This window comes from Cryptomeria japonica, chromosome 1 (assembly GCF_030272615.1).
Source record: "Cryptomeria japonica chromosome 1, Sugi_1.0, whole genome shotgun sequence".
In the NCBI taxonomy this organism is placed as follows: Eukaryota; Viridiplantae; Streptophyta; class Pinopsida; order Cupressales; family Cupressaceae; genus Cryptomeria; species Cryptomeria japonica.
The window spans coordinates 557266473-557338561 of NC_081405.1; the positions used below are offsets into that span (position 1 = coordinate 557266473).

Here is a 72089-nt window from a genome sequence, read left to right on the forward strand (position 1 = left end):
CATTTATCTTCCTCCTCTCCTTATATACTAATTGCTTCCAAACAAGTTTTTTTTTCTCATGTAGATGTGTTTGCCTCATTACCACCATGACTATAACTCAAGAGCGAGATAATTATAATTTTTAAATGTATGTTGGGATGAGTTTAAACCTTTTTGAGCTTGATGGATTAGTTCTCCTACTTATAGCAACATAATAGAATGAATTCTAACTTCTAATTTTAGACTTCAATTTTTATTCTCCATGTTTAATGTCATGTGATTTTGATAAACCAATTCCCATAGTTATAATAGAAGAATGAAAGAATTTATTTTTATTTTTAAATATACGCTTACTCATCTTTTTATGTGCATAAAATTGGTAAGTATATGTGTATGTGTGCAAGCATGTATTTATGTATTATTTCTATATATAAACCATTTTGATTAGATTAGCATAGGGAAGGGCCCTTACCCATGACATAATGAAACTAATCTCACTAGACATGAGATTGGTCAAAAAACTACAAACAAAAAGTCTTTAAAGTGTATTAGACAAAAATAGAGAACTAGTGAAGAACCAATAAACATAGTATTTATCTTAAGGGACTTCAGTTACTTTGGTGCTTACCATTAATTTTGCACTTATTCTAGCTACTCTTCAAAGGGGAAACCTTTAGACCTTGAATTTTCAGTGCCCTCTTTAACTTAAGTTGAGGAATTAGGAAACTTGATCAAATACGTTTGTCTTTTTTTTCTTGATGTGCAAGGCTACTCTAAGACACGGACACTAGTTCTCTTCTTTGTTTCCTCTCCTTATGGTGCTCTAGATCTTGTTAAAGAAAATGAATGATTAGGGTAATGTTGTCTACAAAATCCTTATAGTATTTCATAAGCTCCTGAATATTTTTTATTAGGTAAAATGGGTATTGAATGGGCCATGGAACCCTTTACAATGACCAATAGCTGGCATCAAAAATAAAATAAAAACTAAAACCAATAATAGAACAACAACATTAGCAAAAAACCGAACACACAACAAAGCTATAAAATAGTGCAAAAGCCCGAACTAGCCTACTATAATTCTTTCACAATCTTGGCAACTTACATGTTCTTATGAATGATCTAGCCATGCATATCCATGATCTCTTTTATAACCTGGACATGATTATTAATAGCCTTTGACTAGCTTCTTGTCCTAGTCGAGGGCCCCTACATCTTAGATGAGACCTATTTACCTGAATCAAAAACAAGGATAACAACCTCCAACTCCTCACCAAGAGCATCAACACCCATCTTCAAGCTATTATCTATCTTCTTCTTACCACAAATCCCTATATTCTAGGATTTTTCATTTAGAGTACGAAGTCCCCTAGCATTCCTTTATACAACCTCATTGCAAACATTAACTATAGTGTTGAGTTTACTATTAACCTTGGTGATCAAAATTTCCAATATGCATATTATATCTTCCTTGCTGGATTTCATATGCTTAATATCATTAGCCACCACATCAATCAGTGCCACCATTTCCTTAGAATTTTTTAATCTATCCCCTCATTTCCCACCATCTGAAGACTATCCACCTTATTATTTTGGGATAAAACATTGTTCTTGATGTCACTAATATCAAAAATTAATCAATAAGCCAAATTGGTCTACCCTTCAGTGGCTTCCATGAGAAACACCTCCACATCCTCATTATCATTCCTAGGGTTATCCTCAAGAGTCTCCTCCTTAGCGCCACCTTGGAAATCATTACTAGTCTACAAACCATCATCCTAAACATCCTCATCTCTTTCTACAACAATCTCCTTACAACTAGCCATAACATAAAAAAGGCATCTCGCCTTCCATACTACAACTTTCATCTGACTCCACACTAACCCTTTTAGCCTTGTTGCCCTAAGAGCCCTTATTCACATTACAAGGTTTAGAAGTTTCCTAATATCAGCACTATGTCTTCTCCTAGGTCTTTTCTCTTTACCAAATTTTCTTGGCAAGTCTCAAGACAGGTTATGTCTCATAGGAGAAATAAATTCCACCTCACTGTCCTTAGTTTTAAAACCCTTAGACCATGATTATGAGGGGATTTTCTTGGGTTGCTTCTAGTAAGTTAGCTTCTTTTTGTTACCAATGCGATGGTAGGCCTCTTCATCCAAAACCTCATCCCTAAAGTCAATAGAAATATTAGAATATTGCACCATCACATTTTGGGCATACTCAATTTTATGATTCCCCATAGGGGGCTTAAGGAGAACAGACGTAAACTTAGCATATTACATAATGAGAATGATAAGGAACTCATGGAGGACTAGGGAAGTGGGGTAATTTCTATGGTCATTTATGCTAGCAGTAAGAGAAGACACCAGATAAAATGGGAAGGAAACCAAACACTTATGCTGAAAATGATTTCGTAGAATAAAGTTCTAACAAAAAAGACTAGTGAAATGACCATCCAAGGTAAAGTACCTCATGATAACTTCTTCCATCTCTACCTAGAGAGGTTTCATTGTGTTGAAGTTGTATCCCCAAGACTTGATCCTTTCACTTTATCAAATTCACCATTCTTTAAAAATAGGGCAATGTCCTCCTTCGACACCTTAGTCTCTATAAATCTTCTTGCCCAAACAATTTAAGCTAGTGAATTATACAATTAGGTCTTCAGAAACAACCAAATCCACCTTGTATGTAGAGAGGATTCCATTCTCACACCCATTGAGGAAAGCGTTGGTCACCAACGGATCATAGCCATGGAGCCTCTTCGAGAACAAAGTGACCCCACCATATAAATTATACCCCAAATGGTAGTCATATTTTGCCACTTCTCACAAGAACTAGGCTCTATGTAGAATTTGTCCCCACCCATAGAGATAAAGGGACCGACACAACAGAAGCAGGGCACTATAATAAAATAATAATGGTAGGTGAAAACAGAGGAGCTACCCAAGATAGTGATAGAAAGAAAGAAAAAACTAGGGATAAGCAAGAAACAATCACAATCTATGTGGTATACAGATAAACTGACAAATAGTAATCATAAGCTATAAAGGAAAAGCCCTTTAAATAAACTTATCATTATTGCTATTTGGATTGAAAAAGATCCCCAATCTCCAATTCCATAAGATTAAATTTAAGGGAATAAAATTAATCATTATGAGCCATATGGCCACCACCATATCATTCATGAGCTTCACTAGAAATCAACAAATTGATCACAAGAGGGCAATAGTCATTTGTCCCCCACCTATGAATAGAATCACTAACAACACCCAAATTAGCAAAGTGGTCCACAACATTATTTCCTTCCCTATATATGTGGAGATAAAACACTCATACAAGGTATTAATGATCTGCAAACAATCCACAATCAAACCTTGTATGGCCCAACTAGGCTTTTGAATCCCCTTTCGACAATTGACAGTGTTCAAAGAATCACTTTCAATCTACCTTAGATTCTACCTTATCTCTTCTGTAAATAATTGTACAATTTACCTTTTTCCTATTTTCCACATTCTTCTTTTCACTTTGTGCTGAACAACCATGCATAGTTCTTGTGCGAGAATGAAAACTTTCATAATGATGTAAAATTTGAGGTTAAAATCATCAATTTTTTCCCAACTTGGATGTGACATTAGAACTTATCGGCCTCATATAGATAGTAGTTCAATATATCTTTCTACAGTCAGTCTCTTCTCTCTTTTTTTGGTCAGCCAGTCATGCTTTTCTCTTCGGTTCATATTCTACTCGGTGCAACGTCTACACTCTGTGTTGAACATCTTTTTTTGTGCGTGTTTTGACACTGTATTCTTATATGGTGCTCCTGTTGTGCCATTCATCTATCCATATTCACGTCATCCTCAGAACCGTGTTACCACCGAATGCATGAATTATTCGAAACATTTTAACATTGGTGCCCATGCTCCTTGTAAGACGAAGTTGTATTGAAAGAAGGTGGCATTTCATTTGGGACTGATAGGATTAGCACAAAGCACGGAATACATGGAGCTAATAGTACTGTACATGCACTCATTTTATAAAGGTTTTGCTATATTAGCTGTTGGGGTGGTGCTGTGTTAAGTTTGATTATGGGTGTCAACGTATAATTATAATAATAATATATAAAAGTTTGTTGATTATAATTTTAAAATATAAATTTAATTTTTTTGTGAATAGTGTAGTTTTAAATATTTTAATAAGAATGTTTGTTCATTAAAAATATAAGAGTTATTTTATAAATATTTATGTTGTCAACTTATAATGGAAAAATAGATGAGTTATTAATTATAAATTAGAGTAAAAGAAGTATCATTTACTTAATTTATAGAATATACTACTTATTAGTAATTAGCAATCACACATTGGTGTGCAATGGATATGGTGAAGAGGTTGGGAAGGTCAATTAGGGAAAATTTGTATCTATGATAGGTGATGCTTTTCTTACAATCATTTACTTTATTAGTTGATTTTGAACTTAAAATATGTAAATATTTTTAACCTTAACTAAGTAGAAGATGTTTAGTAAAAGTGAGAGTAATTTTAGATAATTGTGCATTTAAAAGCTCATGTAATAGATATATGCATTTATTTATGATATCAAAAAAAAAATAATAAAATGATTGTATAAAAGCGTAACTCAAACTCATTTAACTTACATAGTACTATTTACTAGAATTTATGTAATTTGATTTCAAATACTCTCATAATTAGGCACCTTAAATAATTATAACTATGAACAAAAAAAATTGGGCCGTTACATTTTTTCAATAATCTAACGATCATGCAAAAATATAGAGAACTGGGATTAGAGGTTGAGGATGTAAGATATAAAACCACCTATACCGCATAACTTGCAGGACGCTTCATTAATGGATTCCTTAATTTTCAGGGCGTGTAGACGTAGATCTTCCCCTATTTCTGTTGTCATGGCTGCCTTCACTATGTTTTCCACAATGTCAGTACTAGGAACGACATCTAATCCCTCGCAGATCTGCAGTCCAATACCCAACTGCTCAGTTACCAATTTGGCATTTATAAATTGATCGAATGCCATGGGCCAGACCACCATTGGAACTCCAGCGCTCATACTCTCTAATGCAGAATTCCACCCACAGTGCATCATAAAAAACGCAGTCGAAGGATGTAACAGAATTTGCAACTGAGGCATCCACCCATGGATTACCAATCCTCTGTCTTCCGTTTCTTCGATGAAACCCTCGGGAAGAAAATCACAGGAATTAACGTTGCTTCCAACTGGGTCTTTAATCATCCAAATGAAACTCTGTTTACTGGCTGCAATGCCCTTGGCGAGGGCTTTCGTTTTCTCTTCCGAAAGAAAGGCTTGAGATCCAAACGAGACGTATAGAACGGAGTTTTGCTTCCACGTGTCCAGCCAACGGATGCACTCCAACTCATTATCGATCCCATGATGGGATCTGCGTAGAGGATTCGCTACGCCCCAAATGGGCTTACTCATGGATTCCTCCAAATAGCGAACATACTCTGCTTCGAGCCCATCAAAAGTATTGACAAGTGTTGCAGCGCAACTTTCTTTTCCCGAGGCATAGGCCTATTGTAATACGGTCAGACTAGGCCGAGGTGAAATGAACAATTCACTTATCAAAAGTTGAGGCAGCTCCGGTGCGCCTCAGATTCACATTGATACAGTGATCATGAATCTCTATGATTTCACGATCATCAGGGACCGGATTCGTGTAGAGATATTGTTGAAGTGCAGCCCCCATGGCTCCAGTGGTGTGAAAGACAACACACGGAATCCCCAATTTGGAAGCTAATTATGTTTTCCAATGCAAGAATACATCACATATGATGAAGGTGGGCTTCTTTAATGTCTCTACCATGACCTGCTCCAGCCACTCTTCAAATGGCTTGGAGATCTTGTGCGAAGAGAGAAACAGCAACTCGCCCTCAATGAAAGAAAGAGTATCAGTTCTTTCGCAGGCGGGTGGGAGGCCATGGATGGGCGGGAGAGAAAGAGGAACGAAAAGAATTAATGATCCAAATGCCTATGATTGCAATTTGGAGACATTGGCAGTGGTGATGAGGAAACTGACGGTGTGGCCTCGGGAAGCAAGAACGTTAGCCAAGCTGAGAAATGGAATAAAATGGCCTTGAGCCATGAAAGGGAACATCACTACGTGTTTACTCTCTTTAGCTTCTTCCATGGCAATGTGTGCTGGGTCACCTAACAACTATAGTTTTAAGGCCATATTTTTTTGATACTGGTGTAACCTTTTATGACAATTGGGTGGTGTATATTACATTACCATTTATGGTGTATTCTAGTATTTTGTTTTATATCAAAATATCTTGCCTCATTTTAGAGGTTATGTTCTTTACAGATGTTTCTGTCGAGTTTGCTTTTAATTGGTCATTCTTGCTTCATTACAATAGATTCAAGATGTCTTCTCGTCTTAATTCAATCTGTAGCGCAAAATACTAACGGCAACATGTCTCTTCAATCTTTACATTTTCATTACGATAGGTTTTTCTCATTATAATTGACAACTCTATCAAGTATTGATGCAATGTGTCATTGTTATTTGTTTTTTATCATTAAATTGTAGGACTCTTGTTTCTTATTTTGTTTTTCTTTTTGTTTCGTCCAATCAATCATGTTTGTATCTTAATGTTAATTCTACTTTATTTACTCTACACAAAAGTTGTACAACATATCTTCTTTGTGTATTCTCCACCACACATAAAAATCAGGTCATATAAATAATTTAGTACTGTCCATTTTCTATTGTCTAGATTCTAGTTGGATTCTACCTTCTCTTTGTTTGTCATTTTTTCTAGCTTCCAAATTCTAATTAAATTGTATCTTATCCTTCTATGTAAGTAATTGTACAATTTATTTTTTTCTTATTTAGATTCTATTAAATTAACCTCACATTAAAAAGTGTACAACATATCTTTTCTTTTTATTTTTAGTTCATATCTATTGCATTCATTGAATTTTATTTTTCAATTAGTTTAACCAATGAATGTAGAGTATTAAAAAAATTTAACAAAAAACTTATAATTTCAATTTAATTTTTATTTTATACAAATATCAGTTATCTTTATTTTTATTGGTTTGTGTAAGTTAAAAATTCAATTTTCTAACAAAAAAGTACACATTATTAAAAAAATGAAATGACATATAAACAAACATATTAAATGTCATACTTGAGTCTCATTTATTACTGCTGGAAAGTACATTCCACCAGCCCAAACTTTCATCACATGTTAGCCCACTCAAACTATTAATTAGCAATCGCACCTTGGTGTGAAATAGGTACACCAAAAAGGTGTGGAAGGGGATTTTTAAAAAAATGCATTTGTGTATTACAAGAGACCAATTGATAGGTCATTTATAAAATGATGTTATTTATGCAACAAATGTCTCAATGAAGAAGTGATAGATTCAAATTAATTATGCATCCACTTATAGGGATCCAAATATGATTGAATCAAAACCTCTAAATCAAAAAGACAATCAAGCTCCATTAACAATAAGCTTATATAGGGATCCAAATATGATTGAATCAAAACCTCTAAATCAAAAAGACAATCAAGCTCCATTAACAATAAGCTTATATAGGGATCCAAATATGATTGAATCAAAACCTCTAAATCAAAAAGACAATCAAGCTCCATTAACAATAAGCTTATGCTATGTTTGCAATATGGATGTGTGTGTGTGTGTGTGTGTGTGTGTGTGTGTGTGTGTGAGAGAGAGAGAGAGAGAGAGAGAGAGAGAGAGAGAGAGAGAGAGAGAGAGAGAGAGAGAGAGAGAGAGAGAGAGAGAGAGAGAGAGAGAGAGAGAGAGAGAGAGAGAGAGAGAGAGAGAGAGAGAGAGAGAGAGAGAGAGAGAGAGAGAGAGATGTTTTTATTTGTTTCTCCTTTAATTCTTTAGAATAAGAGAGCACTTGTAAATTCCTAATGATGTAAAATGGATGCTAGTGATTGCTAATACAAGAATGTGTGTTGAACTATATATGTATGATAATACAAGAATAAAATTATTACATATATGTACATATGTATGTATATATAAAATCACTTTGTTTGGTAGAAAGTTCATGCAATTTCTTTTATATCATATTGACTAGTTGAAAGGCAAATGATCTCATGTTTTACTATAGATTGTTGTTCCTTATCATTATGACTAGTGAAAGACTAATCATAGACCATATTGATTAATAGCATGGTAAATATCCAAAATATTTATTTGATGGTGTACATAATTTCAAATTAAAAAGCATAAATTTTTTTTAGAGTTTACTAATAATGTCATACACAAATAACATGAAAGAAATGTGTAATTAATATTTAATAATCATTTTATTAATTAATCGATTAGGTCAAAGTGAAACACAATACTCTAGCAAACCACGGGAATTTAATATACTAGAAGCAAATTTCTCTCCTTAATTTACTCATAAATTATAATTATTTCATTGAGAATTAACCATTAGAAGGGTTGTTCAATTGAGGCAAGTTTTCTACATGATTTTTCTATACACGCTTAAATATATCATTGATAATATTTATTAATTAATTACTAATTAAAAGAAAAGTTAAAATACAACCATTTTTTATTTTCTTTTATTTTTTTATTAAATAATACATGTGATCAATGGTGCATTCTGTGTGCTACATAGATGTTTCCCTTTCTCAAGTTTGTATAAAAGACTTTAATGACTTCAAATTATTTTGAGAGAACCTAAAACTATTTCCTATAATTCAAACTTGTTTTTTTGGAACACCAACATTTCTTTGACCATCTCTATGATATAGGAAAATATACACAACAAATTAAGTGAGCTTCAATTTCATCTAACCTAATAGTAAATATTGAGTTGTTCATCAATGGTTTCTTAAATTCAACAAAGCCAATTAAGAGATAAAAATTGAAAGTTTGAGACCAACCAATGGAGGCTTGATAGTTGAAATTGAAGGAACAAATTGCTCAAGGTCAACATTCGCTACAAAATAAAACTTTAAAACATATATTCATTCTTCTATAAGTGTGAGACACCATATAATCCACCAAAAGTTTGAAGGAGATTCTGTACAAAGTTAATAATATATATCAAAATTTACAAATTGCACTATTCAAGGGTTCTAATCTTATCTGGATCTATTGACCTGGCTCTAATATCATGATAGGATTTTACAGAGCTCAGCTAAGAGTCAAATTTAAGATTTCCTATTTGTTGTTGAGTGTCTACCCATAAACCTATCCATCTTGTTCTAAAATTATCTTAATATTTTAGATTAAAAAAGAATTGGGGTTGATTCCTAAAACATCACACAATGTGATACACTGTGAACAAGATAACTTGAGAGCAAAAAATTTCAAGACAATTGGATATTGGTTGGATTTGTAGGTTAAAATCCACTTCAGCACACATTCAAGAAATAAGCAGATATAATTTTCCTTTTGCTTGGAGACCTTTCCTATGTAGATACATACGAGCCCCTGTGGAACTCATTTGGCAAGCTAGTAGAGACTCTAGCAAGTAGCAGGTTGTGGATGCTTACCCAGGGGAATCACGAGATAGAGATCATTCCACTTTAATAAAAGATGCATTTAGAGAATTCAAGATATATGTATAATGTCATTTGAACAAAGTGGCTTGAATTCAAATCTCTTCTACTAATGTGAAGTTGCAGGTGTGCATATAATAATATTGGGCTCTTATACAAACTTCAACCCAGGTTTAGATCAATACAAATGGTTGCAGGTCTATAACTCAATTCTCATTCTTTACTACATACTTAAAAGGGCTATTAAAGTAAACTACAATACAATCCATTGAAATAACAAGACTTATGGCTTTTATAATAAATAAGGCGAATCATGGAAGGGTGGATAGAAAAAGAACACTATGGCTTATATCTTTATTACATGCACCCTTGTACAACACCAACAAATATGCACCCTTTGTGAGATAACTAATATTTATAGAGAAATAGTGTTGATTATTCCTTCATTTTCCTACTGATTTTTCACCTATTGGATTCCATGAAACAATCACTAGTGTCTTCCCCACTAATTTTTTTGAATGTGCAATCTTTCAAAATTGGTCCTATTGCACTTGGTGTGCAGAGGCCGTGAAGGCAGCGCAGTGCCACTTTCATTGCTTTTGCATCCACCTTAAAGATCCTAAATAATGACATCAACAACCCATCATGTGATGTGATTGCAAAAAAATAAATGGCCAAAAGAAAACCCACAAAAATGATCCAATAGTTACAACCACGATAATTATGAAAATCATCAAATGGTTAGGACCGCTGCAATCTTCTTCGAGAGCTATCTGTAAGTGTAGACCATCAATCTTTGGAGTCAACTAATTCATCTCATATAAGATACACCTTCAACGCAAATATCACTAGCAATTGCACTTTGGTGTGCAATGGTTATGTTGAAAAGACATCCAAAAGGTCAATAATTAGAGCCCATTATCAACATGCTCATGTTATGTTTACAATATAGAGAGACAGAAAGATTGATGGGTAAGGATAGAAAGGAGAGATAGAGGGGGAAGAGACAAACAATGAGAGAGGGGTCAGTAGATAGGAAATCGGGGATAGAGATAGATATGGAGATGGAGATGGAGAAGGAGATGGATATTGAGAGAAGAGTGAGAGATAAGGAGAGGTGGATGGAAAGATAGAGATGGAAGAGATAAATATATAGAGGGAGAGATACAAAGATAAATTTAGATAGTGGGAGTGATATATAGAGGGAGATAGATAGAGAGATATAGGAGTAGATAGAGGTGGGGAGATAACAAGATATATATAGAGGGAGAAATAGAAGAAATATGGAGAGATATAATTGAATATGCAAAGAGTTATAGATAAAGAGGTATAGAAAGGATAGGGAAAGGGAGGGGGGAGAGATAAATAGATAGAGAGGGGTACATGTGTAAAGATAGAAGATGTGAGAGAAAGATTGAGGGAGAGATGATGAGGAAAATAAATTTATGGAGAGATATAGATAGGTAAAGAGAGATAAAGATAGAGAGACATAGAAAGATAGAGATATGTGGAGGAAGAGGGAGAGGGATAGATAGTGAGAGATATAGATGATTATAGAGTGATAGAGATATAAGGATATATAGAGAGAGGGTGAGAGGGAAAGAAACAAAGAGACAATTTGAGAGTAAAACAAATAGGGAGAAGTAGAGATAGGCAAATAGAGATGGAGAGAGGGAGATAAAAATAGGAGAAGATCGAGAGAGGGACAAATAAAAGAGGGAGAACAAAGATATATGAGAAAGGAAAGAGAGATATAGCTTAGATATATGGGAAGATAAAGGGAGAGAGGTAGAGATAGGGAGTGGGCTAGGGAGGAAGAGAGACAAAGAGAAAGAGAGAGGGGAGACATAGAAAGAGAGGGAGGAAAGAGGGGGAGAGAGGGAGAGAGATAGGTAGAGAGGGAGATAAGGGAAAAAAGGGGTGAGAGAGAGATAGCTTGAAATGTATAAAGAAGGGGAGGGGGAGAAGGAGAGATATAGGTAGAGGGTGATAAAGACACACACACACAGAGGGATAAATAGAAATATAGAGATATAGAGTAGGAGAGATGGAGTGAGAGAGAGAGGGAAATAGATAAAAAAAAATGTAGATAGATAGATGTGGAGAAAGAGTTGAGTTAAAGGAATCTAATGAAACAAAGAGGGATGAAGAAAAAGAGAGATATACATAAAATTATATAAAGATTTTGAGATAAAGATGAAGGTATAAAGAGAAAGAGGGCAAGAGGGAGAGAGAGGAAGATGTTTGAAAGAGGAAAAACAAAGAATGGAGAAAGGTAAATATATATAACTATTGTTGTTGTTAAGGACATATCAAAGGATGTTCATTCCCTCTTAGATGACAGATTCAGAACATCTGTTATCCCACCATCAATAGAGCTTCCTTTTTAGGATCATCATGTGTTCTCCTTTGATCAGCATCTAGGCCTTCCAATCTTGCCTTACATATACGTTTTTCCTCTACTTTGTTTGTTGACTTTGTTTCCTCCACATTGGAGCCACATCAGTTTGATCATCAACATAGGGATTCTATCATTCTGGGGGGGCTTTGGAGCCTCGATCCTCTCTCATGGGGGGTTAGTAGTACATATGTTCTTGAGAGAGTCTCTTGATACATTGGTTTTGTAATTTCTTGTTTGTTTCTCTTTTGGAGAGGAGTTTTGTTCCCACTAGGTTTTCTCCTTTGCTCCGTTTCTGAGAAACTTCCATGTTTGGTCATGGGTATCTCAACAGGCTTTAGGTCAGGATTCATCTTGCATACATCTTTGCATGCTTTTTCCTATATCTTTGTCTCTCTCCCAATTGTGCATTCAGAGGGGGTGTTGGAATAAATAATTTATGTATTAATTATTCACTTAATTGCATTAATTCACTAAATAATCGATGCCTTAGTTAGTAATTAATTATTGGTATTTATTAGTTAGTTAATTAATTAATTATGAATAATTAATTAATACTTATCTCCATGCATAATGCAAACTAGGAAAAGCAAACTATGTTTAGATTTTTGAGAGTTTCATGTGTTAATTAGTCTATTATGCTTTATGTGCATACATGACTAATTCATGCATTCTATTTTAATTCTCAGTCTATCTTGTAGACTCGCCCATTTAGGGTTTCTATCTTTAGAATTAGATTTCTTTATAAGGATGTCATATCTTTCATTTTAATCAAGCAATTTCAAAGTAATACATTCAATTATTGTTAATTGTCTTCAATCATTCTTTGTTGTTCAATTCTCTTTTTATGTGTGATAGGTATTCTTGCAGAATACAACTGGGCTTGTGGGATTCTCATTTCACTAATTCTAACATAATTGAGTAGGCAGTTAAATAAATAGTGCCCATGTCTTTTCTTATCTATATACTTAACTATTTATTTGTGTTCATGAATCTATTCAATAATTTAGATAGATATAAAATAGGATATTTATCTAGATAATAAAATAGCTTTTACAATAATAATTTTTTGCTATATATGTATATTTATTAATTTAATATTAATATATAATTATAGTCTATATAATTTTACAATAAATAGATAAATTTAATAATATAAAACCTTTCAAAATAAAAATAAAAATCTTAGGACATATTTGACTAAAGAGGTGATTGTTTTATTTTTAAAATAATTTAATTTCATACAACTTGTTAAACTAAAATTTATAAAAAAAAATTTAAAAAAATAGGGAAAGATTAATAATAAGAAAATATTTTTTTAATGAAAATAATATTTACCATGTAAACATTTTAACCTAAAAAATTGCATTTAGGTAATGAATCCATGAAATCCAACAATAAGATATATAATTTTTTAGCCAACTACATTCGAGAAAAATAATTTCCTTGTATTTAGAAACTTAAAAATCATGCATCTTAACTTTTAAAGAATGAAATAAAAAGATCAAAAGAAAAAAAGAAAAAAAAAAGCCCACTATTTTTATTAGTGGAGAAACAATTGAATAGTAACAAATTAAGAAAAAATTATTGCAATAGTGCTAGCCCAACGACAAGTACTAATAAAATAGATCCATTGATATATTTCGTTATTTTTTTTTTGATAGATGTATTTAAGATATCTATACTAATTGATAATATATTTTAAATAAAATATTATGATGTATAACATTATAAAAATAAAAATAAATTAAATATTAAAATATTAATAATTTTTAACATAAAGTATATAATATATTGAAAATAAATAAATAAAAATTACTTATGATATTGATAAGTGATAGTATTATAAATAAAATTGTTATTTAAGTGTATATATGTCATGGACTTTTTTTAAGCTATTTTCTTTGCGACACATGATATCATAACAACTTTTTTTATTATTTACAATAAACATATTAAACTTTAATAATATATTACGCTTCAGCTTGGATGTTTAACAACTACCAAATATTGGAAATCCAGAAGACCATAAGGAACTTCCTTTGGTCTGACGGTAAAGGAAACAAAAAGCATCACGCAGTTAAATGGGAATGGTGTTGCACTGATAAAAAATATGGAGGTCTTGGACTGAAAGACCTCAGGCTCCAGGGTATTGCACTTGCCACCAAATGGGTCTCTCACTGTGTGGAAGGTGATGTTCCCTGGAAAGTGCTTGTCAGAAACAACATTTTGAGGGGATACCCAAAAAAAGCTAAATCTTGGAAAAAATTACCATTTGCTGATATTTTATTTGGAAAATTACCAACATTTGTTCATGGTTCTGCTGTCTTTAAAACCATATGGAAAGCTTGGGAGTCCTTGAGACACTGTATCTCTGATAACTCCTTCCACATGGACAGCCTTCTTCATGGTGAGAGATCCATATGGTGGAATCTGTACCATCAAGGAAAGCCTCTTGCCCTGACTCAAGGCTGCTCGGCTAAATTCTGGAATGAAGCAAGAATTTCCACATTCATTGATTTATTTGAAAATGACTGCTTGGTCAGTTGGGAAGAGTTAAAAAATAAGTACAATCTTCCGGCAGCTCATAAAAAAACTTACTGCATGATAACTAGAGCTTGCTCGAATATCCCTTCCAGATGTTTCATTGACTCAAACAGATACAGCAATAGCAAGTGCACTGATGGTACCTTACTTTATAAAGTCAAAGCTAAAAATATATATAACTACTTGAATTATAACCCTGATATTATAAAACATGTGAATAACTTGTGGTATACTGATCTGGAGATGATGGATTGGAGTAAAATCTTTAATAGAATCTGGAAATCTCCTATTGATCCCAAGATCAAATGTTTTAAATGGCTTCTGATGAATAACAGACTCCCCATAAATAGGTACTTGATGTCTAATGATCTCTGTTATATTTGTAATAAACCTGAATCTATTAGACACATATTCCTTGAATGTAAATTTGCAAAAAAGATTTGGGCCTTATGTGGAATTACTTACCCTAAATACATTGATGTATTTGAAATTGCTACTGGATACATACATGGTCTTAAAAATGATGCTAATATGTTATGGTTCATTATCTCCTCTAACATTCTTTGGCAGCTTTGGAAATGTAGAAACGAAGAAAGATTTCAAGGTGTGCATAGATCTCTTACTGAGTTGTACTTAAAACTCATAATTCTTAAAATTTCTTCGCAGGTTTATATCACAATGATGTTTGAAAGAGAAAAACTTAGCAGATTCCTCAAAATGGGACACTCAACAATGTTCGTGTTTGAAATGAAGGACGGGTACGACTACCGTAGACACATGAACAACATGGCACTCTTCAACAAAACAGTGAAAAAACTGCACAAGGAGATTACCAAAAATAAAAATGCGACTGATGATCAGATAAAAATGATTGCTCAGATACAAGCCAACAAAAGCATCGCTTGGATGGAAGGGCCTCTTAGATGGACTGCTTGGGTTGAGCAGTTTGAGGATTTACCTCATTAATTCCTTACAGTTTACCGATCCTATGTAAATTGTGTCTCCGTATGTAATATTTTTTTTATACTCGGTCCTTTTTGGTTGTGACTCTCTCTCCGTGTGAGGCTTGCCTCCGGAGTTGGTGTCTTCTTGTGAACTCTTCGTACTGTTTCTTACCTTTTTTGACTAATCTATAATTAATATAAAAAAAAAAAAAAAATTCTTTTTAGCATAATCTAAATTAAAATAATAATAACTACAATAGTATTACCTTATGCCGTGTAAGCTAGGTAAACGACTTGGACAGAAAATCATATAATGTTTTATTTAGATAGATAAATACTGCTCACGATTCAGATAAACGTCATTCTATGGCGACATCAATTTAGAGGTGCACCTTCGCCTATATTGACTTCTATGGACGGTCTAGAGAGACCATGGTATTATGACGTTGGCTTAGTAATAGCATAACTTTCTCCAATTGGAATTTTTAACTGGCTTTTATGGTGTAATTTTTCAAGAATAAGGCTATCATGTTACCAAAGTGTGAGTGTATGGGAGAATACGAGGTATTATTTTTAATTCTTAAAACCATTAGTATTATCTAAATTGGGATTTCAGTAATAGCTTAACACATTAGAGGCATGTTGTGCATGGCCTAATCTATATGTCAGAGAGAACACATCCATGCTTTGTAGCATGATCACATTATGAGTTCTTAAGTAACACATTTCCCATCACTTCAACCTTGATTGAATATTAGCTAGGGTGCATTATAATATCATTCATTTTACCATAAGATATTGTGCCTTTGAAAATTCCAAGCAATTAGTTCTTCAAGAAATTTTCACTGATTACTCATTAGGGATGGTCTATTTCATCACATGATTTTATAGCCAATAGACACATCCTTTAGTGGATATTAACTAAAATGAGTAGAGGAAATAATTTTAGTTAATATTGTACATCCTTTAGTGGATATTAACTAAAATGAGTAGAGGAAATTCTAATTTTAGTTATAATTTTTTTCCGCTAAACATCATTTGATTTCTATTGTATATCCTAGACAAAGTAGATTAAGTATAGCTCATCATAGTATATTCTATTAGGAAGGCATAGAATGGGCTAGAGCATCTACATATTCTATTCCTTTTCTTAAGATGGAATTTGAGAAATCCTTAAATCAAATTTAATGGCCCTTTATTGAGTAAAATTACGAAGTTGTGTCAAACTATTGTCAAACTTATCAACATAAGTGAATTTTAAGCATTTATAATGAAAACTCAATTTTGGTCAAACATATGATATAGTTAGATTCATTCTTATATCCACAACTTTTCCAACTAAAATTGTTCACCAAATGAATATACGTAGCACCACTTCGAGGCCAATTTACCTCAAAATTAAAATTATTCAAAAAACTTTGTGATTTAACAACTCCTATTCATATAAATAGCTTTTTTAAAAATACATAACAATACCTTTTTGGAGATCTATAAATGTCATTATAAAATAAAATTAATAGTATTTGTTATTATTTATATTTAATTTTGTATTTTTACTAAAACTATGTTATCAACACTAAAATATGAGGTTTGCTATAATGTTGAAAAAAAGAAAAACTCTATTTAAAAAAATATGATGAACTATAATAAATATTCTTTGTCAAGGTGGTATAATTTTTTCATTTTAGATAATTTTTTAAAATAAAACCTGATGTACCATGGGAATAGTTATATTTGTATACATGTGCATTTTAGTATTTGTTTAAAAAGTGAGAAAAAATAAATCAATGCACTAAAAGTTGAAGTTTTAAATGCTCACAAAAATGTTGAATGAAAAAAAATAAAATTTAATATATAAAGAGTGACATTGCATGTAACTTCATTTTGCAATATTTTAATAGCAATTAAATTATAGTGTTTTTTTAATAAAAAGCTATATATTCTAAGAATTTTTTAAAATTTTCAAAACACATATAGACATAAAATACACAAATAAAACATATTTCATTAGTTTATATAATTTTAAAATATAAAATATATATGTCACTTTTCAATGATTCAAATTAAAAGGTTAAATCAGTGTTGATCATTTTTTTAATAAAATTGTGACATAGCTTTGTACTTGGTTAAAGCATTTAGATCTAATTACCTCTTTTTACAACTCCTTCAAACTTTCTTATCTTGTATTTGCATTTAAGATATATCCTTTAGAATTTTATTCTTTTCCTCCCCATCAAATAGGATTTTCATCTTCCTTGATTGTTTTATGCATTCTTCTTGCTAAATCCTTTAGGTAAATTTCAACTCATGGACTCTTACACAACATAGTTAAAGGTATTTCCGTCCCCCTTCTTCATTATAGCTTATTAATGAGCATTTTTTATTTATTTTGATACTTTGGCAAAGCATCATGAGTCTTTCAAAGAGGTCATGTCCTACTTGGACACCTTTTTCTGTCCTCAAGTTCAAATCTTCAATAAGATTAGATAGTGTTATAGACAAATCCCTTGCCACATTACATCTTAGTTAAAGGAGATATCTAATTCACTCTCTCATAAGAAGGTTTTAAATTTATATAAAAAAATCTTTATACCTAAGCATTTTTATTATTTTTCTTATTGCACTTCTTTTAAAGCTACTTATGTTACGTTACCAAAACTCATGGACGGTATTCTTTGGGCTAAAGAGAAGTAACCTTATAGTTTCTGTAAGATTGGTTTGGGTATTTTCTAGATCCTACATGATAATGGAACCATGGGGATTATTGATTTTTATCGGTAGAGCATTGCTCCATAGACTAAGTGGTTTTTTTAGGCTACTATTGTTTCAAGAAACTAAAAAGTTCTCCTTAGGCTTTGCATTGAAAATTTGTTGCTCTTTATGCTAAATGGTGTTGGAAGGATAGCTTTATTAAATTCTCACCACTCGTGCTCCTGTCAATATCAAAGGTTCATTTATATAGCTCAAAAAATTTAGAAAGTTCAAAATCATGAAATTTATCAGTCCTCAAGTGGGTTGTAATGGATTAGAGATGACTCATCCTTATAATTCAAAGATAATTTTGTGATGGTCTTCTATTATCAATACTTGTAGGTTACCTTTGTTAGAGATTCTTCAGATTAAATATTTTACAAAATTGTTCACGCCACCTAAGATATTTTCTCTTGTATAGGTGGGACCCCATGGTCCTTCGTGCAACAAAAAGTTGCTCTTTCTATTTAAGATTTACCTTTTATCCTCTGAATACAAAATCTTATGCATGATGTTATGTTACAATCTATGACATCAAATTGTACACTCTTAGTAGAAGAATGAGAGGTGGAACTATGATATTGTCTTACTTATAGAGTGCTTAATCATTATTCATTGGCTCTTATTAAGCTCTACAAGAGTCAAAGTCTTCATTTTTAGCCTTGCACTTGACTTTGTAGAATTCTAAGAATTGAGCAAGCTAGAATTGGGTGGACAAGATTCTTCACTTCCTTTGTTGCCTACGCAACTATGTTCTTCCCTTAAGTGAAAGGTTTATGTTCAAAGGGAATTTGCTTCACAACTATCATTCTCTTTGTTGGATTTGAACCTTTAATCATATTTTCTAGATTTGCTCCTATACTCAAGCAACTTGGATGTAAATTCATAGACTTTTCTCTTCATCCTTTTAGGTTTATATTTGCAAGAGAATTACTCTATTTTAAGTTACAAAATTTAGATTTCTTATATTACTAGACATTATATTTTATTTAGAGATGTTATTTTAAAAATCTTTGAATATAGAAACAATGTTTTTTCTAAAAAAATCTAATTGATTCAACTTATGTCTAATTTACAACATGAATGTCATTTCACTTGTATACTTACAAATCTCGATCCATGTTAAGAATGTTTCTTTTGAGTTTTAACATCTACAACATTTGTTCAAGCATACAGGAGTGCCCCTTACACCATGAGTTAGGTTCCTCCAAATGGCACTATGCAAACCACTCCCCCCCCCCCCCCACTCCCTATTGCAAATGAAACCTATCCCATTATTAGAGTTTTTTTCATCCACCTATTATGTATCCACGAAATTAGTTTGATGTTTCCTTGTCACAAATCCTTTCGGCAACAATAGAGTGACACTAAGACCTTGTTTATGAATATACTACCGAGAAGAATTACTCTTGTCCCTTGACCACACAAGATCTATAGATAAGACTGTATGAGTATGAACCTGTCAATTTACATGATTAGTGCCCACAATTGATTGTACTACAACATGTTATAAGTTTCCTCCACTACTTCTCAATACCAACACTACTACTTCAGCTATTTATTTTTATTTTTTTTAATATATACATACCAATCAGTCATCTTCTATGATAGCCTTGCCAATATGCTAAAAGTCATTCCAATTGGGGAAAACAAAAACAAAAATAGGAAACTTAAAAAATTAGTGAAGAGTTAAGTTGTACGTTATAACTTATGTAGGGCGGCATCAAACAAGATAACTCTTGCAAAGTCCCGTAGACTTTTTCATTAAAAAATTGTAGATGGACAATTGATCTATGAAACTTTCCATGCAAACGCTACTACCTATCCGCTCAGCGTGTCTGATCTCTTTCTATAAATAGAACTCAATTGTCACATAGCTATATTAGCCGCTTCTTAATCTTGGTTTTGCCTATCATTGCCTGTCATTGCCAATTAGCCGCTTCTTAATCTTGTTTTTTCCCATACATCTCTCCATTCAATACAGTGTGTAAATCTCATAGTGATTTTGCCGCTTCCCTGAATCTGCTAATTCGATTCATAATGAATAATAGTTCTGGAAAACCCCACGTTGTAGCAGTGCCATTCCCAGCCCTAGGTCACGCTATCCCATTACTCGACTTTGCTAAGTTACTCGCATCACATGGTCTCACCGTCAGCTGTGTCACCACGGCTACTAACTTACCTCATCTGGAATACCAATTGGCACAAGCTATTTCCTCAAGTCTGGACATTCGCCTTCTAGTCCTTCCTACGCCTACCATGGAAGGCTTAGCGGTGGGAATAGAGAGCTTCGAACAAGTACCCACTGAGCAGTGCGGTCTTATTTTTGAATTGGCCGTTAAACTTGAACACCCTTTTAATTGTTGGATTGAGGACCAGCAAGGGATGGAAGCTCCAGTTTGTGTGATGTGTGATATGCTTTTGGGATGGAATATGGAGGTAATCCAAAAGCACAATATACCCAGAGTGGTATTCAATACTTACGGTGCGTTTGGACTGAGTGTCATGCGTTCTGCATGGTTGTCTGCATTGCACAACGCAATTGAAGAAGGGGGAGAGAGTATTGTTCTGAGCTTGGATCTGCCCGCTCCTCTTAGATTTCATAGCCATGAGATAGACCCTAATTTTTTCGACCCCTTCATGCTCCAGTTCTTAGGATGTTTACAGTCGCTCAATGAAAGTTGTGGAATGCTGATCAATGCATTTGAGTAGCTGGAGCCTGAGTATCTCCGACACTTGAGAAACCAAACAGGGAAGAAGGTGTGGTCCGTAGGGCCCGCGCTCCCACCAAATTCTCTTGGTAGGACCCCCCGAGGAAAAATGGCGGATATTGACGAAGAGGAGCTGCTTCAATGGCTGGAATCTCAGAATCCATGCTCAATTGTGTATATATCCTTTGGAAGCCGGACCTTTCTATCAGAAGAACAAAGTAAGGCCTTGGCGTGCGGTCTGGAAGCCAGCGGGCAGCCCTTCATTTGGGCTATCAAAGTGTCCCCAAAGATAGAACCGCTGTCATCTGACACATCAGTAGATCTGCCTCGCACTTATCTTACCGAGGGCTTCCATGAACGAACAAAGAATAGAGGTCTAGTTATATGGGGTTGGGTACCACAGCTTCTTATTCTCTCGCATCCATCTGTGGGCGCTTTCATGAGCCACTGTGGGTGGAATTCTATGATTGAAAGCGTAAGTCTTGGAGTCTCGTTGATCACATGGCCCATGAGTGCAGATCAACACTTCAATTCTAAACTGGCAATCAGACTCGGGATCGGAATACAAGTTTGCGAACATAGAAATGGAATTCCAGAGAAGCGACGAGTGGAGGAGGGTGTAAGACTTGTGGTGAGTAAAGGCAAGGGGAAAGAGATGAAAAGAGATGCAGAGAAGTTGAAGGACATGGCAGGAAAAGTAGTTGCAGAGGGAGGATCTTCCAACACGAATTTAAAAGATTTTGTGAACGAGATGTATAGGTTCCACGTGGAAAGAAAGGGTGCAAAATGAAAGAAGATTTCGGGAAGGCAATACATAAGCCTCTCCAAAACTATGTATAGATAGATAGATAGGAATTTCACAAAGGCAATGTCGTAAGTTCATATAAACTTTTTTAAAACTTAGTATATATTAATATATTCGTTATGTATACATGTCTACATAATTTCTTTTGTATAAGACTTTTAGGAGATTCAATCTTTATGGATCTTCATTATTTATATATGATCTTTGTTTTAAAACAAGTCTAAAGAATTACTTTTATTTCTTCCATCCGTTTTTATAATCATGAAACCTCACATATTGGTTATAAGATTTTATTCAAATCTATAGATAGCATATTAATTGATGATAAATGTGAATTTAATGTGGATGATCCCACTATAATAATTTTCATTTTTAAAAATAAGTGAGACATTGAAAGCAACATTTAAAATTAAAATTTCATTTTCAATAACTTACAACAATCAAACCATTCAGAATTTGAAGATGATGTGAATTAGTAACTTCTTAGATTTTATATGCAGTTCAAATTTTTTTTAATTTAAAAATTATTTGTGTCATTTTCAAAACTATTTATTTTTTATATACTTCATACTATTTTTAATGAATGGCATTTATTTTATAGCATAGATTTGGTTAAAAGTAAGATAAAATTGTATTCTTTTTAAGTGTAGATCACTAACACTAATATCTAGTGTATGCATATTTTTTATATATTATAAATCGAGAGACCAAAAAAGATGTTTATACAGATGAGTTCAGGGGAGGCAAGGCCTCAACAGTGAAACCAAAAGAACTAGACGAGTCTCATATACAATGTACTAAAAGAAAGCTCCAAAATAAAGTTGTACTTGCTGCCATAAGGAACATGTGGTCTTCCAGCCATGTGGTCCACCCCTGTGGTCCTTCCATCCAGACCACCTTCCTCCTTTCCATGATTTGTATGCACATGTCAACCCAGTTGAAGGGCAGAGCTCTGGTATCTTGGAGTTCTTTAATCAGTTTCTTAACTGCACTCTCGAAAGCAGTTTGATTTTCTGCGATCCTTGCCCATTCATAACCATCTTGCATCTCATATATAAACATGGTGGCTCGGCCTTCTTTTAGGAACCGTAAGAGTTTGTTTCATTCAACATTCATCAGGAAGCAAACCTATACAACAATTTTATAATGTGTTAGTTTTTTAAAAAAACCAATAAGTTCCCTAGGATTACCTTGGAACTTCTCCTCATTTCTGAATTTCCAAATAAACCAAAGGATAAAAGAGGACAGAATTTGCCAAATTAAGTTAGCATCCTTTTTAAGATTATGGACGAAACCAATAACTATATCATAAGTAAAGACATGCTCAGTAATGGATATTCCAAACATTAACCAGATCTCCCTAGCAAAAGGGCAGTCAAGGAAGATGTGCCGAGTGGATTCAGGTTTATTGCATACAGAATAGAGATCATATGCAGCTAGATTATTCCTAATAGGCAATCTATCCAGTAAGAGCTGCCATCTGAAACACTTGATCTTAGGTGGGATGGGAGATTTCCAAAGGTTCTCAAAGGTTTTATACCAGGCGGTAGGGCTGAGGTGGACATTCCATAGGGTGTTGACATGGTCAATCACAGAGGTGTCCTGGTTAAGCAGGTTGTAAATAGCTTTGGATTTAATTTTAGGGAGGGGGAAACCATCCTTCCAAAGGAATGAGAGGTACCTGTGGGTGTCGACATGAGTGTTCTTAGGGAGATTGAGGGTGTTACAGGCATTCCTAATCATATTGTAGGTCCGCTTATGCGAAGCAGGGAGATTAAATTTACTACTAAGTTCCTCCCAGGTGATGAGGTTGTCATTTTCTAGGATATCCATAAGATACTTGATCCCCTTATTATGCCAAAATCTAGCAGAACAGCCTTGGGTTAAGGCCAGTGTCTTAGAGTTGTGGTGGAGGTTCCACCAAAGTGACCTTTCACCATGTATAGTATTGTCACAGTCAATGCTAGAGTTGCAGATAAGTCTACGCACATGCTCCCAGGCTTTCCAGATGGACTTAAAGACCCAGGTGCCTTGGACAAACACCGAGAAACTTCCAGCAAGTAGATCACTGAGTGGGAGGGCTTTCCATGATTTGGTAGCCTTTGGGAATCCATTTTGAATGTTGTTTCTGATAAGAATCTTCCAAGGTTCTTGCCCATCTAGTGCATGAAATATCCATTTGGCCAAACCCTAGGGGTCTAAGATGAGAAAAGTTCACCAATTTATGTAATACAAATGATCACACTATATAATAATCTAGAATAATTTAATAAATGGAAGCAATTAATACCCTTAATTTGAGGAATGTGTCAAAGGAAACATATTTTTTTGAGTTTACTTTGATTCAATTTGAAGTACCACATGATCGATCTTCACTAGCACAAACTCAATTTGAGATGTAGAATTAAGTTTCGCTGCATAGAAATGATCTAACATAATATGCTTCAATAAAGCTACTCATACTCACATTTCCTAAATTTGAATGTGTCAAGGTGGTGTCTACTTGGACACCTTGAAGAGTTTGCTAACTCAATAGAGGAATTTATTCTCCGAGGTTAGACCCCTTTGGAAAGCTAGATTAGTGGTTATAAAAACTATTAAAGACAACATTCACTAGCATAGAGATGGCTTGTATCCAAAATATTATGGATCTAATCTTTTGCCTATTTAGAAATTAGAGTGTGCTCTAATTATTTTCTCCTTAATGTTGCATGTGAATTAATTGTACATTGAATGTCTTTAAATACTATGACATAGATACATGTCACTCTAACCTGTATGAAGTTGGATCATAAAAAGTAATAGAAAGGGGTAAGAAAGTTTGAATTTGAATTTGATGGTTTAAATTTTATGGTCATGGTCAATCTAGAGTGGAACGAAAAAATAAACCTTAAAATTAAAATGGTAATTTCAAGGCAAAGATTAAATTTATGAAAGTAAATGTGATAGTACAATAATGAGGAAATGATTGTGGAATGTATAAGAATAGGGGTAAAAATAGAGGTAGATAGGATTAGGACATAAGCCAATCCAAACACAAGAATATACCATTTGGTGATATGTTATTGCATTTAAGATATTTTACCAAGATATAAGTACAAATTTATGTATTAAAATCATAATACAAGCATTACCAATTTCACTATTATTGTTCTCATCTCTTGAATTACCTTGATTTGTAAAGTGAATAGCAAGATAGAAATTGATATCAGATTCCAAAAGTCATCTCAAGTAGAGGTTTTATGGGTTGTTTGCCACTTAATCTTACCTTATATAATATTAGACAAAAGAAAATCTTTCTAGTTAAAAATATACTTAAAAATTACTATTTCATTAAAATTAATACATTGATTTTTAACAAAACCTCATTTTTTTCTACAACCTTAATTCCTCACAACTTTGGTTATTACTTATTTTATTATAACTATAGTTATAATTCAACACTGTTAGAAAAAGAATATAAAAAAACCATCATTAACTATTTTATATGGTTGTCACTCTAAATCTAATTAGTTTTCCATTGAACTAATAAAGACATAATGATTAATCTTTGTTTGACTCTCATACCCAAATCCTAAGACTTTTTATAATCAATAGAGTTGTCAAAACATTCCCCTAAGAAAAAATCAATTTCACATGTTACTTTCAATATATTTTGTTGGAAAGTACATATAATATTAATTTAATTAAATATTCATACAAATATATTATTTCTATGTAAAGAAGAAATCGATATCCTATTATTTAAACTTATATGAAGGAGAACCCCAAACAAATAAGATACAATATTAAATATGAGTTTTTTGTTCATTTAGAATGACTTTATCCAAGAAACCTTATCAATTTTATGATGGCTCATACACATCACTTATTTTTATTATTTAATAATGTGATGAAAAGAGCCCTAAATAAAATAAAATTATATATTAATATACTACCTACTTTTAATTATAAAAGTAATATAAAATCTAGTAGATAATTTATCTTAACTTGGTTCAGATATTCTTTTTTTATATATTAGAAATAGATAGAAAACTTTGTACATCAATAGACTATAATCATTGTATCAATTAAACAACTATCATTCTATTAACTAAAAATACCAAGAAATAGTAAGCAATTTTCTATCAAACTTATATAGCCCTGCATTGACTCCGACTACCCTTGACCATATACATATGACTCATACATTAATTGATCATATATTTCTTAACCATACAAAAAAGATTAGTGCATGACACAATTGACACTGTCCAATGATTATTTGTCAACCCAAGTAGTCCACCCCAAGGGGCCTTCCATCTAGATGATATTCTTGTTCCAATTAACTACACTTGCTACAACTAGTTGTTGGCCAGGCTATTATTCTCTTTCCACCTGCTTGCCTTCATTAATTTCGTGCATAAATGCTTCGAAAGCATTGACAAATTTGAGATCTTTCCACCTTGAACTTGGATGAGGTGTAGCCATGGGAGAGCTCTAAAAAGGAAGACCCTGGTTGTGCCATCTTTAATGAACCACTCAAACTTCTTCACTAAAAGCCTCATCACAATTGTGACTTGCAATGCAACATTGTAAACATTGAACTGTAAATTAGTTCAAGTAAACTTTTATCCTTATCTTTATTATTTTGGATATCTAGCTTAACTGTGATCAATTCTATCTTTGAAGCAACAATAGAGTGACACTAAGACAATGTTTATGAACACAATACCAGAATGAATTACTCTTATCCCCTTAAGCACACAAGATATATAGATGAGACTAAATGAGTATGAACCTACCAATTTATTTTATGAGCGCTCACGGTAGATTGTATTATAACATGTTATCATTTTTTATTATGTTGAGAGGCCTAATTCTACAATGGTAGCATTATAGGACTCAAAAAAAAATAGAAAGTGATTGATTTAAATAGTTGCAAATTTTAAAATAAAAGTGAATGATTTAAATAGTTGCAACTTTGTATATCTTTCTCATTTTTAAAAATTAAAATAAATGGATAATTATAATAGTTGCTACTTTCTATTTTTTAATAGTTGCAATTTTATACATCTTTCTATTTTTTTAAAATTAAAATTAATAGATGAATGAAAATTTGCGACTTTCTATATTTAAAAAAATAAATAAATGAATTTAAATAGTTGCAACTTTCTATTTTCAATTTAAGAAAGTTTCTATCTTGAAAACAATAGTCACAACTTTATATATCAATTTCCAATTTTGACAACATGTCTATTTACCCTACTCAAAAAATCTAACCCTACTCAAAACTTTCATGAATTGGATTAGACTATATAGCTATCTATCTGGCCTTCGGTCATATCTACATATCCGGCGCTAGCAGCCCTATCCTATAGAGATATACAGTACAGTAGAGGGGGACTGAATGGTTGATCTGTTCCCCCGAATGGTCGATCTGTGCAGAATTTCGATCCAGCAGATCAAAGTACAGAGAGGTCAGAACCAACCATGGAATCCAATCCCTATTGCACACAACTTCTTAGAGCTATTATTGCTTGCTTGTTGCTATGCCTTACAATTAAATGAAAAATACAAATAATAGGCCTTTGCAAAATAGCATTAAAAAAACTTGATATATTAAAATAGATATGCTAGTGATAAACTTCCCACCCATTGTTGTATGTCAAAAGTGATTCCACTTGGGGGAAAAAAAACTGGAAAGTTAAAAAATTAGAAGATTTATATGTTGTATGTCATAACTTACGTTAGGGTAGCATCAAACAAGATAACTCGTGTAAACTCTGGTAGGCTTTTTCATTAATAAATTGCAGATGGGTGGATGTCTAATCTCTAACACTTTGCATGCAAACACTATTATCTACACGCTTACCGTGTCTGACCTCTCTCTTTATATAGAAATGAATTGTCAGTTAGCTATATTCGTATTAGTGGTCCTTTGTTAGCCCATCATTGCCTTTTCTTTGCTACATTCAATATAATAATATGTCATCTTGTCGCTTCCCTGAATCTGCTAATTTGATTCATAATGAATAATAGTTGTGGAAAACCCCACATTGTGACGGTGTCATTCCCAACTCTCGGTCACGCTATCCCTTTACTTGACTTTACTAAGCTACTTGCATCGCATGGTCTCACCGTAAGCTATGTCACCACAGCTACTAACTTACCTCACCTGCAATACCAATTGGCACAAGCTATTTCCTCAGTTCTGGACATTCACCTCCCAGCCCTTCCTACGCCTACTGTGGAAGGCTTAGCGGTTGGAATAGAGAGCTTAGAACAATTACCCACTGAGTAGTGCGGTCTTATTGTTGAACTGGCTGTTAAATTTAAACACTCTTTTAACATTTGGCTTGAGGACCAGCAAGCTAGGATGGAAGTTCCAGTTTGTGTAATACATGATGTGCTTTTGGGATAGAATATGGAGGTAATCAAAAAGCACAATATACCCAGAGTGGTATTCAATACTTATGGTGCATTTGGACTAAGTGTCATGCGTTTTGCATGGCTGTCTGCATCGCACAACGCATTTGAAGAAGGGGGAGAGGGTATAGTTCTGAGCTTGGATCTGCCCGCTCCTCTCATATTTCACAAACATGAGATAGACCCCAATTTGTTCGACCCCATCATGCTCTAGTTTTTAGGACGTTTACAGTCGCTCAATGAAAGTTGTGGAATGTTGATCAATACATTTGAGCAGCTAGAGCCTGAATATCTCCAACACTTGAGGAAACAAATAGGGAACGTGTGGTCCGTAGGGCCCGTGCTCCCACCAAGTTCTTCTGGTAGGGCCTCCCGGGGAAAAATGGCAGGAATTGGTGAAGAGAAGTTGCTACAATGGTTGGAATCTCAGAACCCAAGCTCGGTTGTGTATATATCCTTTGGAAGTCAAACCTTTTTATCCGAAGAGCAAAGCAAGGCGTTAGCATGTGGTCTGGAAACCAACGAGCAACCCTTCATTTGGGCTATCAAAGTGTCCCCAAAGATAGAACCACTCTTATCTGACACACCACTAGATCTGTCTTGCACTTGTCTTCCCAAGGGCTTCCATGAGCGCATGAAGAATAGAGGGCTGGTCATATGGGGTTGGGCACCACAACTTCTTATTCTCTCACATCCATCTGTGGGTGCTTTCATGAGCCACTACGGGTGGAATTCTATGCTTGAAAGCGTAAGTCTTGGAGTCCCGTTGGTTACATGGCCCATGTATGCAAACCAACACTTCAATTCGAAACTGGCAATCAAATTGGGGATCAGAATTCAAGTGTGCGAGAATAGAGATGGAATTCCAGAGAAGCAACGAGTGGAGGAGGGTGTAATACTTGTGATGGGTAAAGGTGAGGGTAAAGAGATGAAAAAAGATGTAGAGAAGTTGAAGGACATGGCCGGAAAAGCTATTACAGAGGGAGGATCTTCCACCGGGAAATTAAAAGATTTTGTGAATGAGATGTATAAGTTTCACCTAGCAAGAAAGGGTGTAAAATGAAAGAAGATTTCGAGAGGGAAATGCATAAGCCTAGTATATCTAAGCTATCTAAGAATTTCAACGTCTATTAGTAGTTATTTACAGTTTTTTCAGATCTGCTTGTTTGAGTACCTAAGTTGGTTGTGTGTCTGGTTACTAGCACTTGTATCAGAAGGAGGTGTAAGGGCTACATCAATAGAAAATTATATATAAGTTAATATGTTAGAGTACAATTTGATATATATTTTTAAAAAATTATAATTTAATTTACAATCTTATATATAATTTTTTTTTTTTGTGTATAAATTTTTTAAATACAGTCTTGATTTTAGGTTGATTTATGTTAAAGCTATCAATTTTTTTATGAATTTTGCTTCATGCTTTTAGTCATCTATTTGTTTTGGTTTACAACTTAACAATTTTACACTAATATTGTAATGGAGGTGTAGTTGTTTACAAATTATAAAAAAATGTTTGTTGACTTGTTAATATAGAGTAAAGTCTCAAAATTAAAAAACCATTATTGAATAATTATTAGATAGGGGTGCTCAATGATAGCAAATAAAAGGTAGTAACTCACCTATTTTTAAAGAGGTAATTTGAAAGATATTTTGAGATAAGGATTTGGATTAAATTTCATATAAGTTTGAATTTAATTTGAAAGGAGATATTCTAAACTCGACTAGTATATTTATAAATGGATCTCTTCACTAATACTTGTTTATTTAGTTGCACAAAATATTTTGTTAAATACCTTGGAGGATTGATGAAAACATCTCCATACTAAAAAATTTATCTATGTATTATGTGTATGTAGATCATTGGGTGTGATTGTTGGCACTTGCAACATCATAATTGGTTTATTAGTCTGCACTGCTTCTTAATTGTGATCCAGTTTTCCCATGTGGAAAAACAAATTTGTTTACCTTGCTCATATTGTTTTTAGTAAAATATGCTAATTACAACTTTCATGTGCCTAATGAATGAGGTATTAAGGCCTCTTATTGATTCATATGTGATTGTTTACTTAACAATATCTTAGTATTTAGTAAAACCTGTGAACAATTTGTCCATCTATGACTAGTGTTCAAAATTTTGAGCAAGCACAAGTTGCTACTTAATGAAAGAACTATTATTTTGCAAAGAATTCTCTTGTGTACATTAGGAATGATTTGAAATTTTGAAAAGGAAATATTGACCATTCAAGAATAGAGGCAATCATGAATTGGCCATAGCCTACATGCATATCCAAAACTAGGTGCTTCTTTGGAGCAGCCCACTACCTCAATAAGTTTGAGAGTTCTTTATCACATTTTTATGAGTCATTACATGTTATCTTCAGTTGTAAGAATTACTTTAATTAAAGTACAACAAGATAGCATTATTTTGACTGCCTCAAGCATAAAATTAGTAACATACTATTTATAACACTTTCAAAATCTACAAACTTTTGAGATTTAGATTGATGCAAGTAGCTATGCTATTGTAGTTTTATTATTGCAAGGAGATAAGCTCATTTCCTATCCTTCAAATACATTTAAAGGAGTTTCCATAAGTTATAGCACACATGATAGGGAGATCTATGCACTATCTTCATCAATGGGAAAGTGTAAACACTATCTTGTGGTCAAGGAGATAGTGGTTCACACAAATGACATCCTTGAGTCATTGGCCTTATATTGAAATGGATGTTGCTAAGTTTGTAAGTAGCTACAAATAATGTAGTGTGAGAAAGGTAAGAATAAGAATTTTGGGTTGTATCAAACATTGTTTTTGCATATGAGGCCATGTGATAGCATCTATATGGACTTTGTAGGTTTCCTTCCAAGGATAAAATCGAGGCATGACTTTATCTTTACCTACTCAAATGGGGGTACTTGTATATTCTTGCATGGTCAAACACGATGAAGAAAGAGGTAGAGAATGTTTGTCTTTTTAACCTATGTTGAGAGATAGCCATGTATTAATTATTAACATGTGTCTTGCACATTGTTTATTTTTATTCAAAGAAGAAGCATGACGAAAATCATGGAGACTCTCATCGTTTAATATAAATGATTTTACTCCACCCTTTGTCAAATTGAACAAGTTTATGGAACTTGTATCTCCTTTGTTGTTTCATCTCCATAAACACAAGCATGGAGTTATTTGTTCAATTGTAATGTTTCTATTTCATCCAACCTCAATTTGGGCTAGATAATGATAAAGGGGAGTTAGCCTTCACGTGCTTATTTAATTTAATTTAGCATAAGAGGACTTCTAGAAGAAAACATGTACTACCACCTATAATAGATTCCTCCTTAAGGAAAAGGGTAAAATAAGATTTCTAGACATAGATAAACATCAAAAATTACCTCTAGCCCCCTTTGTTTGTTTTCTAAGCAAATTAACCATCTTATTTAATGAATTAAGTACATACTACAACAATTGCAACTACTATACTGGGATCTAATAGGATAAATTAAAATTCATTAACACAGACCTATAATGTATCTTTCTAGTTAGTTGTCTTTAGCTCTTTGGGTTGTTTGAGAAAAGGATTCAATGTTAAAGAAGGCCAAGAATTGATCATTTTTCTCTACAGAAACCTTGTTGGAGAAGTTGGAAAAGTGTGAATTAATAGAAAGAAAGAATGGGATCAACAAAAATGGGTATTTGGAAAAAAAACCTACGAGTTTTTCTATGACTACATGATCAAAAGAACATTGTAGGTAGGGATTTTAAGCATCTTTTCATAGTCATTTTTAATCATTCTCTCCCGCTTCCCTATTTCAACTCAAACGATTTATGTCGGATAGTTGTTCTAATTTCTAGTTCTCAGCGGGAATTCATTTGGTAGGTTAGTATTACTGAAATATTTTCTTTGCAAATTAGATGGCTTTATAAATATGTACAAACATGAAAATGTTGTCTCTTATAATGACAGTATAGATTCAAATATCCATTCAGTCCCAAAATCCATATTTCAAGAAATTAGCTTAAATGTTAAATTTAGGAGATTAATGCTATGGTAGGAGGGGAGCCTTAGAAATCCCTTTTCATGTGACATCTTGGGTGGTTTTCTTATGATCAATTAACGAAGATAAAGGAAGTTAGTTTTGGGGCCAAGGTTGAATTTATAGACAAATATGGAAAATAATTTAACAATTAGATCTTAGTCTTACTTCCTAAAGTTGCATTATCTTTCCAACCTACTATTTTAGGCATTTCATGATTTTTCTAAAGATTCATTTTTGAGTGTGTTTTTACCTTCAATTTATATAAAATGTATATTTATTCTTGAACCTCAACCAATTGGACTTTTTTGCCATCTATAGAAATTAGATTTCTCTCACTATTTGTATGTTTATCTTCCTTCACCTTCCTCCCTCTCTCCTTACCTTATAGAAATAAAATGGTCAAGTATGAAATACCTACACATACACAATTTTTAATTACTCACAATGAAGTGCTTAGGAAATGAAATGCCATAATTGAGATGCATTACAAGTGGAAAAAAGAAAAAAAAATGCAGTCAGTTAAATACAAACTCATGATTTAGAACATGTCAAAGAGAATTTCCAAGAGTATAGTCCTCCACAATTAGGAATTAATATTTAATTGGTAAACTTAATTTCCTTTTACATTTTACTTGTAGGAATTTCTCATTGAAAAACAACTTAATTTTCCAACATAAGCTGACACATGACCTAGTTCCCTATCAAAATGATGTTACCATTAAGGGGCCCCAAAATGGGCCCTGATTGGGAGGACCAGAGTGGTGGGAAATTTGTTCCATAAGGACCAGGGTGCCAGCACCCTAGTCTTGACCAATTGTAAACCAAGAAATAGAGAAGAGATGAAGTGCATGATGAAAAAAATGAGATATTTGCAAGGTGTGAGTAGAATCAGGGCTCTGATTAGGTTGTGGGACACAAACACCAAGGTGAGGTCCTAAATGAGGATAAAATTGTAAGGAATTACAATTTAGGATACTACATTTAGCCCCCACTTGAGTGGGAGTATGATACTAAGCATACTCTCGGTAAAGTACAAAAGTTTGCATTGAAAACTATCATCAAGATATGAAAGAGGTAAGACATACTAAGGACCCAATGATCTTTAGGATCTTACTACTTAAACATCAAGATAGAAGGGACATCATAAGGGAAAAAGAGAGAGAATCGTGACCACTAACCTAGTAAGGTTTGTTTACTATGAGTCATGAAAAAGAAAAATTACAAAATTACAAAGCAAAATGCTAAGTTTGCAAAGTAACTTGAGTATCAAAATATGCAAAGAGTGAAATATTGAGAGGACTATATGCCCCACATTAAAAAAATGTCATATGCCACAACTATAGAAATTCCTTTAAGGTAGCATCCATCCAAAAGACAAGAATGTTACCACAATGATATACTCCGAAGAAAGGATAAATCAAAGGATAACGATCACAAAACACATAAGGGTTCTACTTAAATTTGGGGTTAGTATGCTCTTATGATAAATAATATATATCATGAAGTATATTTTCATTTAATTGACCTCATCCCCAAAAGAAAGTAGAACCACAATGGAAGAAAGGCACATCTATCTTTTGAGTCAACATGGAAGAGGCCAAAAGAGATCTCAACGATTTGCATCATCCTCAAGTAGAGAACACTAGGGACAACAAATATAAGAATTGAGAAACAAATAGAGGAAGGTTACAAATAAGCGAGAGAGAGAGAGAGAGAGAGAGAGAGAGAGAGAGAGAGAGAGAGAGAGAGAGAGAGAGAATGATGCAATTTTACATTTCAATCTAGTAGAATGTACCATCCTCCATCAAGATGATGCAATTTTACATTTCAATCTAGTAGAGAGTTCTCTTCATCCTTGTCACACATTATATATTTTTTTGGCCCAACCATCCCTAAGTGCTTCCTCCTTTCCCCCATCAAAATTATGCCTCTCACCACAAGCCAATCAAAAACACCCGCTTTAGGGAGACAATCTTTTTCCCAACACAATCTTGTCGGCCATTCCTCCCTCTCTTACCTATTGTCCAATAATTGATAACCAATATTAACTGAGTAGTTGCCAATGTTTCGCACCACACCACATAACAACATCCTTGCCACTAAGATCAAAGACTCTTCTACTTTTAAAGATACCCTCCTTTACTTTGATGTTATCTAGATTATGTAGAACACCTCTAATAGATTTCCACCCCCATTCAATCCTTCCATAAATTATTTGGGGTTCCAGATAATCCCTAACTTTAACTCCCCAAGCCTCCTCCAACAATCTTTTGACCTTCATCACATCCTTATTGCTGCCAATGACCTCCATACCATCTCGTGCGTCTACCCAAAAATTAGCACTCCTTCTATCACCAATCTGCCATGATAAATGATTTGTTATTACTTTCCTACAGGAAACAATGAAATTCCAAATTGTTGATTCACGTGGAGGGTTTGCAATGGTAAAGATCCTCCAATCATCCTAATGATCCAAGTACTTTGCATGCAAGATTTGTACCCAGAGTTGATGAGGTTTTTTATAGATTGCCCAAACTAACTTTGCCCCCATTGCTTCATTCATTCACTGTCAATTCCTTAATCTTATCCCTCCCTGCTACTTGGGCATGCAAATTTTGTCCCAAGCAAGTAGTGGAATCCTATCCTCCTCTTGAACACCATTCCAAAAGAACTTTCTCATTTTTTGTTCAATCACCTTCAACACCTTTTAGGGAATTTGTAGGCACATCATTGAGAAGAGTGGTATAGCAGAAATAACCGTTTTTAACATCAAAATACATCCCACCAAAGTCAACCATTTACTTTTCCATCCATCCATCCTTTGAATGCAATAATCTACAAGATTCTTCCATGGAGCAGATCGACTAGCCCCACCAAATAGAGGAATACCCAAGTATTTTCCTGGGAGACTACCAACTTGGATTGCCAAAATATGCAAAATCTCCCTTTGTTTTCCCAAGGGGGCGTTAAAGAAGAAAATTTTAGATTTCCTCCAATTAATCATATGACCAGACTAGTTAGTATAATTATCCAATGCACTTCTCAGAACCCATGCTTCTCTCAAGGTTGCCTCCCGAAACAAAAGAGTATCATCAACAAATTGTAAATGAGAAACAACCCTTACATCCTATGTGATTTTAACACCCTTCCAAACACCAGCATCCCTTTTCCTAGCAATCAATCGACCTAGCACCTCCACCATAATAATGAATAGGAAGGGTGAAAGAGGGTCACCATGCCTTAAGCCTCTAGATGCTTCAAAGAAACCTTGAGGACTGTCATTTACCAAAACAAAAAAGCACGGAGTGCACACACAACTTTTAACCCAAGCAATCCATTCACCACAAAAATCATTTTTTTGCAAAGTAGCAAATAGAAAATTCCACCTTACCTTATCATAAGCCTTTTGTATGTCTAGCTTGACTAACATTTTAACCATTCATGTGATCTGAATCAAATGAATTGCCTCATGCGCCACAATAATGCTTCTACTATAGACCTGTTTAGAGCAAACCCACTCTGCTCCTCTGAAATGATTAACTTTAACACCTTTTTCAGCTTGTTTGCAATCACCTTGGTAATAATTTTATAAATGGTGTTACATAAGGAAATGGGTCACATATCATCAAAAGATACAACTGTATGCTTCTTTGGGATAAGGGTGATGAAGGTGCTATTAAAGTCTTTCAAAATGAAACCCCCAACTCTAGATTCCTCCACTACTTGCCATATATCCATGGAAAACAAATCCCAATTTGTTTGAAAAAAGGTTGTAGGGAAGCCATCCGACCCTGGAGCCTTGTCACCCCCTAACTCAAAAAGAGTTGTCTTCACTTCCTTAATGGAAACTTTTTCTATCAAATATTTGTTCTGTAAATTCGTAATGCACTTAGGAATAACATCTAGAAAGTTCACATTAACCATTCTTTGAGGATCCTCCTCCATTACTAGTTGCTAGAAGTAGCTCATTGTCGCCTCCTAAATCTCCTTTTGATTGGATAACACAACACCTTCATTATTATTTATGGAGAAAAATTTATTACTTGACCTTCTAACCTTTACCGAACTATGAAAAACCTGGTATTTCTATCCCCTTCTTTGAGCCAAGTTTCTTGAGACTTCTGCCTCCAAAAGATCTCTTCCCTCACAAGCACCTCCATATACTCCTGGTTGAGTTTTTTTCTCTTCCATGTGTTCTGATTCTGACATACCATTTTGAATAACTCTGTTATGCAAGTTTTCCAAGTTTTTTTCAATGGCAAGCTTCTTAGCAAAAACATTTTTAAACTTCTCTTTATTCCATTTCTTCAGAGACTCCTTTAAAAACTATAATTTCTTGTAGAATATGAAAGCATGATTTCCTTCCCAAGCCGAAGAATTTCGCCATAGGTCCTCAATCAAGTCTCAAAACCCTTCATCCCTGAACCACATCATTTCAAATTTAAACGAACATCGTGCTGGGGAAAAATCATCTTGAATAAGGCTCAGACTTATCAGATAGTGGTGTGAACCATGGGTAGGCAATATGATAGCTTCAGTGTTCCATGATTTAGACACCCAATCACCTGCAAGAAAGAAGTGGTCCTAATTTTCTACAATATTTGAAAATCCAGCTCTTCCGTTGGTCCATTTGAAATCCCCTATCTTAAATTTTAATTCCGCCAAACCACTATTAATAGTAAAGTCACTGAAATCTTGTTGCACTTGACTAAACCTTATATTCCCACCTTTCTTTTCTATAGGGAACAAAGTGGTATTAAAGTCTCCCCCATCACACAAATGTGATCATCCATATTCGCTAAAATGCTCCCCAACTGCTCCCAAGTTCTCCTTTTATCTAAAGCACTGGTCAGTCCATAAACATTAAACAAATTAAAATTGCTTTGTATAAATTTTGAGTACACTCACACCCATGGCCAATTCTTCTCCATTCTTACTGGTTCAATATTTAGAGTGTCATTATTCCACAAAATCCCTAATCCTCCCGAAGCTCATGTTGCCTCAGGAAAAAAAACCTCTCCATTTTTGAAATCGCAATTGAAAATCTTGAATATCTTCATCTTTTAATTTAGTTTTTTGTAACATCACAACATCTGGTCGTACTTGATCAATCACCTCTTGTCAGGGGCATTGCAGCCCCTGACATTCCATGAAAGGCACCTCATTGCCTCCGAGAAAAGTCATACACTCTTCCCGATCTAAGTTTGGTTTGTCCTTTAGCTAGACCTACCATCTCCAGCCTTTCCCTATTGGACCTCACCCCTCTGGACCTCTTCTCACCTATTTTTGGTTTGGTGATTTTTGAATTAGTTTGATTCAAAAATATTTTTTCCAAAAATCCCTCCTCCTCCTGTAGACCCAGATTGCCAATATTATTGGTTTCATCATCTGACTCTTGCAAATCCAAACCTTTCTTTTTCGGAGATTCCATGTCCTGATTATCCTTATCCACGATATTTAGAGTTCTTATAGGTGAGGTCTGGATATATTTGAAAATTTCATCATCACATTCCTCCACCACCTTATCAACATTTCCATCTCCCTCCTCCAAGCGGGACTTGAGATTCTAGACATTCACATCATCAACTAAAGGTTCATTATGAATTAAGCCTCTATTCTTGGTGCGGGAGCACCTAGGGCTTAGACTATCTAGTTTTTCAATTTTGGCTTGTACTGACCCTACCCAAGTCAATAGTGAATAAGGACTCCAGGAGGATCCAAGTGTTAGTGTTTTGAGTCAATGTAGGCCTAGGTTGAGTTCATTCTTCATAGGTTTGCATTTTTGTGTAAGTAGTGGATTTGAGTAGGTAATTGACCTTCTTGATGGTCAAAAGTGTCAAAAATTGGTATAGGAATTAGGGAGGGTCAAATTAGTCTTAGGAATGGTTTAAAAGTCATGGTGATGACTTAGAATGGGTCTTATAGGTTGAGAAGACCAAAAAGTGCAAAATTGCAAAGTTGCAAAAAGTTGTCATGACAACTTTTGTCCTGAATTGGTTGGCGATGGAGTTAGGGATTTTCCAACACCCTAGGATGACTCCACACGTGGGAAATATATAAGTACCCTCTCTTGCACAGTTACCAAGGTTGGAGAATGTCTCATGTAAGTTCAACAATCTGAAACTACTCATTTTCAGACTAGTTGGCAGCATTTTGGCTTGATTTTACTCATTTTGTAATTGAAGATGGATTGAATCCATTGATCCAAAAATGGATTGAGTTTCCCTAGTGTGTTATAGTACTATTTTTTCCATTTAAATCTTTGTAGATACTGTTCATTTGTGTTTTCTTGCTTTAGTTTGCAAACAACCAGTTTTGGCTTGTATATAGTAGTGCTTTTGTAAATATGGTTGCCCTATGAGTTCCACACGTGCTGCGAGGGAAACCACCTGTACAGTGTACATATGTAGGGGTAAGTTCTGGAGAATATTGTAAGCATGACTGTCACCTTGTTCTAGGCGAGTCCAGGAGCAACCCGGCTAAAGGAAATAAGGTGAAAATGTGGTGTAAAGTGCAGGGGTGAGTACCAAATCACTGTCCAAGATTTTGGAGGAGCCCAAGGATTTGGGACAGAGTTATCAATGCAAGGAGGGGCCTTGACAAGTTCATTTGATTCTCAAACCCCAACTTGACCATTCACTACCGGTTAGAGGCCTAGAAAACCCTTCAAAACCCTCATTTTGGGGTTAGCACATTGAATGGTGGAACAAGAAGACAAAACCACAAAAATATATTGAGGTTAAATGAATCATTGAAGGAAATCCAAAATTGTTAGGGGGTCTTTTGGACCGTTTTCACTCAAGCCCTAAAAAACCGGTTTTAGGAGGCCTAATTGGGCTAATTCCTTGTAGCCCTTTCCCAGGCAAGCTTTTGAAATCGGTAAGAAACCTATTGATGGAAAAACTCAAATGGACCCTAAATGAATTAAAAACATGAAAGAAGACACCTCCACACCTCTGCAACATCTCACAATGATAGGAGGTCAATTTGACAACTTGAAGCCAAGAAGCCATAATTGAGCACATGGGAAGCACTGTGAATTGGTAGGGTTCCTAGCCAAAACACTTGAAGAAAACACCTTGGAAAGGTAAAGAGTCAAGCCCTAGAAGAGATTGAGAAGGACTTGGAGGTCTGGAGAGCAACTAGGCCTGGTGAGTTGGTGGAATTGAGCAACACCAACTAGGTGAAGTGTTAAGCAAACTAGGTGAACCCCACCAAATTGGTATCAGAGACTATAAGATTTGGGCTCGGTGAGTAGATGTCCTTAGTGGAATCTATAGGAGATAAAATCATGGTGACCAATGCAGAGTTGGAAAAGAAAGTGGATGATCAGGAGGAAGAGAATAGACTCCTGAAGGAGAAGTTGCTAGAACTGGAGAGTAAGCTTGGTGAGGTAGAAACCAAGGCAAATGAAGTGTTGGTAAAGGTGGAAGGAGAAGAAGGGAAGGGTAAAGAAGTGTCAGAGATAGACAAGATACCTGAACTTGATCCTATCCTAGAGAAAGAACCTTTCTTGAAGGCGTTGAAGGCGTTGAGTGGCAAATCACTGGAAGGATTGCCATTGTTCACTGGTAAGATGGAGGCAGAAGTAGTCATAGAATGGATAGAAGACATGGAGAACCATTTTGAATGTGAAGGCATAACTGAAGCCCAGAGAGTCAAGGTAGCCAAGTCAAGGATGAGAGGATCTGCTCTCACATGGTGGAAATTTGTGCAAGATGAAAGGAAGAAAATGGGCAAAGCACCCATCTCTTCTTGGAAAGGGATGTTAGTCAAAATCAAAGAAGTCTATCTTCCTGATGACTATGAAGTGAAAATTCATAGGAAGAGGCAAAACTTAAGACAAAAATACCTTGATGTCAATAGCTATACAGAGGATTTTCACAAACTTATCCTTAGATCTCATGCGGTGGAAGAAGAGAGTCTCAAGGTTGCTAGGTACCTAAATGGTCTACGGTAGAACATCCAAGAAGAAATCAGTTTAATGAGCCCAAAAATAGTCCATAAAACCTATCAACTTGCCCTTAAGGTGGAGGAAAAACTGAAAACAAGACATGACTCAAGCAACAATAGAGGCAAGGGTAGAGGAAAAGACAATAGAGGCCATAGGGGAGGTTTTGGAGGAAGAAGTTCTGAACAAAGAACACAAGGAGAGTCTAAACTCACTGAGAAACAAGAGGGTAGCACTAATAGAGGAGGATTCAATAGAGGAAGGGGATCCAACAATGGTTTCAGAGGAAGATCTAGTGGCCAAGGTAGAGGTTCTTCATATTTTTCAACAATGAAGTGTTACCATTGCAACCAACTTGGTCATCCAGCATATAGGTGCCTAGAGAAGGGATCATCATCACATGGTAGTGAAAGAAGAGTGAGCTATCTTCAAGAAGAGTCTTCAAGTAGCAAGACTTTAGAGGTTGCCTTAGAGTTAGAGGTAGGTGACAACTTGATGATAAGGAGAACTTTGATCAAAGAACCGGTCAGAGAAGATCCAAGCCAAAGAAGGTCCTTATTTAGGATCAAATGCAAGATTATGGACAAAGTGTGCAAAGTGATCATTGATTCAGGGTCTACAAAAAATATTGTGTCAGAAGAGGTAGTGAGTAAGCTTAAATTGCAAAGGATACCTCACAACAATCCCTATAGAGTCACCTGGTTGAACAAAGGCCAACATGTCCTATTCAATGAGCAAGCATGGGTGGATTTTACCATTTGGAGGTATAAGGACAAGGTGTTATGTGATGTCCTACCCATGGATGCATGCCATCTTCTATTGGGAAGACCATGGCAATTTGATAGACAAGCTATCCATGATGGAGCCAAGAATGCATACTCATTCAAGAAAGATGGAGTCACATTCAAGATTTAGTCTATCCTTGAAGAAGGTGAAAAGAGGGCAGCAGGTCCTAATGTTCTTTTGGTGAGTGAAAAACAGTTCTTAAAGACACTTGAGGAAGGTGAAGGTATAGGGTTTGCACTTGTGATGAAGCCCAAAGAGGAAGACAAGAAAGAGAAGCCAGATTTGCCATTAGAGGTGCAAGATTTGTTGAAGAAATTCAAAGGCATAGTAAGTGAAGGACAACCAGCCACCTTACCTCCTAAAAGGACCATAAGCCATCAAATAGACTTCATTCCTGGAGCATCCTTGCCTAATAAGGCAACTTATAAAATGACTCCTCAACAAAACGTTGAAATTGCTAAGAAAATCCAAGAGCTCTTAGACCAGGGCCTAATTAGGAAAAGCATAAGCCCTTGTGTTTTCCCTACCATGTTAGCACCAAAGAAAGGTGGTGCTTGGAGATTGTGTACTGATTCTAGAGCCATAAATAGGATCACCATCAGATATAGGTTCCCTATTCCTAGAATAGAAGACCTAATGGATTGTTTAGGGGAAGCCAAGTACTTTACCAAGATTGACCTTAAAAGTGGATATCACCAAATTAGGATTAAGGAGGGTGATGAATGGAAAACTGCATTTAAGACTATTAAGGGTCTTTATGAGTGGCTTGTAATGCCATTTGGCTTATCCAATGCTCCAATCACCTTTATGAGACTCATGAATGAGGTGATGAAGGAATTCATAGGTTTGTGGTGGTATATCTAGATGATATTCTCATTTTCAGTACAGATAGGGCAGCTCACATTAATCATTTGCAAGATGTATTACAAAGATTGTATGATGAAAAGCTAACCACGAACTTGGATAAGTGTGAGTTTTTTAAGAAGGAGTTGGTTTACCTTGGGTTTGTGTTGTCTCAAGGAAACCTCAAGATGGATCCCAGCAAGGTTGAAGCCATTATAAATTGGCCTACTCCCAAGTCAGCAAAAGAGGTGAGAAGCTTCCATGGACTAGCTCAGTACTACAGAAAGTTCATTAGGCAATTTCGTGCTATATGTGCACCGATGCTAGACACCATTAGAGGTGGAATAAAGGCAAAGTTTCAGTGGGGTGAAGCAGCAAACAAAGGTTTTGAAACCTTGAATGAGAATATAGCTACCCAACTGGTGCTAGTGTTGCCTAGTTTTGAGAAACTTTTCATTGTAGAATGTGATGCAAGCAATGTTGCAGTAGGTATTGTCCTAAGCCAAGAAGAAAGACTGGTAGCTTTCCATAGTGAGAAGCTAAGTGATGCCAAGAGGAAATACTCCTCTTATGATCTTGAGTTGTATGCTTTAGTGCAGGCATTGAGGAAGTGGAGACATTATCTCCTCCCTAAAGAATTTGTAGTCTATACAGACAACCAAGCCTTGAGTTTTCTAAACTCACAAGACAAGCTCGGTCATAAACAGATAAAATGGGTGGAGTATATGCAGGCCTATGCATTCACCATTAAGCACAAGAAAGGGCAGTTAAACCAGGTTGTTGATGCATTAAGTACGAGACTTTTGACAGTCCAAGAAATCCAATTGAGAAGCATAGGTGTGGACAGTTTTAGAGACTTGTACCTGGAGGATGAAGACTTCTCAAATGCCTACAAGGTGTGTAAGGAGTATCAAAATCACTTCCATAGTGAGTATTCTGATTTTACTTTGCAAAATGGACTATTGTTCAAAGGTGGGCAACTTTGTGTGCCTAGAGGCTTAATGAGAGAAAACCTTATACAAGAGAAGCATAATGGCAGCCTTAGTGGACATTTTGGAGTCAATAATACTCAAGAGTTGGTTCAAAGGTACTATTATTGGCCAAGGATGAATCAAGATGTGAAGAAATATGTGGAGACTTGCATAGTTTGTCAAAAGGCCAAGGGTACTTCTACAAATGTCGGTTTATACCAACCTCTTCCCATACCAAATAGACCTTGGGAATGCATTAGCATGGACTTTGTTGTAGGTTTACCAAGGACAAAGCATGGATATGACAACATTTATGTCATTGTGGATAGATTTAGCAAAATGGATCACTTTGTGCCTTGCAAGACTACTCATGATGCATGCCAAATTTCTCAATTGTTCTTCAAAGAGGTAGTGAGGATACATGGTTTACCTATGAGCATTGTTTCAGATAGGTACTCAAAGTTCATGAGTCATTTTTGGAAGACACTATGACAAAATCTTGGCACCAACCTCTCTTTTGGATCAGCCTACCATCCTCAAACAGATGGGCAGACCGAAGTGGTGAATAGAATCTTGGGAAACTTGTTAAGGTGCCTTACTAAGGAATATGGTTAGACATGGGATCAAGTACTCTCACAAGCTGAACATGCATATAATGACACCATGAATAGGACTGCCGGCAAGAACCATATTGAAGTGGTCTATGGTGTGCACTCAAGAGGCATTTTGGATTTGAGAGACTTAGGAAGTGAAAAAGCAAGAAGTGGATATGCAGAAGACTTTGCTCAATCGATGAAGGAGGTCCATGAACCAGTTAAGCAAGCATTGATGGAGAATACAAGAAAACTAAAAAAAAAAGTTGATGAAAGAAGGAAAAACCTACAATTTCAAGTGGGAGATCTTGTCATGGTGCACCTAAAAAATGAAAGACTACAACAAGGAATGCCAAGCAAGTTGCAAATGAGGAGGATAGGTCCATGCGCCATTCTAGCCAAGTATGGAGAAAATGCATACAAGGTGGATCTACCTAGTGACATAGGATTGTCACCGGTTTTCAACATAGTAGACTTAGTTGCATACAAGGGACTAGTTCAAGGTTCAGATTGCAGTCACTCAAAGGTTTCAAATGATGTGAACAACCTTCAGTTACCAGCCAAACCAAATACAAAGGCCGAGAAGGTGTTGAGTTCAAGGATCACCAAAAAGACAAGGCATCAAGTCTATTGGGAGCACCTAATAAAATGGAAAGGTATGGATGATGATGAAGCCACATGGGTTCTTTAAACAGAGTTCAAGAAGCTTGGAATTGATCAGAATCTGATTCCCAAGGAGGAGACATGATCTTCTTTTGTTTGGGAGAATGGTGCAGGAACACCTATGACTTAGACTATCTAGTTTTTCAATTTTGGCTTGTACTGACCCTAGCCAAGTCAGTAGTGAATAAGGAAAATAGAAGGGTCCAAGTGTTGGTGTTTTGAGTCAATGTAGGCCTAGGTTGAGTTCATTCTTCTTAGGTTTGCATTTTTGTGTAAATAGTGGATTTGAGTAGGTAATTGACCTTCTTGATGGTCAAAAGTGTCAAAACTTGGTATAGGAATTAGGGAGGGTTAAATTAGTCTTAGGAATGTTTTAAAAGTCATGTGTGATGACTTAGAATAGGTCTTATAGGTCGAGAAGACCCAAAAGTGCAAAATTGCAAAGCTGCAAAAAGTTGTCATGACAACTTTTGAAAATTGTCATGACAACTTTTGTCCTGAATTGGTTGGCGATGGAGTTAGGGATTGTCTAATGCCCTAGGATGACTCCACATGTGGGAAAGCTATAAGTACCCTCTCTTGCATGGTTACCAAGGTTGGAGAATGTGTCATGTAAGTTCAACAATCTGAAACTACTCATTTTCAGACTAGTTGGTAGCATTTTGGCTTGATTTTACTTATTTTGTAATTGAAGATGGATTGAATCCATTGATCCAGCAATGGATTGAGTTTATCTAGTGTTTTATAGTATTTTTGTTTCTATTTCAATCTTTTTAGATACTGTTCATTTGTGTTTTCTTGCTTTAGTTTACAAACAACCAGTTTTGGCTTGTATATAGCAGTGTTTTTGTAAATATGGTTGCCCCATGATTTCCACACATGATGCCATCATGGCTTGTTGGGAAATGGAGGGAAACCACCTGCATAGTGTACATATGTAGGGGAAAGTTCTGGAGAAGAGTTTAAGCATGATTGTCACCTTGTTCTAGGCAAGTCTAGGAGCAACCCGACTAGAGGAAATAAGGTGAAAACGTGGTGTAAAGTGCAGGGGTGAGTACCATATCACTATCCAAGATTTTGGAGGGGTCCAAGGAGTTGGGATAGAGTTACCAATGCAAGGAGGATCCTTGACAAGTTCATTTGATGCTTAAACCCCAACTTGACCATTCACTGCCGGTTAGAGGCCTAAAAAACCCTTCAAAAATCTCATTTTGGGGTTAGCACATTGAATGGTGGAACAAGAAGCCAAAACCAAAAAAATATATTGAGTTTAAATGAATCATTAAAGGAAATCCAAAATTTTTAGGGGGTCTTTTGGACCGTTTTCACTCAAGCCCTAAAAAACCAGTTTTAGGAGTCCTAATTGGGCTAATTCCTTGTAGCCCTTTCCTAGGCAAGATTTTGAAATCGGTAAGAAACCAATTGATGGAAAACCTCAAATGGACCCTAAATGCATTCAAAACATGAAAGAAGACACCTCCACACCTCTGCAACATCTCACAATAATAGGAGGTCAATTTGACAACTTGAAGCCAAGAAGCCATAATTGAGCACATGGGAAGCACTGTGAATGGGTAGGGTTCCTAGCCAAAAAACTTGAAGCAAACACCTTGGAAAGGTAAAGAGTCAAGCCCTAGAAGAGATTGAGAAGGACTTGGAGGTCTGGAGAGAAACCAGGCTTGGTGAGTTGGTGGAATTGAGCAACACCAACTAGGCGAAGTGTTAAGCAAACTAGGTGAACCCCACCAATTCTGGTGGATTTTTCTAGAGACTCTATTTTAATGCAACACTCCACTATTTTACTCAAAATGAATATCTTCAATATGTGGCATCAGATTCCTGTCCTGCTCTGTATATATATTTCAACATTCTCCTTTAACTTCTCCCTTGACTCTTTATGATTATCCTTTACACCTTCTAGGTCTGTCCTAGGCTCACCAATCTCTAGATTATTATTTGCCATATCATTTTGACCCTTATTTTCTTTGACCATGGAGTCATTATAAAGCTTTTTGGAAAAAAATTCCACTCTTGTATGGGATTCATTTCCTTCGAGATTCAGACCTGTAGTCGTTATATTGGCATCCTATGCTATTTCAACCTCCAAGCCATTAACTTCCTTGTTTTGATTGCTTATGCCTTCCGACGAGACACTCTTTCCATCATTTGCTGTCATATCATTAACTTGTGTCAATTTTACTAACATGTCTTGAAGCCTAAATTATAACATTGATTCTTCCCCTTTTCTGTGCTCCGACATTCTGCATCTAAATACCCTTTTTTTCTTGCATATAGCACAAACATGAATCAAATCTTCAACTTCAATAGGTTGTATCCATACTCCCTCACCCGACTTCAGTTCTATATATTGCGGAAGTGGATGAATGGCTTGCCATTGAATGTAAACCCTAGCATACTTACTATATTCTTTTACCTCCCGAGCTTCATTGGCCATTAAAAACCCTCCAACTTGTCGCCTATCAACTTTAGGGCTTCAGTATCCCAATACTCATGAGGGAGATTATAGAGTCGTATCCATAGCGGAAGAATATCGATCTCCTCCTTCTTGGGGTCAAAGTTTGACCTGTAGTCTTTAATAAAAAAACCCTTTCCCCCCATGAGAAAATGATCACTATTTAATATCCATTGATTATCTTTCTCACTCGGGCTAATGACAAGATAAAACCCATTTGCGAGGGTTTTCAACATGCAGGCCTCTCCCCAGTTAGCATAAACCCACGACCTAACTCTAGAGAAAGCAAGCTAGTCTCCATTCCATTTCATGAAAAAGACTCTACTTTTTAAAATTTGAACTAAAATCTTCCATTCGTAGTTATCTACAAGTATGGAAACTACAGTCACATGCTCTAGACTTTTGCATACCTTTTTTATCTACGGCTTCGGGCTAGCCTTCTTTGGTCTCTAGAATTTCTTTTCAATCGTTCTAAAATCCACCCGAGGTCCAAAATGAATAGATGCAAAACCCCATTTATTTCTATCCCATTCTCTTAATCCTTTGTGAATGAATCTTTTCCAATTTTTCACAACATGAAAGCTTTGACTTTCCTGTCCCTTCCATGCCCGATACGGTGGCTGCCACTCCCTATTTTGATAACCTTTGATTCTTCAACCTCTGTAGTTCCAAATCTGTCTCTGGCGTCTCTTTCTGTGAAACCCTAGCTCCGCCATCTTGCACTGCTTGCTATAATATTATGTATTTTATTAATATGTCTCAACAATTTTTTTTAGTTACTAGTTAAAACCACAAATTGTGAAATGATTGCAATAGTATCAACCTAAGGACAAGTACTAATGACCTAATAACCTAATCAAATTTACAACAAAATAAAAAAAATACTATGTTATAATTAGCCCCAACAAAATTTTTTAGTCACTAGTTAAACTACAAATTGTGAAATGATTTTAGTAGTACTAACTTAAGGACAAGTACTAATAACCTAATAACCTAACACAAGTACCAATAAGAATACTAAGGTTGGGTCTCATGGAGGGGGCCTTCCTTAAAAATAGAGCTAGAGCTGGTGAGATTTTTAAGAATATTTTAAAGTCATTGCTTCCATGAATTTTGAAACGCGGTTTAGTTTAAAAATCAAGCTCTGAAATTTAAGGAAGTTGGTAGTCTCATGAATATGATACCTTTGTCTGTTATACCATGTATAGTGATAAAACAAGTAAAATAAATCATTTTCCCTCCAATTTTTCTTTTAATGAAAATCTAAACTTGGATGATTGATAAGTGATAGATAACATCCTTATGCTGGTGGGGCAATTTCTAGCCCCTCCATTTTCACCCGCTCAAATATGCAAGCCAAAAAATAGGAGCTCCTCTTTTCCAAGGAAAAATTCCAAATAATAATGTAACAATTTTTTTTCTTCATCCAACCTCCTCTTCCTCAAAAATAGAAACTTAAGCTCCCATGAGACGGCACCATAACTCATGAATTATATTAAACCTTCTATTAAAAAAATATAAAAATCATTTTACATACTATCTACGTGTGTGGGGTGGATTTCATTTACATGAACGCCTAATTTTTCCACACGGGGCCTCCCCCTAAAGTGTTTCAGCATCTACTATTAGGGTTTCCCTTATATCGTTAGTGCTTCTATGTTTCCGCCTACTGGATGGTAGATTTCCAGCGACCACCGTTTAGGGTTTTGGTTGCGCTGGCTTTAAAGGACCGGAGGTTAGGGCTTAGAAGGAGTGGCATTACCTGCACTACTCGTAGCGATTAGGGTATGAAAACGCCCACTTACTTTTCGTGAACACTGGTACCATTAGATTTTACTAACATGCTATTATTGTACGATTGCCTGAGTGGTTATATCGATCCATTTTTGCAACGATGAGGATGTTCAGTTAATTGCCTTTTGTGTTCTATGCTCTGTCTTAACTCTGTTCGACCCTTTATTTTATTTTTGAAATGTTTTCGTTGTTCTTCGGTAGGGGTATTTGCTATCATTGTATGATGTTATATGCCTTCTTAATTTTATCATTTAATTTGGCTAAGTGCTCTGTATCAGAGTTTGAATTAACATTTTTTTGGGAGGCCGGTGATGTAAGAAAATATTTGCTACTCTTGATGGCTTGGCCACCTGATGATATTTTAACTACCAAGATCTCTGAGGCCTTTCAAATATGTGAGTTTTAGGTTTTCATATTTCGCATTTGGATAAAGATTCATCTCTTCTGGATGGTCTTTAATTTAAACAGAAGCATAATATGAATTGTCTGGCTAGAGTGTAGTAATAATATTTAACTCGTACCCTTCTCACATTCCCAACCAGTTTGGAATTGTTGTATCAAAATGCTGGTTTTTGGGTTGCTTTCGTTAGTCAGATTATAAGATCTGTAAGTTCTATGGAATGTACCTTAAGTATCTAAGAATCTAGTTTTGTTAGGTTTTTCGGAGGAGGGTTATAGGTTTTGATTTATGTCAGAAGCCATTGTTGTTTTGGTGCTCAAAATGTAGTATACCATGAGGTTTTGAAGCGTTTTTCTCTGTAACAGCTATTTACATTTCTCATATCTTGATAAGGAAGAGGTTTGCATAAATTGTTGAGTAACATATCTTCTTCCATTCAACAATGCTTCACAAGCGTCAAATTTCTGTTAACTAGTGGGGAAAGCTTAAATCTCAGTTTAAATTTCTGTCAGCTAAGGGATATAAAGTTTCTTTTATAATCACAATGTTGGGTAGTCTCTGTATGGTTATACAGATTGCTTATAGCAATATGGGGTAGCAGTAGGCACCTAACTGTGCTACCAACAAAACATACAAACATTTTGATTCGTTGTTTAGAATCTACAATACATATAAAAAAGGTGCTATTTCCCACATAACCTCAACTTGTTCTCTGTAATTTACAAACAATTAAAAAGGTGTTATTTACTGGTCTGAACTTTGATCACATTTATTACATCAAAAGGCTTTATTTTTACAGTTATTATTTGCAATAACATGGTGCGTTCTATCGTTAAGTTGATCTAATGGCAGGAACGGTCTTTGAATGCCTCACATTGATATTACTTGATGGGGTCTAATTACAAGTTCTCTATTTAGTATGCCTCCCATGGAAATTGGTTCTGGAGACTGAATGATAGTAAAATTCCCTTAGAATTTTAGAAATGGAGGTAATTTCTGCCAAAAGGACCGCTCTTTGCCTTGGCTGGAAATGTCAGATGAGTTGGAAGGTATCATTGAATGTAAGATTTGTTGCCTGTAATGTTCTTGCTGTCAGGCACATTTACGCTGGGGTAATGCAGGGTGATGGTATCCCCTGTTTTCGTAGAAACAGAATGCTAAATAGTTTTGTGGTCTCTCTGTACCTTAAAAGTAGAAAACTAAATATAGCAAGAATCAATTTAGAGAACAAGCAATCTGCCAGACATAATCTCTAAAGGTGAAGCCATTAGCTTTTTGTAACTGAAGTGAAACCAATTTGTAGGTGGTATTGAACTACTAGATGACCAATCAAGCATTTTTTGTTTGTTTTTATTGTTGCTGTAATATTGTGGATATAGGTTTATTTTGTAATTGTTCATTTATTTTTTCTTGTTGCTATTAGAAAAAAATGTTTGATATAGCATTTACCTGACTTGTGCACTTTTAGCTCTGGCAGCATTTGGGTTTTTACTAGAATTTCTATTTGTAGTCCATTGATTTTGTCGCAGATGTTTAAGGACTTTAAGCAGTCATTTGAGAGCTTTTTAATTGAATTCTTTTTCAGTTTTAACTGGCATTTGGGCTAGTGACGAACTCCCATCTGGGGTTTACTTCTTATCGGTGATTGTGTAAGGTTCTTCAAAGCATGATTGTTTGAGGATTCTTTGATCACAATCTTTTAGTTTGCAAGTAACTGATGAAAGTTTTTTTCAAACTGTTAATGATCAGGTCTAGTTATTTTTAGCATCTGGATTAATGGGCATTTTTAGTAGAGAATTTAATTGTAAAGTAACATAAGCTCTAAATATCGTTTTTTGAGTGGATGCACATGCATAGTATCAGAAGAATGCATTGAGGTATACAGAAATTGATTTGAACTGCTCGATAACAGTAAAATATGGATATGGTACTGGCTGAGATAGATTTTTGTCCCAATACTTGTTGGCCCTAGCATGAACCCACTTAAACATATTGAAGACCTCATGAGATAAAAAATCATTGTAATGATCACCTCTACATCTTCATAATTAAGATTAAGAATTTTAAGTGTTATAAGATTAGAGATGTGACAAAAAAAAGTTATTCATCTGAATAATTTGTTAATTTAATTATAATGAAAAAAGTGAAAATATGGTTGGTTAAGGGTCTAATTTTCTATTCATATTAGTGTCCAAAATTTGTGAAAAATTCTCTCCTCATGATACTTTTCTTTTTAGGTGTTTGAACTTTGATTTTGAATTTTAATTTATGCTCAGCTAAGTTTTAAATGTTTATTCTTCTTTACATAATTATAGTTCTTATACAATGTCAAGTCTCCAATTTTGACTCTTAGTGGCACATATTTAAGTGTCATTCTTATCATCTTTGTCACCTCTTCATAGTAAGGAGTGTGAGTTGAATGCCATTAGCAACTTAATGGTATGTTTTTCCCCACTTGTATTTTACACTTTGAATAAGTTTGCAAATTTATGAAGTATGAATTGAATGCCATTAGCAACTTAATGGTATGTTTTCTCCCATTTGTATTTTACACTTTGAATAAGTTTGCAAATTAGGTTTGGTATATCACTAACACTATATTTCTCTTTAACCTTTGTTGCCTATGAACTAGATGGAAAATTAAAAAATTGTGGCTCTCAAAAAGGACTAATATTGGTAGTACCCATTATAGTATAGTAACAACTTGGGATTGTCTTTTTTTCACATAATCTTAATTTTTTTTTTTTTTGAGTGACAAGATGTTACATATCTTTTACACTTTCTCATAAGAAATAACAATTTAAATGATAGAATACCTCCAAATTCTTTCCATGGCCAAGTCACTCCTGAGGTTGAGCTTTTAGTTTTTGAAAGAATCATCTACACCATCCTTCTATCTTTTTTACCCACATTTTTTCCATCTCTCTTTATTTGATCTACCTTACTTTGTTACATGTTACATGTGTGGTGTTAGTGTAGGTTTTTATTTTCCTAATTGGGTTTATTATTTTCCCTTATCTTCATTGACCGGTATTGCCACCTCCACCCCTTGTTTGGGTTTATATAAATAGTTTGAGTTTATATAAACAATTTTTGAAAGAACCATCTACACCATCCTTCTATCTTTTTTACCCACATTTTTTCCATTTCTCTTTTTATTTGATCTACCTTATGTTACATGTTACATGTGTGTTATTGTAGGTTTATTATTTTCCCTTATCTTTTCATTGGCCGGTATTGTTGGGGGGGGCGCAAATATGTCAACCATAGGTTTGAGAGTTTGGGTCTCCTGCATGGGCCCACATTCTTGTAGAGAAACACAAGGCTATGGATCTGTAGAGCAAACCTTGCATATTTGTTGGGTATCTAGATGGTGTCAAAGGCTACAAGCTTTTCCATCTTACCACACATGAACTTTTCATTGAGAGGAGTGTTCGTTTTGAGGAGGATACTTCTAGTTCTTCTACCACTTCTCCATCCTTCATTCCTATGGAGACATTGCGACTTCATGATGATAGTTCTTTCGAGATAACAAGGCGCACCCATGAGGAGGAGGCTGAGTGAAGGAGTGAATGTACAGGAGAAGAAAAGACAAACTAGTGTAGAGAATAAGGGGAAAATTAAGAGCATGTAAATGAACGAAAAGAAACCAAGTTTTACTACTTTGGGGGAAAAGAAAGTGAAGTTCAGAAAAGGTAGAAGTGTAAGAGCAGATTGGTGAGTGCGTAGGAGAAGTTGGGTTCACAGCAGCGAAGAATAGAAGCAAGTGGTGTGAGTTAAGATCGAGAAGTTTAAAACTGCAGATAAAAGAGCATCCAATTCTTTTGATATTAGCTTTCTTTGATTTCTGCCGTAGCTAGGAGCTGACTGTTATTAAACCAACAAATATTCAGTTATACTACCATTCAGTTATACCATATGGTAAATAAAATGATTAAGTAAATATTACTATTATTCTGATTGAAGGTATATCTTCGTGTCATGACTTGATTTGAAGCCTTACAAAGATTTCCATTATTATTGTGTCGTGACAATATTTAACAATCTAATTTTTTAATTAACAATTTATTTAATTTTTTTTTGTTACAAAGACTAATAACCTTAAACAAGGAGACACTACCAAGTTGTGGGAAAACTCAATCAACATAATCCACGATAATGAAAAACCTAAACCAATGGGATTACAAAGCATTACATCTGAACACAATATTTTCCTGGTTATGTTCAGCTAAGACCGAGGACATAAGATACGAAACCTTCTGTACCGCTTGACTTGCAGGACGCTTCACGAACGGATTCCTTAATTTTCAGGGCCCGCAGACGCATATCTTCCCCAATTTTTGTTCCCATGGCCGCCTTCACTGTGTTTTCCACAATATCACTACTGGGAATGGCATTGAATTCCTCGCAGATCTGCAGTCCAAGACCCAACTGCTCAGTTACCAATTTTGCGTTTATAAATTGATCGAACGCCATGGGCCAGACCACCATTGGAACTCCAGCACTTATACTCTCTAATATGGAATTCCAGCCACAGTGCGTCATAAAAAACGCAGTCGCAGGATGTGACAGAATCAACAGCTGAGGCACCCACCCATGGATTACCATTCCCCTGTCTTTCGTTTCTTCGATGAAATCCTCTGGAAGAAAGTTACAGGAATTAATGTTGCTTCCAACTGGGTCTTTAATTGTCCAAATGAAATGCTGTTTACTGGCTGCGATGCCTCTAGCAAGGGCTTTCGTTTGGTCTTCCGAAAGAAAGGCCTGAGATCCAAACGAGACGTAAAGGACGGAGTTTTGCTTTTGGGTGTCCAGCCAGCGGATGCACGCTGACTCATTGTCGACCCCATGTTCGGATCTGTGTAGAGGATGGGCTATGCTCCAAACGGGTTTACCCGAGGATTCCTCTAAATACTGAACATACTCTGCTTCGAGCTCGCCAAAAGTATTGACAAGCGTTGCATCGCAGCTTTCTTTGGCCGAGCCATAGGCCTGCTGAATCGAGACATCCCCAGGGTTAACAGAAATTAACAATACGCTCAATTCGCTTCTCAACATTGGAGGCAACTGCGAACGCCTCAGATTCACATTGATACAGTGATCGCGAATCTCTATGACTTGGCGTTCACTTATTATATCCGAGACCGGATTGGTGAAGAGATATTGCAGAAGAGAAGCCCCCATGGCTCCTGTGGTGTGAAAGACAACACGCGAAATCCCAAATTTGGAAGCCGATTGTGCTGTCCAGGGTAAGAAAACGTCGCTTATGATGCAAGCGGGCTTCTGTGAGGGCTCTGCCATGATCTGCTCCAGCCATTCTTCAAACGGCTGGGAAAGCTTGTGCGTAGAGACAAACAGCAACTGGCTCCCGATTAGGGAAAGAGTATCAGTGCTTTCGCAGGAGGGGGGGAGGCCATGGATGGGCGGGAGAGAAAGAGGAACAAAACGAATAGAGGATCCGACCACCTGGGATTGCAATTTGGAGACATTGGCTGTGGTGGTGAGGAAGCTGACGGTGAGGCCTCGGGAAATAAGAGCGTTAGCCAAGCTGAGGAAGGGAATGAAATGGCCCTGTGCCATGAAAGGGAACATTACTACATGTTTACTTTCTGCCATTGCAATGTGTCCTGCCTCCGCAAATGCTGTTTTCCCACAAGCCGTCGGCAAGCCTTAGCTTAAGGACGGATTCTGTAGAGTCCGTCCAACCAATTATGATGTGTACACCAACCAAATCATGATTTTTCCTGAGGTTTCATCTTTTTTTTTTAATGAGGATTCGATATATGATAACAACGTGGTGTATATCAAATGATAATAATTTTATGATGATGCTTCATATTTGATTTGATTTTTTTTTCATATGAATAAAAATTTCTACCTACTCAATTTATTTTTATAAATATAAATGTAGGAAAGGTTCATTTAATGATAATTTTATCTATTAAATTTATTTTTTGTTAGTATAAAAATAAATAATATTTTTAAATATTTCTTTTTGTTGAATCAATGTATAAAATAAGATTATAGTAAAAAGTAGTCAATGATTTATTCAATATTGAGTTTACTTATCAAATTTATTAGTATATGTCTAAATGGTCAACTTAATAGTTATTGTATTTATGGAATGCTTAGAATGGTTCACTCAGAAATTATTGCATTTAGGTGATGCTTTCATATCTTTTATAAAATATGGATCAATGAATTTGATTCAAAACCTACAAAGTTTAATCTATCAAGAATCATAATGTGATGCAATGCAAAAATATCTACCACTTATCATGGACGAGCTAAAAGGGTTTTATATGAATGATTCACAAGGCTTGATATGAAGCTAAATGTTTTGCAAAAGAGGATAGAAAGTTAAGTGGCTTGAGGTTAGGATAAATTATATATGTAATGAAATAACTTGCATAAAAGAACATAATATGAAATATGTTGCAAAAACTTTGATAATATATGAGAATAAGTCACTTCAAATGGGAAAACCTCCAAAAATCTCTAATAAGAACACACTTTATCATAGGATATTAGTTAAGGAAACACTACCTCGTTTATACGATACTTTTTCTAGGGTTTAAGAACACATTTTATCATAAGATGCTAGTTAACTAAATAGTTAATTCTATGATTTTGAAATGAGAGAGGGAGGTAGGAGAGGTGGAGCAAGTGTTTTAGGAGGGAGTGGTGTAGCAGGGGGAGATTATAAGGGTGCCAACCTTTTTGATGATGAGTTTTACAACTACTCTAGTCTCATTGGTTGCCTTGTTGGAGGCCTCTTTTGGTGTCTTGTTTAACCACATTTGGGTTTGGGTTTGACATACTTTTCTTTTCGAGTTGAAGCTTAGTGCTTGCAAAGTTTGTTCATTTCCCAATTCTGGACATGTTTTTGTTGTGGTGTCTAGTTCTATTTTAGATCCTTGTTGGTTTTGGGGGATGGGGGCCATTTTTCTCCCCTCCCTTATTCTTACTTACATGTTTCTTTGTGGGGGTATGACATACACTTTTGTTCAATCTCGTAGTTGGGTTCGAGCTATTTTTGGGATTTTCTCTTACTGCGACTCTAGTGTGTTTGAAGTGTTGGGTTTTGATCGTTATGGGCCGCTTTTGGGCATTATGGTTTTTGATGATGGTTGCGGGGCTAAATTTCATGGTGGAAGTCCTTGTTGAGTTGTTGATGGTGGTGGGTAGAGTTTTGGGGGGTTCTTCCTATTGCGTTGTGCTCTTTCTTTGTTTCTTTCTTTCTAGGTAATGTCTTCGTTGAACTCTACTAGGGGCTCTCCTTTCCCTAGGTTTCTTCTCTTTCCCCTAAGCCTTTTGATTTTAGGTAAAGGAGGTTCCTTCTCCTCTTTGTTTGTTTTCTTTTGTATCTTGTCTTTTTTTTGGCCTCTCTTGTTTTGTCTTTGTGGATTGACTCCTATGTAGGGGTCCTTATGGTCATTTCTACAACTCATTTTGATGTTGGTGGTGTTCAAGTGGGTTTGTTTTTCTCTCATCTAGGTGTTGTATTTATTGGTTGTTAATGATGTATGCTGGCCCCCCATCTTCTTATCCAAAGTTTGTTCATAAATGATCTGGTGGTGATTCCTATTTCTCTCTCAATGAATTCTTAGTCTATTGTGGGTGGTACTCCAGAAGTGGTTTCATCTTCTTCTTCTTCTAGGTATACATGTTTGGAAGATGGTTTCATCTTCTTCTTCTTCTAGGTATACATGTTTGGAAGATAGTTCTAGCTGGATGATTTTAATAAAAGGAAAAATGATGTAAAAATGCATAAGCTAGTTTCTAATGTTGTTCAACCCTATTTTTGTGAGATTGTTGTTTAGTTTAGGTTGTTTGGTGTTAAGGTTCGCAAGGTTGTTTCAATTCTATTTTAGTCCAATTCCTTAAGTTACCTTTGGGGTATGATATTCTTTCTTTGAAACAATCTTTTGTTTGTTGATTGTTGATTGTTTTGGTTTCTATCTTTGCCCATTTTGAGGGCTTGATCTCCAAGCCTATTTTTTTATGGTTTTTTGTTGAACTTTGTAATGGGTTGGGGCCCTTCCTCATTAGATCTAATAAAAAATCATACTTACCAGGATGCCACTTAGAATAAATTATTAATAGAAAACAATATTAATGATCATATAATTTAATTAAGAGTTATACTAGTCACAAGTCCGTTATACATATTCCTATACACACAATAAGATTAAGGTCGTAGTATCATAATTAAGAATACTTAGTTGAAATAGTATTGAGATGAAATGAAAAAAGAATCCATAGATTATTACTTACAAAGTATAAATCAACAAATTTGATAAAAAAAATTTACAATTAAATTTCAATAAAAATATAATAATATTATTATATTTTTATTTTTAAAATTTTCAATTTACGCATAATATCAATCAATTATTTCGTGTATAATCATTACCTTGTCATATAGAGCTTTTAAATATGTGAAATCAAGCCATCATTTTTTATGATGTGAAATCAAGCCATCATTTTTTATGATGTTGTTTTTCACTCAACTTTTATACTCACAAACATATGAATCATTTCTTAATTGTAAAGAAAAGTGCGCAAAATATTATAAAAAAATATAGAAAGTAAACGTGAATGGTGTGTTGGTATAGATTAATAGATGTGAGAGACCATAATTTTGTTTTGTAGTGTTAATATTATGTCATGGTTGGCGAGGATTTTTTTTAATATAATTTAATTCTAAATTATGTAGACGAGTTATATAAAAATAAATTACATAATAATAAAGAAGTATAATATGATTAGTTTATTAAATATGTAATTAATTATTCTTTAATTAATAAGATTTTTTATTTCTGTTTATATATTTTGTTATTTGATGGATATTTTTTTTATGTTTATAATTGATTATATTAAATTTGTTTTCAAATTATTAGTTCTATTAGTGACATCTTTAAAATATTTGAATAGATCTTTTTTTCAACACATTCAACTACAATCAAATATTAAAAATTTGTTTAGTGAAATCTAGATGAACACAAAATAATCCTCATAAAAGATGTACAAGGTTTGCCAATGAAAAGATACATTATTATAAGTAAATAAGTAGATTATATGAGTTTAATTTTCTAATTTAGTTATAATAGATAAATGTTAACCAAATGATCTTAGACTAAGGATTTGGATCAAAAACATCACACAAATATGATTTAAAAAAATGGTAAATAATGCATTTGATAACATGAATTTATTTGTGATGAGATGATGGTTTGTTGTAATTAATGCTTAGTGATCTAATTTACATTTTTTCTACTACATATGAGAAAATGAAGCTTAAAAAAACCAAGATATGAAATGTACTCTATCTTGGACCAATCTTGTATCTATGAAAGTATTCTTCACCTAGTTTCAACTTGGGAGATGTGGTTTTGGCTTTTTATGATGACATTGGTTTCTATAATTATTAGCTCTACCTATCTATTTAACATGTTTATTTGGACGAGGCACCATTAGAGATTATTATTCTATGCACAAGTGAAAGGATATTGTAACATCCCTTCTTGTTTTGACCTTATGAGGATAAATAATAAAATGTATACTTCTAAGACTAAGTGAAGATACAAAAACAAAAGGAGGTAAATGACACAAAAAATGTAAATAACTAGCACCTTTTTACCTTATATCACCTTGATCCTCAAATAGATTTAAAGTTGAGTGCACACTTGCTCCACCTAATTTTCTCTCTGAAATGTTTTCTTTCTTGACTATGATAGAATATTAAGTGGCACTTTTTATAGAATAGTGCCTCCACAGAGTAATTCCTACATTGTTTAGGATACAAAGACTTAAGTTTGATTTTTAAAGAGGTTGAAAATTTGGTTTGGATGAATTTAGGAGAATATACGCCCTTTGCAATCATGGGAGCAATGAATGCCAACAATAAGGTTGAGACCAAAACTCATTGACATGGATTGCGAGTTCTTGGATGCGATTAAATTGTTTGATATTTCCTTCATGAAAAATATTAGAGCTCATAAGGTGATGATGATGATTCTAATGGAATAATGGAAAAGTGAGAATAGTGCATTTTTACTACCAAGAAGGGAGATTACCATCACCCATGAGGATGTCTTGAGGATCTTATAAATACTGATATATGATGAATTTGTTTTGTATGATTTTATGATTGGGGAGAATTATTTGGAGTGGATATTCCTTATTGATGAGATGTTAATTGATGAGATAGAGATTGATGTGATGGAAAAGACAAACACACTACTTCTACTACCATTATTTATGAACAAGTTGATTGCAAGCCTACTTTTACCTAGTAAGAGAGTGCACAAGTTCTTGATTAGATGGACCTAGGTCCTAGATTATAATCTTTCAAAGGGAGTGGTATATTCTTGGATCTCTTATGTAATCATACAACTATACCAAGATGTATACGTATGGTGGTATATCAAGATGGTCAAAGCCTAAGGTGTAGACTCACACTATTGTACATTTGGTATGCGAGAATATAGAAATTTGGTGATCAATTGGAAATAGAGTTAGAGAGGTGGGGAGACCTTTTGTGCATGCATATTTAGGTAAGATTTAGCTTTGAAAAGTAGGAATATGACCTACTCAAGGAGAGTGGTGGATGACGTTGATACTATTTTCTACTGATAATAGAGGGATTGTGAAGTGTGGATGAGAGGATGATGACCATCTCTTGTATTATCACTATATGCACTATTTGGTAAGATACACTATCAACATCATTGAGTGATACTTTCCCAAGAGAGGGAAATGGTCTTTTCGATAGGTCCATTGGGTACCTATACATGAGGCTATGTTTTCACACATTACTTAATAGATCTGCCCATGGGGGATGACAATGGATAGGATATGTAGCCAAAGTTAATTATTGGGATGTGTTGATGTTGTAATGGGATCAGAGTCCAAGAGTGGTAGATGCAATGACCATAATAGAGTATCATGCATGGTAAGTGATACATAAGATAATACACTCAAGTCTTCTAGACCTGTGTAGGTAGTAGGAGGGAGAAGGGATGATGGTATAGATGGGGAGATGAAGGAGGGGAAGATAATGAAGATGAAGAGAAGAAAAGAGATAGCCAATGAGAGTTGAAAAAGAGGAGGATTTGATGGATGTCAATATGAGGGGATATGGAGAGGAGGAGGGAAGAGGAAATAAGAGAGGAGGAAAATTATGGGGATGTGTAGGTACATTTAGGGATTATGATGTTAGAGCTACCAAAGTTCCAATAAGAGAGATTGGGCATGAGCAGAGTTTGGAGAGTGATCTATAGAGAAAGATAGCCTACATGAAAATTCAGATAAGGTATAGGGACTTTTAGCCATCATACATGCACCATAAGATAGTTTGTAGGCTCAAGTGAATCTATGTGGGGCAATGGTGATGAAAGATTGGCCCAAGTTACTATAGATAAATATAAAACCATTGTTGAGTGGGATGCAACTTGTATATAGCCATACAAAAGAGATGTAGAGGTGGCACAACTTAAGCAAGAGAGAGATAGTGCTAGGGGATGTTACATGCACAAATGATGTTGAAGGCCATTATAAATATGATTTAAAAATAGAGAGATATAAATTGAGTATTAAGAGAGACACAATACTATTGATTATTATATGAGTGGGTGGCGCCAACAACTTAGAGGGTACCTAACTTTATAGAGTGGAGTAGATTAGGGGTCTCAAGTTTAGTGAGAATAGGTGGGATTAGGCTTCTCAATCAACATGGGTCCAATATAGTCATCATTACCAAGTCCTTTTCCATATATATAGTTCTTGTCATGGCTATAAGTTCCATGTGATGATTTATTTATTTATATGGTTATTGTAATGGGTGAAAATATTTAGGGTTTTCACCATTAGATGTATGAAAATTGCTAATATTTTACTTAGGGACCATTACAATAGGGAAATATATGAATTTGATAGATCTAAACCTAAGAGGTCTAAATGCTGATTAGATTCTAGGGGTCTTGGATGAGCCCCTTCTTTCCCTTGAGTTCAATTGATTTGCTAAAGATATTGAAATTATTGTAAACAAGATAAAATTGATGTAAAAATGCATTAACAATAAGCTACAATTTTTGGATCGAGCCACAAACTTGAATTTGAGGATTGTAAGAAGATTCAGACCTATTCATAGAAAGAGATCCTAATTTTTCATGACCATAGTGATGGTTGCTCTGGTCCTCTGCACTTTCTTTTTGCACTCCAATGGGGGATTGAATCGTCAATGTAAATAAATCTTATCCTAAAGATCACATCTCCGTACTTGTTCCTACACACACTAGAGAATGGAAATAGGTTGGGAATAGTTGTTTTCCTAAGTAAAACCTCGGTTTAGGAATTAACCTTGAATGAAATATTGTAAATACTTAAATAAACAATGGAAAGTTATACCTCAGATCTACAATGACTGATAATGATGATTTTCTTCTTGAATGCAATCACATATGTTGTACATGAAATGGTATGAACATGACAAAAACCTAATTGCATACACATGCTTGCATATGAATGATGCAACTTTCTTCACAATGGTTGAAGGATGAATATGTAGCCTTGAAGATCTCTAGAAATGCATAACACAACCTATCCTAGATTCCCTTAGCTTCTTTCATTTCTTTAGCCTTGCCAAATACTTCATCACTAAGACAACTAATAAGTATTGGTCCAGCTTTTGCATTTGTCTTGTGAGCCTTAATTTCATCTGGATTTGATGGTCCATTTAAAGGGTGTTGATATCTTGTCTAAATAAACTTCCAAATTTCATTTTGCAATGCTTCCAAGTAAGACTCAATTATTTCCTTCCAATAAGTAAAGTTTGTTCCATCAAACATCGGTGCTTGAACATGAAGGTCCTATGCCATCTCTAGATATACCTCAAGTGGTTAAGCTTTTCAATGAGGAACCTTGCTCTGAAAAAAATCGTTGAACTTTAGAAACAAAAGTCAAAGCAACACATATCATCCAAATTAGAAAGGTACTTTATAATTCACTTTTTTGATATTTTCAAAATAGATTCTTATGTTGAACATTATTGAATGAGCATCAATTTAAAACTATAGGATTTTTCTAACAACCAAAACTATTGACTATTAATGGTCAAAATTAAGACTGAAAAAATTACCTTGGGAGACTTAAACTTTAGAAACAAAACTCAAAGCAACACATATCATCCAAATTAGAAAGATACTTTATAACTCTTTTTGAAAAAAAATTCAGCATAGATTCTTATGTTGAACATTATTGAATGAACACATGCCAAAAGGAAGAAGTGAATAGATATTATGGCCGATACTTCTTCAGAGCCATTTGGTACAATTGTTAAGCCAAAATGGGAGTCCCCAAGTATCATTCCTGCTAAGGGTATAATTGAAAGACTCTATTTTTATGAGAAAGTCAAGAAGCTTAGCTAGGAATGTCAAGATGTTAGAGGTCCCACTTTGTACACCATCAATTTTTGTCTTCTAACTGTGGTGTTTTAGTGTTGGTCATGTTTGATCTTGTTTTGGTTTGTGTTTAGTTTTAGTTTTTGCTCTTCATTTGATTCTAGTTTTTTATTGTGCCTGCTAATCTTAATGATGGGTATTCTTACTTCTCCCGAGGTCACTTTCATCTCCCTTTTGGCTGTTATGTAAGGGTTCGAGAACTCTCTTGTTTTATTTAATAAGAACATTATGTTGTTAGAAATATCAAAGTGTCAATAATTTTACAAAAAAAATAATTACTTCCATAATGTCATGCCAAAGCACTTGAGAATTGTGAAGGATGCAGTCAATTGTTGTTGGATGGATATCTTTTTCTTATCATTAGGTATCGATATTAGTTGCTCCTAGTCCTATCTAGCATATTTGTGGAGGTCCAGAAGTGTCCGCAATAAGTTTTTAAGGTATATTTCTTAGAGATAGTATGTGCACCTAATTGCAATATAATTATTTTTAATACCACATTCTACTCCATCATAATGATGCATTGTGGCTTGCGGTTTGGAAGATGAGTGAGGATATGTATGAATATAAATCTATACAAGTTTCAAATGTAGAGCTTGAGAATATAGAAACCTATAAGTGATAGAATGGTCACTATGTTATGTTATTGACTATGTCATTGTTCCTATTAGATACATATGATATTTGTGACATATTCTAGCTAGAGAAAGTATGTGAAAGTAGTTTGGGAATAGCTGAGTTTGTGTTGGGTAAAACATAATATAATCCTACTCTTAGTGTAGTGTTTTGGCCTTAGGACCAAACCGAATACATGTTTTATTTAAGGAATGTACTTTATGGCCAACTTGTAGATGTTATAAATATGTTCTAGATTGATTTGAGGATGTAAATGATATTATAATACATTTAATTCCAATCATATTATTTTATGCAAGCTGAATACTCTAAGGAGTAAATATGAGTTGAAGTGTGCAAATCAAGTTGTAGATCTTATACACACTGAGAGAGTGTTCCAATGCAAATTATATATGACAACTATTGAAGTTTGCATTGTGAAGGTCTACATAACATATCTTTTGTATCTCTTATTTGTATTTGAGGTTGATGCCTCACTATATGAGTTGGTGCTTATTTCCTTTTACTAGGGGATTGATGCGTCTTGTAGGTTGGTTCCTACAAATATGATTAGGGATTGGTATCTCCATCTTGGGTTGTAATTCTCGTGGGTTGGTGCTTCCAAAATATTGTAAGTTCTTTCTTATCTTTGCAAGGTTGGATTTGGGCAGTGGATCCAAGAAACTATTCTTATCATGGCTTTTCCCTTCTAGATTTTCCATGTATATTTGGTGTTCTTATATGTTGATGTGTGATTGTGTTTATCATTTACATAGCTACTTTAATGATAATGTGAGGTCCGATATCGGTTTTAATAGTTTTATGTATAATTTGAGGGATTATTTGTTATTATGAAAAATTACAATTAAAACACTGTTCATAATCATGCAAAAATTTAACAAAGTGGAGTTACATAATATTACACTCCAAACACGATGTTTTCTAGGTTATTTTCTAGACTTGATGTCAAGGAAGTAGTAGTAAAATATTTAAGAGTGGCTAACTTTTATCTCTGTAATTATCATTACATAAATACAAAAAATTCAGCCATGTTTGTGTCAAGGAAGTGATCAAAATGGTTATATTCAACTCTTATGATGTCTAAATTGAATATTTGTGGTTCTAATTGTTGGTGTAAGTAATTATTCATCTTGGATATTATTACACCTTACTTAAGTTTACTTAGAAATGCATTTTATAGTAGTTTGGGTATGAGACACTTGGGTGTTTGTACCACATTGGGATAGTGTGTGTAGGAGAATTTCCACCTTCTATGGTGTGATCTTGCTACTACTCTATCATATCCACTTATTATGGAGTGATAATTCCTCCTTCAGTGGGTGATCCACCTCATGTGGAATATTTTATTGTTTCTCCTACCTACCTACCCTTGTTTCTTATTGGGCCACATGTCATGTTTGTATTCTCACATATCCATATTACCTTGCCTATATAAGCAGGATCATCTACATTGTTTTTATGGGCAATCAATCAACATCTTGTAATGATCCAGTTGATCATATTTTGCATCTGGATAGAATACAATTTATTCCTATCATTTATTTTGTCTCTCTTATTTGTGTTTTCCATTGCCTCTAGATCTTGGCAAAATCTCACATGGTATCAGAGCCATTAGAGTGTCATTGGTTTTTCAATTGAGAGAAATTTGATGCTATTTGGGGTTATCTATTTTGGAGCTTTCTATTGCAGGTTATTATTGAAGGTTGATGGGTCAAATCTGAAGTTACCATTGGATTGAGGAGGTCCAAGGAAGTTAGTTTTACCTTTTGTTTCATGCAAATCGAACTTCGAAGGCCAAATCTAGAGGCATTTGAAGTTTGAAGCTGCGGCGGAAAGTTTCCAAAAATTATAATGTTGCAAACAATTTTCAAATAGTGATATCTCACTCATCTTGACTCCTTTATTCGAGGAATTTTTTTTTGGGGGGGGGTGTAGAATTGCGTGATCTATACAGTGGTGGAAGAGTTGTTTGATTGTCGGATACAGGTTTTTTGGAAATCATGAAATCTCGATTTTTACAACTTTGGAGGCTTCATTTGGGCTCATATGGAATCCTTTTCAAGTGTCGTTCTTTTTTAGAGTGCATAATTTTTTGTCTACTTTCATAATCTGCCATTAGTTTGTAGTGATTTTGAGTAGAAATTGTACTTTCAGTATTTGGTCATTTTTAGGCCTATTTGGTACTTGTATTTTGCTTGGATCTCAGTTTAGATCAGTAGCAGTATTTGTTGAAGTCTGTTATATCTCATTTTGAGAAGTTGTAAAGTTGAAATCAGAAGTCCACTTTGCCATTATTTGAAAGTGCCAACATGATCTTTTTATGGGGGGTCAGCTGTTCATTTATATCTCTTGGTGAAATTTCATTCAGAGGCATCTTCATCTGTAGTATCCTATAGGGCTTCTTTGTTGGTGGCATAATTTTCATGTTTCCACATTTTAATATTTTATCATGATGTATGCTCTTTCTTGAGAAATTTTGTACTCGCACTATCATAAAGTGCCACACCTCTTTGTATCTTGTTATTGTTGACTATTTGATGTAATCCTCTTGTAAACATAGATTAGGAATATCTTGTGAGACTTGGTGCATGGCTCCAGTTGAGACTTAGATTGTACACATTTGTACATGGCTCCCATGAGACTTGGATTGTACCAGTATTTCTTCCATTTACGAGTATCAAGATGATGCTCAAAGCAGGTTGTCTCCATTCCTGATCTTCATTTTGTTGCAGCGAGTGATTCATTGTCATCGACTTGGTACCTGGTTTTGTCACACTGACATTTTTGGTGCAGCATTGGATCTCTTTCTTCCTTATGGGGAGGTATTTTGGTCAACATCATTGGACCATCCTTGCAGGACATTTGACATTGAGGGAGGGATTCATGGTCTCTTCTTCTCTCTTATGGGGGGGACATATTTTTTGTTCTTCTCATTCATCATTGAGAGCATTGTGTGCTTTCATCATCTCTCTTTTGGGGGAGGGTTTTTTCCCATTGGGTTTTTCTCTCTTTCCCCATTTATGGGAGATTACATTTGCATTTGTTCATGGGCACCTAACAAGGCCTCGTTGTTGGGACCCATCTTGGATTGCTTAGTTGCATTGTAGACTTTTGTGCATTCCCCTAAGTTGCACTTAAGGGGGGGGTGTTGGTGTAAATAATTATTCATCTTGGATATTATTACACCTTACTTAAGTTTACTTAGGAAATGCATTTCATAGTAGTTTGGGTATGAGACACTTGGGTGTTTGAGCCACATTGGGATAGTGTGTGTAGGATAATTTCCACTTTTTATGGTGCAATCTTGTTACTACTCTATCATATCCACTTATTGTGGAGTGATAATTCCTCCTCGGTGGGTGATCCACCTCATGTGGAATATTTTATTGTTTCTCCTACCTACCCACACCTATTTCCTACCTACCCTTGTTTCTTATTGAACCATATGTCATGTTTGTGTGCTCACGTATCCATATTGCCTTGCCTATATAAGCATACTCATCTACATTGTTTGTACGGACAATCAATCAACATCTTGTAATGATCTACTTGATCATATTTTGCATCTTGATAGAATACAGTTTATTCCTATCATTTATTTTGTCTCTCTTATTTGTGCTTTCCATTGCCTCTAGATCTTGGCAAAATCTCACACTCAACATGCTATCAAAGCCAGGTCCAAGCTAGGAGCCCCAAGCACACGAGAGGTGTGGTTTAAGGGGGGGTGTTGGTGTTGGAAATAAGCCACATCCAGGATGACGATGGACTGGTCCAAGAGGGTCCAGTAGCTCAGTGGTAGAGTACTCCAACAACATTATGGAAGGTCCTAGGTTTGAGTCCTAGCTGGTCCATGTCTCAACAATAATAATGTGTTTAGGATGTTAAACTCCAAAAAATATTTTATCTTTCTTTTTATGAGTGAAAAAATGACTGTTGCAAAAACTTGAGTGGAAAGAGAGAGAGCGTAAGGGATGCAAGAAGGACATGTAGAGAACTAGTGTGGCAGATAAGACCCTCTAGATGTGAGAAAAAGAGTTCAAAATGGAAGGGAAATGTTCTAGAATATGTACAAAATGGATTAATTGAAAATGCAATAGAAAATTCAAAGAATAGGAATTTTTGGTAATTGAAAAGACAAATCCCACAACCATTGTTAGCACCCTCCATACCTGTGTAGAATTGAAGGACTTGGAAAAAGTTATGGATTTCCACCAAAGCATAAAGGAAATAAAAATTTCAACCAAATGCAATTGGTAGGTGTAAGCCAAGATTCCATAATTTTTGTTGACATCTTATTTGCATATGAGGAAATGGGAGACAACACTATGTGGGATATTAAAGAAAATAAGGAGAGGTGTGTTGTAGAATGAGAAGCAATGTTGTTCCTATTTGAAACATTAATATCTTCCAAACTATATATATCTTCATAAGACTTTATAGTATGTAATTTAGAAATGACCTACACTCTGCTCATAAATATGGAAGGAAATTTACATTATATTCTTTCTAGAGGAGGAAATATGTCATATTCATGTGAGGATCAAATATTTTGAAGTGATTTTGGGGTGTATATGGTGATGCATTCGTGGGCTTCATTGTACGCACTTGGATTAAGTATGTACAATAGTTTGTGTATAATGTGATGCATTTGTGGGATGCACAATGGATGTTGAAGAAGAGAACCTCCATTGTTATGACTTCTACGAGTTGATGGGTTGACAAACCTTGTTGCCATCTAGCAAAAGTGATATTAGAACTATTAGTTTCACTAGTAGGGGGTAGAATCACAAAATTGTCTTAGCTTGGTTATGTGAGGAACAATGGTTGCATGAATATGTATGACCTTGGATATGGTTTGGGTTTAATTTAATTACTCTCAATTAAATATTGACAAGATATTGATTAAACTATACATGATTACAAATCAATTGGTGTCTAATATGAAAAATATGATGCATAGAGAATGAAAAATGGAATTGACTGTTATTAAATCTACAAATATTATTCATAAACCTTATCTAGTAGGACACAATCATGAGATATGATGAATATTGAGTTGTACCTTAAGGTAAAGAGTATTATTCTTATTGAGAGTATATCTTCATGTGATGACCTCACTTGAAGCTTAACAATGGTTTCCATTATTTTGTGTCACGACAATATTTGATAATTTAATTTTTTAATCAATAATTTATTTAATAATTTTTTTCCTTACAAAACTTAATAACCATAAAAAAGAGAACCTTAAACAAGGAGATATGGAATATTTATTTATTGTTTGAAAATACAATCAAACCATAATCCACGGTAATGAAGAAACCTAAACCAATGGGATTACAGAGCATTACACCTGAACACAATGTTTCTTAGTTATGTTCAGCCAAGGCTGAGGACATAAGATAGAAAACCTTCTGTACCGCTTAATTTGCAGGACACTTCATTAAAGGATTCCTTAATTTTCATGGTCCGTAGACGCATACCTTCCCCAATTTCTGTTGCATCGAATCCCTTCACTATGTTTTCCACAATATCACTACTGGGAATAGCATCGAATTCCTCGCAGATCTGCAGTCCAAGACCCAACTGCTCAGTTACCAATTTGGCGTTTATAAATTGATCGAAGGCCATGGGCCAGACCACCATTGGAACTCCAGCGCTCGTACTCCCTAATGTAGAATTCCAACCACAGTGTGTCAAAGGGATCATGGTTATGTGTTTTTCTTCTTTACCTTCTCCCATTGTAATATATTATTTACAGCTGTTTTCAGGCATTCTTCCCATCCATGGCAAAAAGAAATGTTTACTTCCTTAAATATAAGAGATGTGGCCTGAACACCATTGTTAACACCTTTCCAATATTTCCTAGAGGATGAGGTAGGCAATTAACATAAGAGGAGCTGCCTGGATAGACAAAGAGCTGGACAACACAGAGAGAAGACGTTGCACTGCTTATGATAGACTATGACCTGAAGAGACGAGCATGGTTGGATGGCTAAAAACCGAGTAAAGACATTGCACCACCACCACTATTATTAATATCATAATACACAAAAGATTAAATATGGCTTTAAGGAGGAGGGATGCCTAGCTGATTTTGAAAAGATATGTTGCACTACTATTTATATGAGGCCAATAAAGTTCTTAATGTAAGATCAAATTTGGAGAAAAAAAAAAAATTTAACTTGAAGTTTTAATATCTCGCCGAAATTTTCTATTTTGGCATCAAAGGTATGCATGGTTGCTTAGTAGAAAATAAAAAGAAAATATATGTCGTACATTTTTTAATGTGAGGTTAAGAAGGTAGAACTTAAATAATAGGAAAACAAAAATTGTACAATTATTTACAAAGAGATAAGATAGAATTCAGATAGAATTCGAAAAACAAAAAATAAATAAATTGGGATTACACAATTATTTATATGATAGCTGAAAAGACACGTTGCATTATAAGATAGAATTCAGATAGAATTCGAAAAACAAAAAATAAATAAATTGTGGACAAAACATAAGAAAGATGGAAAATAGTGAGAAAACAGATATGGCACACAACTTTTGTGTTGGGCAAATAAAGTACAATCTAGCCTTAATCAACAAACATGGTTAATTGGAGGAAAACCAAAAAAAAAAAGAAAAAAAGAAAATGAAAGTTGCATGAGTGGTGGAGTAAAGACAAGAAAGATGAAAATAGATATGTTGAACAATTTTTATGTGGGGCAAACATAGTAGAATCTAGTTGTAAGCAACAAATATGATTGATTAGAAGAAAACAAAAAATAAAAGAACATAAGGTGTACAATTTGACATCAAATAAGCACAATTGACTAGTAGAAAACAAATAAAAGACACATTACATCAATACATACATGAGGTTGATAAGGTTGTCAATTACAACCTCAAAATTTTGAAAAATCTCTCATAGTGAAAAGATTGACAAGACATTTTACAATAAATATATATGTTGTCCTCTTTTTAATGTGAGGTTAACAAGGGAGAATCTAAATGATAAATAAAAAAATCATACAATTACTTATAGAGATAAAATAGAATTCAATTAGAATTTGAAAAATAGAAAAATGACAAATTGTACAATTATTTACATAAGAAAGAAGCTAGAATCCAACTAGAATCTAGACAATAAAAAATTGACATTACAATTTGTAAAGCGGAAAAATCGCGATCGAACCCTAGTTGTTCTCCCCTCTTCCGACTCCGAGGAGAGAGAAGGGAGGTTCGCTAGGATTCGATGGTTTTTCACTTAGGGGAGAGACTTTACATTCAAAAGAGGGGTTGAAACTCATAAGATCCAATCCCACGCAATGCAAGATTGGATGCTAAATGAATTTCAAGGGTTAGGAAAGCAAGGCTACCCTCTTTTGTAAAGAATGTTGTTAAGGAAATTAAGCTAAGCATGCATAGAAAGTCATAAAGATTCGCTTATAAACTGAGTTCGGGTTATAGGATGAAGCTGCGGACCTGGAATTAGCAGTAAAATGTCGATACGGCGCTGTCCTGCAAATTTGAGCAAAAGTTGTCGGGACGATGGCGCTCGGCGCCACGGTCCTCCGAAAAATCCGCGAAACGAAGGGGGATCTGTTCGTCTCTGCACAAGGATTCCAGATCTTCAATTTCAGCCGCGTACCTGCAACCTACACACAGAAAAGCGAAGACGATTGGGGGGTTAGGGATTGGGGGTTTGCCTTTAGGTCAAACCCCGGTTTTGGAATTAACCAAGAAATGAGCAAGAGCTGTAAATGTAAATGACTGTAAAACAAGTACTAATACCTTGTTCTAAGGATGTTTGTATCCTTATGTGCGAAGGTTTAGATGTTGTATGTTGTATGTTGTACATTGTAGCATGTAGTATGTGATCTCCTCTTCAATGGTTGAATCCTTGTCTTGAATGCAACACTTAGCCTTGAAGGGAGACTTGAGATGATCAATTGCTTGAAGGAATGCTTGAATGCTTGAATGCTTGAGTATAATTTCCACGCCTTGTACACATATCCTCTTCTTATCAAATGAGAGAGAAAAATGTAGTTTATATACTTGTCATTTAGGGCTGATAGACTGATTTTCCCAACCTTAGGCCGACCAGGGAAAGTTAATTTCCAAATTGCAAACAAAAAGACCCGAGCCCCTTAGGAGACCGGGCCCAAAATAGGACCCAGGGACCAGGGCGCTGGGCGCTCTGGTCCCACCTCCCGGGACAGCAGGGTGCAAGGAGGTTCAGGCCAGGGTGCTTGAAAAATGCAATTTTCAGTGTCGTGAGCAAGTTTCAAGGTCTCCATTCAGGTTGCATGTTGCGTCGCCATCGTGAAGACCGAAATGCAGTCGAAATTGCAAGTGTCACAATTTTAGGACGCTACATTTAGCCCCCACTTTAGCGGGAGTATAAGCGTACGCTCATACTTCCGGTAAAGTACAAGGAAACAACATTGAAAGACTTTCACCACGTCAAGGAAGCAAGACACACCAAGCCCCCAGTGGACTAAGGATCTTACGACTTCGATTGACAAAGTAAAAGGGAAGATCATGAGGAAGAACCATGACTGTCAGTAGTAAGGTTCCCTCACTATGAGTCATGCAAGAAAGATATCAAAAATTTTCAAGGCAAGGTTAAATTTACCAAGAAATTTTCAAGTATCTTGAAAAGATATGAACAGGATGTATGCCCCCTACGTTAAAGCGATCACACACGCCTCACCGGGGGTGACTGTTTTAACGTAGTGATACATATAAGAAATGAGAAAGGAGCACGTTATCGCAAGGATTTAGCCCCCAAGTGTGAGATAAACCCAAGGATAATAGACACAAAACACAAAGCACGAGGTGACTTCGCTTTCCTCGGGGTCAGTATGCTGTATGATAATTCATGTATATATATCATATGTATGTATGCATAATTGTTCTTCATTCCCCAATCAAGGAAGGTCACCTAGAAGAAGGGAACACATGTGTCTTTTGAGTCAACATGAGAGAGATCGAGAGATCTCAATGCTTTGCATCGTCCTCAAGTAGACAACACCAAGGACAACAAATAGAAGAATGAGAATAACATATAGAAGAAGTAACAAAAGAGAGGGGGAGAGAGTCTACTATGCTAATGTAACTAGTCTAGCACGTCATCTACCCCCCGATCTTGCTGATCAATGTTTCAGGAAGGCAGGGAACACGCTAGAGGAGGAACATCCAACACAGCAGATGGAGCTATCATAAGATCCAAACAAGGGCTATGTTCATGTTCCGAGCCACATTGTTCTTGTCTAGGAGCTAGGATAAGTGCTTTAGAAAATTCGTTAGATAAATGGTTATCAACATCAACAAGTTCATATTCACTATCGGAAGCAAGAGGAGTAACATTTTCATCTATATCATCA

General features: G+C 35.0%; 4 protein-coding genes and 1 non-coding gene across 5 annotated transcripts; 3 read left to right on the forward strand and 2 right to left on the reverse strand.

Annotated features, from left to right (window-relative positions):
* Nucleotides 1-4780: 4780 nt before the first annotated feature.
* Nucleotides 4781-5720, reverse strand: LOC131074869 (UDP-glycosyltransferase 73B3-like). The gene is made up of 2 exons (XM_058011595.2): nt 5634-5720; nt 4781-5545 (listed from the first exon to the last, which is right to left on the reverse strand). The coding sequence occupies exons 1-2, from the start codon at nt 5718-5720 to the stop codon at nt 4781-4783; spliced, it is 852 nt and encodes a 283-aa protein (XP_057867578.2).
* Nucleotides 5721-20214: 14494 nt separating this feature from the next.
* LOC131074870 (UDP-glycosyltransferase 73C9-like) lies at nt 20215-20886 on the forward strand. The gene has a single exon (XM_058011596.2). It carries the CDS (start codon nt 20215-20217, stop codon nt 20884-20886), a length of 672 nt encoding a protein of 223 aa, XP_057867579.2.
* Nucleotides 20887-28351: 7465 nt separating this feature from the next.
* On the forward strand, nt 28352-29161 carry LOC131074871 (UDP-glycosyltransferase 73C7-like). The gene has a single exon (XM_058011598.2). It carries the CDS (start codon nt 28352-28354, stop codon nt 29159-29161), a length of 810 nt encoding a protein of 269 aa, XP_057867581.2.
* Nucleotides 29162-48516: 19355 nt separating this feature from the next.
* LOC131074891 (small nucleolar RNA SNORD24) lies at nt 48517-48598 on the forward strand. The gene has a single exon (XR_009113136.1). It is a non-coding gene; the product is annotated as a small nucleolar RNA SNORD24 (small nucleolar RNA).
* Nucleotides 48599-52627: 4029 nt separating this feature from the next.
* Nucleotides 52628-54356, reverse strand: LOC131074887 (UDP-glycosyltransferase 73B3). The gene has a single exon (XM_058011619.2). It carries the CDS (start codon nt 54227-54229, stop codon nt 52838-52840), a length of 1392 nt encoding a protein of 463 aa, XP_057867602.2. The 5' UTR covers nt 54230-54356; the 3' UTR covers nt 52628-52837.
* Nucleotides 54357-72089: the final 17733 nt, after the last annotated feature.

Bases quoted from the DNA above. Each gene is read 5' to 3' on its own strand.
- LOC131074887 (XM_058011619.2), bottom strand. From the start codon at position 54,229: ATGGCAGAAAGTAAACATGTAGTAATGTTCCCTTTCATGGCACAGGGC.
- LOC131074871 (XM_058011598.2), top strand. From the start codon at position 28,352: ATGTTGATCAATACATTTGAGCAGCTAGAGCCTGAATATCTCCAACAC.
- LOC131074869 (XM_058011595.2), bottom strand. From the start codon at position 5,720: ATGGGGGCTGCACTTCAACAATATCTCTACACGAATCCGGTCCCTGAT. The intron at 5,546-5,633 runs GTGAATCTGAGG...GTATTACAATAG, and splicing joins TTCATGATCACTGTATCAAT to GCCTATGCCTCGGGAAAAGA.
- LOC131074870 (XM_058011596.2), top strand. From the start codon at position 20,215: ATGAATAATAGTTCTGGAAAACCCCACGTTGTAGCAGTGCCATTCCCA.